We start from the raw sequence: 72,089 nt of genomic DNA, 5'->3' as shown, positions 1-72,089 counted from the left end.
GAGTTCCTGTTGGAGGCGTCGACGGGAGATAAGCTGGATGGCGTCAAGCTCAGGTTTCTCCAGGAGGCGGAGGTCCCTCACACAGGTGCAGCCCAGCACCCGGAGGTAGTCCACCAGGTGAGTCAGGTGCATCTTGTCCAGGAACTCTGACCACATAAAACACTTCCTGTACTGTCGCCTGTCTCAACTCTTTGTTTTACTATGTTCAGTATAAATTTATTATTCAGTAGCTTAGTTACCTAACTAAAAAAAGTAATTACGTATCCATTATTCATTCCTGTGTAATTTTAATTTGACTGAAATGATTCATGCTTTTACTTGTTGTGTACAGAAACTAATGTGAAATACTAATTTATTATATTCCTAAATCGTGTTTGTGTTTATCATTTAAATATCTCTGAATCAGTATTTGTACTTGCGGCTGTACCTGCTGTACTGCTGTATCTGAATTAATAACATCGATCGACACAAAAACAAATGTCATTTATCATCCCCGGGGACTCAGCTTACCGTCAAGACACTCAGTGATGGGGACGTCCTTGTGCTGCGGCTCACGGTCAATCTGGTATCCCTGGTCTCCCTCACACCCCATACCGTTGTGACACCCTTCTTGGTATTCTCCTTCCATCTTCCTAGTTGAACGGTGGAGGTTTACTACCGCAGAGTTTTTGTTGGCAGAGTTCAGTGCTCGCACGCAGTCACGGTGGGCCCAGCAAGGGTTTTCTTGATGTTTGGGTTCTTGTTTACTTTTCTTCGGTTCCTGCTTAATAACAACACTTGTCCTGTGACAACCACAACAATCTTGCTGGTGTTTGGATTCTTGTTCGGTGACGGCACTTTGTGAGTGAGGCTTTTCTTGTTTAAGGAGTATTTGTTCCTTCTGTGGACGAGTCTGGTTGATGAGAAGATTCTCTTCCTGTTGAATAGAGACGCTCGGCTGCTTCACACAAGAAGTGTTGAGGATGTTGTTACAGTTTTCATCTACCGTGACCTTCTCATCGACTTTGTCCCAGTCACTTGAATTATCGCTTTGTTGGATGTCTGAAACTTCTTTTGATTCAAGAGTTGTATTACAGCTGACAGTCTCCTTCAGCTCTTCAGGGATCGTAGAGCTGACAGCTTCGTTTTCTTTCTTCTCGTTTTCTTCGACGGAAGTTTCGGGTTCTCTGTTAACTATCGTCGGCCTGACTGTTGCAACTGGACGAACCTTCGGCGCGGGTGTTGTCTGCAAGGAAACAAGTAGCGGAATGTCAGTCTTGTTCACGCTTTAAGAAACAATTAAAACAATATGCAGTCAAAGAGAGAGAGAGAGAGAGAGTAATGCTACCACTATACTACGACTGTAAGTAAACACAAGATATAGGTAATATAAACTAGACTCACCTGGTCGAGGTGCACCTGTGTGGCGGGCCTGGCGGAGGCTGACTGGGCTGAGGGTCGAGAGCGAACCTCGTAGGTCACCTCAAACTCGAGGATTCCTTCGATCACCAACTCGATCACTGGAATGGTGAGGTGATGGTGAGATGGCCCGTCACTCTCTCACACCATAAAAACATTAATTCATTTGAAACATTTGATACACTCAGATATATATTTCCATTTCTGAATAAAACTGAGGCATTAATAACAAAGAACAATAAAGTAAACCACAAGTTAAGCTTATAACACCATGAATTATTAACACCTTACACCTCACACAGTCACACTTCAATCTGTCATTAAGAAATTTTCTATACTAGATAAGAAAATTTTCATATCTTCAACCCAAGTTCCCTCGACCGTTTTAAGAAAGATCAGTGGGTTAATTTTCCCCCCTACTCCGTCTCCCTTAACTTTAGATAAGACAAAATACTCTACAATAGTTTCAATAGTCTTGCTCTAAGTTCTATGTCATTTTGTGTAGCATTTTCCATCGTTGCCTTAGTGAATCAGTTCGGTGCGTCTTCACATCCTCAAATCAGTGTGACTATTAAACTTGTGAACCATTGTGACTCCGGCCTCGTCTCAACAACGCACTCATCCTTGGTGTCAACAGGACGCTCATTAGATAGTCGTCTCGGAGAATTATTACTACACCAATATTAACACTTCACAGATCCTCAACTTGGTCTTCCACGGCATGAACAAGATGATACGTCCATAAACACAATGGTCAACACAACACAAGAATTTACACTGTAATGCTGTGAAAAGAAATACGCTTCCCTGTGTGGTGATGACCTACCTGAAGGTGTGCTGTATGGTGAGGACCTACCTGAAGGAGGACTGTGTGGTAAAGACTTACCTGCAGGTGGACTGTGCGGTAGTGAGTACCTACCAGAAGATGAACTGTGTGGTAGTGAGAACCTACCTGGAGGTGGATTAAGAGGTAGTTAGGACCTACCTGAAGGCGGAGTGGCGACTGTGTGGTGCTCCATCCCCTCCACCACCCGTCATCTTTTATATCTGAGTCTCGTCTGGGCGTGAGGGAAGGCACAAGCGTCAGTGGTTGCTGACACGGAGGGGACGGGGTGAAGGGCGTGGTAGAGGGAACATGGGGGGGGGGGGGGGGGGGGGGGCTGTGGCGGGCGTGTTGCAGTCGATGGGGATAGAAGGAGGGGTTAAGTGAGTGTGATAAAGGGGAAGGTGGAGAGATGGAGGGGGTAAGGGAGGGAGGGAGGAAAGGAGGGTGTGTCACAAGGGGTAGGAAGGTAGAAGGGTGTGTGGGAGTGGAGGGGACGGTTTCCGGGGGTGGCGGCGAAAGGGGGGCGGGATAAGAAGGTTGGGTGGCAGGGGAACACCTAAGGGGTGGAGGAGGGGCAGTGCTTGGCGCCATGCACCTGTCATAAAAATGGTCGGCCATAATAGCGCTATGCCACGTCACGGATAAAGGTCATACAGAGGTGTTCTGGTGCTCACGCCATCACCCAATTAAGACAAACGTGTTAAATCGTCTTCATTCTAATTCTGTCGTGTGATCACCACTGCTCGTTCATTCTTCCCCAGCTCACACACCCCCGCACACACGTCCCCAGCACCTCTACCTATGCTTGCTTGCCTAATCCCTCAGACACCCTAGCAAACACCGCCTCCTGGGCCGCTAGACCTGGCAACCGGAAACGTCTGCCAAATGCCAAGAGATAAATGACCACGTCCTCCTTGACACCCTCAACAACCTCGCTCGAAATACACCGCGAGAATGACAGGGCTGGAGTGGATGATGAAGTTTGTGTGTGGTGTGGCATCAGTTTATACAGGCGCTTCTTTAACTGGTCCTCTAGTGCCCTGGCGGTGTGTACGTGAAGGTCTATTGTGTCCTGAACGAATTTTTGAGTTCAAGCGAAGGAGAGAGAGAGAGAATCATAACACTACTGATCAGGAATGAGGAGATGTGGTTGACGTGCACGAGGTCATGTGGTTCACCAGCGGGAGAGTATTTGAGGATCCCCTGCAAATATTACATAAATATATCCAAAGAAAATGGAATCATCATTAATTTTAGCATAGACGGTGGCAGTCGCGTGCCTCTCTGTCACGTCTGGTTGTTACTGTCAGCTTCTAGAACAACTAATATGTGATAAACGTACATATTAAAACAAACTAGCACGAATATTAACACAAACTGACAATACACATTAACACAAACTAACGGCACTTGTCTACGATCGTCTGAAGGAATATTTAAAAGAACTTAATGTTGTTTACGCCAACGACAACTTCACCAGCTGGGTTACGTCATTAGTTCTCGGCTGCTCAAAACTCTCCATAGGAAAAATGAACCGTTTTTTATTTTTATTATTAGTGAGGAATATGTAAGGCTGAAAATAACATATGCAACGTGCGAGTCGACATGTAGGCCGGTGCACTCATTGGAAGGGACGTACACACACACACACACACACACACACACACACACACACACACACACACACACACACACACACACACACACACACACACACACACACACACACACACAGACACACACAGGACACACACACAGACACACACACACACAGACACACACACACACACACACAGACACACACACACACACACACACACACACAGACACACACACACACAGACACACACACACACACACACACAGACACACACACAGACACACGGCCATCTTGAGGATAAATCCCACATAAACCTTGGCAGCCATCTTGAATGTCCTTAAGAGAACCACTAAATATTCCCAAAACTCTACCTCTATCTATCTATCCATCTATCTATCTATCTATCTATCTATCCTGAGCTATCTATCCATCTATCTATCGACCTAATTGTTCCACAGGTAAGTCTCCATAAATTAAACATCTACAAACTAAATACATTTCACAAGGACATACAAATATTTCTGTGAATTAACATAAATATTCATGTGAGGTGTGTGTGTGTGTGTGTGTGTGTGTGTGTGTGTGTGTGTGTGTGTGTGTGTGTGTGTGTGTGTGTGTGTGTGTGTGTGTGTGGGCGATATTGTTTGGTTTTCTTCAAGATCTCTCTCTCTTACCCATTATCATTATTCCTCTACCTTTCTCTCTACACCTTCTTCATCCATTTATCCTCCCCACTCATCCATTTCTGTACCATGTGTGTGTGTGTGTGTGTGTGTGTGAAGACGGGTGTGTCAGAGTGAAAGACACCTGTCGGGTGTTGCGAAAGGTAGAATTTGGGTAAAGATGTAGAGAACAGGTGTATAGCACAGGTGTAGAGGACAAGTGTATAGGACAGGTGTATAGAACAGGTACATAGGACAGGTGTAGAGGAGAGATGTATAGAACAGGTGTAGAGGACAGGTGTATAGAACAGGTGTCGAGGACAGGTGTAGATTATAGGTGTATAGAACAGGTGTAGAGCACAGGTGTATAACAAGTGTGCATCATAACGTGGAGAATTAGGGTCCCAGTCTTATGGGGTCACAAGTCTAATGACCCCTTATACGATTGAACCCCCAGACTTTACGGTTAGGTTAGGTTAGGGCTAGGTTAGGTTACTTTTGGTTAGGTTAGGGGTAAGTTAGGTTACTTTTGGTTAGGTTAGGGGTAAGTTAGGTTACTTTTGGTTAGGTTAGGGGTAGGTTAGGTTACTTTTGGTTAGGTTAGGGGTAGGTTAGGTTACTTTTGGTTAGGTTAGGGGTAGTTGGGTTACTTTTGGTTGGAGTTAGGGGTGGGTTGGAGGTTGCTTTTGGTTGGGTTGAGGGGTGGGTTGGGATTGCTTTTGGTTGGGTTAGGGTTGGGTTAGGTTACTTTTGGTTGGAGTTAGGGGTAGGTTGGGTTACTTTGTGGTTGGGTTAGGGGTGGGTTGGGTTGCGCGAGGATTTGGGTTAGGTTACTTTTGGTTAGGTTAGGGCTAGGTTAGGTCAGTAGGGAGATTATCATGAGTGGGGACTGTTTAGGAGCGGAGTCGACGTATACAGCCAAGGAGTAACAGGTGTTTCATCTCAACGACCCGCCTGAGACGCCAACACGAGAACCCAACAATACTGCGAGTGACTGACAGGTACACACACACACACACACACACACACACACACACACACACACACACACACACACACACACACACACAGCCCAGTCCCAACCATTGTAAAATTATCAATACTTGTAATAAACAGTGTATTCACTCCCAGTAAAACACTCTCCATACTGTCACTATGTTGAAATGAACTGTAGTTTGAGCTTGCCCCATCTAGTTATTATATGTCTTATTTGTGTCACTTATGTTACTTGTATATTATTTGTAATTCGTAACCCATTCCCCAAATATGTAACTGTATATTTTCAGCCTTCTGGCTGCCAAGCTCTTTCAATAAACCGTTAATTATTATTGTTATTATTATTACACACACACTATGTGTACTGTGACTTAGCCAGAGCGTACTTTGCAAGACAAGACTGAGCTGTTCTCCCGTGACCGTGATATAGGAAGGTGAGGCCATGTGAGAGTTAGGGGTGAGGGGAAGAGGCGGAGAAAGGGATGGTTGGGTTGTAGGTAGGTGAGATGAGGTGACAGGAGCAGGAAGAGATGGCGAGGTTGGAGGTGGGAAAAAATAGGGATGGGGGAGTGGTGGAGAGAGAGGGGGAGGTGAGAAAAGTGGAATGAGTGGGAAGAGGAGATGAGGAAGAGGAAGGATTTAGAGGGTGAGTAGGGGGTATTGGGTAAGAAGAGGCTTGGAGGAGATGATGGGGGAGAGGTGAGGGAGGGGTGAGGGAGGAGGAGGAGGAGGAGAAGGAGGGAGCATGACACCCTGGCACTCACCACATGAGCGAGTGCCAAGATATCTGAGTTCAGTGGTTATTGAATTGTTGCTGACGGCGTGAAGAAAATAGGTTGCGTGACATACCAAGGTCACCTACTGGGTACTATACACCTGTGGGGAGGTCACTCAAGGTCAGGCCGAAGGTAGGTAACCAATCAGCTGCAGTTATAGGGAAGTGTTGTCTGAATTACGAGAAAATAAACATTAATAACGAAATAAAGAAATATATTAATAGTTCATTAGATTAACTGCTTGTACGTAGCGGCAGCCCGTGTAATGTTTTCAAGAACAATAATATATAAAAAAAATATGACTAAAGACCAGAACAAAATCAGGTAAAAAATACATCAATAATACAATTAATATATTTTTAAAGAGACACAAAGCCAAAGGGGAGATGAGACCCACATTTTGTTGTTGTCGAACCTCTTCACCTATTTTACAGTCGTTCTCTTGCCAAACATTGAAGATATTTGATGGAAATTTTACGCTGAAGGATAAACAATGTGAGGGAGGAAGTTCCACAAGTGCTCGTCAGGGATATAAATGAGTTGTGATAGAAAGAGAGTCTACAATATCAACAGAGAGGCACAGAAGGTTTCCAGAAGCCCTCGTAGGCTGATGGAAGCTGCCTGATGATGGTATACTGTGGTGTATTAAACTCATCACAACACTGACGATAAAAACAAGGATAATAAAAATAACAATAATAATAATAATATTAATAATAATAATAACAATAATAATAATAATAATAACAATAATAATAATAATAATAATAATAAATGATAACAACACTAGTAACAACAATAATAACATCAATAGCATATGTACTGTATAATTTGAAAAAACAACAACAACAAAACGTACAAAATAAACATAAATAACAACAGTATGCAACAAACTATAGATATAAGGGAAACAAGATATAATTTATAAGTTGTTTACATAATAAGACTCAAACGATACTCTATTCACCTCAATGTTTTAAAAGGTGTTATTGATACTGTACAGGTGTGATGATTAACAATAACCTAACCTTACCTGCTTGACTTAATAACCTAACCTAACATTGCTTCACTTAATAACTTAACCTAACATTGCTTCACTTAATAACTTAACCTAACATTGCTTCACTTAATAACTTAACCTAACATTGCTTCACTTAATAACTTAACCTAACATTGCTTCACTTAATAACTTAACCTAACATTGCTTCACTTAATAACTTAACCTAACATTGCTTCACTTAATAACTTAACCTAACATTGCTTCACTTAATAACCTAACCTAACATTGCTTAACCTAACATTGCTTCTTGCTAATAACTTAACCTAACATTGCTTGACTTAATAACCTAACCTAACATTGCTTCACTTAATAACCTAACCTAACATTGCTTCACTTAATAACCTAACCTAACATTGCTTCACTTAATAACTTAACCTAACATTGCTTGACTTAATAACTTAACCTAACATTGCTTGACTTAATAACTTAACCTAACATTGCTTGACTTAATAACCTAACCTAACATTGCTTCACTTAATAACCTAACCTAACATTGCTTCACTTAATAACTTAACCTAACATTGCTTGACTTAATAACTTAACCTAACATTGCTTCACTTAATAACCTAACCTAACATTGCTTCACTTAATAACCTAACCTAACATTGCTTGACTTAATAACTTAACCTAACATTGCTTCACTTAATAACCTAACTTAAAATTGCTTCACTTAATAACCTAACCTAACATTGCTTCACTTAATAACTTAACCTAACATTGCTTAACTTAACCTAACCTAACCTTGCTTGTCTTAATATAACCTAACCTAACCTTGCTTGACTTAATAACCTAACCTAACCTTGCTTGTCTTAATATAACCTACACATTGCTTAACTTAACCAACACACAGTTAGTTACAGTTAGTTAAGTCAAACAATCAGGTACAGACAGTTACGAGCACCACCTCAACACGTCTCTTCCTCCCCACCCACCCACCCACCCTACAGCCCGCCCACCTACCCACCCACCCACCCACCCACCCTCTCACCTACTACCCCTTGACTTAAGTATATTTAGCCTCGGTCATGTGCTGCCTACAGGGTCCGACCCCATGCCATGCCGCCCTCACACACACACACACACACACACTCTCTTACACCTACCCTCACTCCTACACTCCATCCTCACTCCTACACTACACCCTCAGTATCCACACCCAACCCTCCACACCCACACTCCACCCTCCATATCCACACCCCACTCTCCACCCTCACCCCACCCTCCATATCCACACCCCACCCTTCATATCCACACCAACCCTCCATATCCACACATCACCCCACCTTTCCCACCCATCCACACCCACACACGTACGGAGACTGATTACAATACCCTCGCCCCTTGTTAAAAAAATCAGAGCCAAAACAAAATAACAGAAATAAATAAATGAATTAATAAATTGATCAAAACATAAACAATAGACACAATGTATAAATAAAAGAGTGAAAAATAAAACAAAACAAAAGAATAAACTAATTAACACGTTTTTTCCATAGATATTATTATTATTATTATTATTATTATTATTATTATTATTATTATTTCACCTCTTATCACTTTACTAGCAGTTCGGGAGGTTGGTCTATCCAGCGTTAGTATGGGAGGAGATCGAGAAACCTGAGGTGTTTGGTAGTGATACTGAATAACACCCTTCTCAAGTGTGTCTGGGCCGAGACTCGAACCCTGGACATATTAGTGAGAGATACGCGCATTACCGTTGTTATTTCTATCATTTGTTACATCTTTCTATATGTGTGTTACTTCTTTCAGTGACGTGTGTTACGTCTTTCAATGATGTGTTACTTCTTTCAATGATGTGTTACTTCTCTCAATGATGTGTTACTTCATTCATTGATGTACGTTACGTCTTTCAATGATGTGTTACTTCTTGATGAGTGTAACTTTTTTCAATGATATGTGTCATTTAATCTTTTGATGTGTGTTACTTCATTCGCTGATGTTTGTTCTTTCATTAAAAAAAACCCCATTGTATACCTACACTGCCTAAGTACAGTCCATTACATACCTGTACTGTCCATGTTAATAGGTTAGGTTAGGTTAGGTTAGGGTTTTATATTTTGTATTTATTTTTTTAATCATTGTGATCTTGTATGACGATTAAACTGAAGATCTATCTATCTATCTATCTATCTATCTATTAGTGGTATGTGTTACCGGGGTCACAGACTCGCACGTGCATCATCACAGAAAACGTAAGAACTTTTAAGGGTAAACTGGCGAGGCTTCAACTCCGCCTTCTAGTAATGGGGTCACTGGGAGGCTGATGAGGTGCCAAGTGTAAACAATATGAACGATGTTGGATATAGACCGTCTGTTTATATGACACCTAATATATATATGAGTGGTTAATATTTCGAAGTTGCCAACACCTACTTATATATTAAGTCTTATATAGGGAGAAAGAGAAAAAACTAAAAATAATTTATTCTATAACGTCTCCATCGAAAAATTATATTTTACGAGTATTTTAACCAATAAAATTACCCACAATATTAGTTTTTCTAAGTGGACAGGGCTTTGAAGTAGAAGGAAAATATGGGGTAAAATACAAAAAAAGAACACACAAAAAAAACTCTGAAAACCTTACATAACCTTTCATAACTTGTAAAAATGTTAAGAATCACTTTCGAGTTTATGGCTCCCGTCTCATCTGAACACCGAAAACAATGCCAATACATTCTTGAAACCGAAAACAACACCCGTGAGACCATCGATCCCGACAACAACTACTTAACATAACTAAATAAAAGGTGAAAAGGTTTGTGTATTGTGAAGAAATCGACCAACCTCTGACAAAGATGTTTTTGTTATCCCTCTATATATTTTTTCACAATAAAATCGGTATTCTTTGATAATAAGGCTCTTAAAATCTGTTCAACTTAAATATCAAAATAATATCTTCAATACAACTCACAGAAATTAAATGATAAATTAACAAGTAAAATAAATAGATAAATAAATGAATTATTAAAATAAAATAGTTTCCAAATAATTCATTTTATTTTATACAATAGAGTATGGCAGAAGAGACTTAAATAATCTCCTTTGCACGACTAAGTTTAAATGTTGATCTATACAACACAATTAACGGTTTAGCGACGATACTCATTAAAATTACTTAATTTACAAAAATAAACTTCGTGTTTGAATGAAAGACGTAAATTAAATTAATCCACAAGGTCCTACGTTATTATTATCCACTCTGTATCTGTGTTTTTCTGGCTAAATAAACTGTTTCAATTCAATTCAATTCAATTTATTCCAATTCAACGTGACCGATCGCCCAAGCGGCTAACGAGCTGATCAGTGGTGAAGAGGATAAAAGTATATACAACGAACAACAGAGAAGTGAAAACTTACATTCGAAATAAAATTAAAATAGTCGAACACAAAATAACAAAGTGTTGAAATGGCGGGAAAAGATGAGACGCCGAATGAATGAGATTAAAAGTCTCGTTAAATAAATTAAATGGTGTAGTTGAAGGAAATTAAATTGCGTAGTTACAGAAGTAGAATTAATTGTGGAGTTTCAGCGAGTTTGAGTCACTGTTTCTTGAGGTCAGATTATATAAACACTGTTAGAGACTTGATTATTTATTTACATCCTTATTAAGTTTAATAATTGAGATAAAAGTTAACTGAATAAGTTTAAATGGTGAATAAATGATTATAAACGTTTTATTTCTTCGAAGTTTGAGAAAAATACATTCCAGGGTTAAAAAAAAACTAAAAAAAAACTCAGCCGACACTGCACTCAGCCCTTTTCACTTTCCCAACTAACTATAAAGATAGATACCCCGGGATCGAACCAGTGACGTATTTGGAAAAGAAGCGAACACTATCCACTCAACCACGGCACACTATAAATTTTTGCGTCCAATGTTGAAATTTTTAAACCTGATAAGAAATGTTTTAAATACTGAAACATCCAGCGAAATTACGTACTACCCGTCTAAACTAAGGTATTACTAAAAGACACATTAGGGAATTTAATAACTTACCTTAATGAGACCCATGTAAATAATTAATGAGTCATATTCAAATAATTAATGAGGCATATTCAAATAATTAATGAGGCATATTCAAATAATTAATGAAGCATATTCAAATAATTAATGAGACATTCAAATAATTAATACTTACCTTTAATGAAACAAAATCAAATGAATGGCCGAGACTTACCACACTGGACATGCAATTAAGAATATACAATATACAGACAGGAAACAAGCTTGACTAAGGCGTTTTACTTGTAATACTCGACCTTTCTGGTGCACCTAAATCAGTTACTTTACTTTTGAGTTTGTATACAGGAAGAAAATTGGTCTTTGCTTTAGGTATCGTTATTAGTGGATGTGGAGACCTATTCTGTATAATAAAAGCTGCCCTTTACCTCAACAATAGCCAAAATACACCTTAGATATTGTAAATTGTGTATTCAAAGGAGTTTAACATACTGCTAAATGTTTTCCTTGTCTCAATAATAGTCCATATACACCCCAGGTATTGTAATTTGTGTATTTTGATATCTTTGTATTAATAAAAGTTGTCCTTCGTCTCAATAATAGCTTATATCCACTCTAGCTGTCGTGACTTGTGAGTTCTATTTCAGTGTTTTCTTAATGTGCACTTCCAAGTCTATTTCTTATAAGTCTAAACGAACCTAATTTAACCTAACCTAACCTGTGTCCTCTGATCGTTAAGTTTGGTTAAAGAGATAAGGGTAATTTATGTTTCTTACGTAGGATACATATGAATTAAATTATGTTGAGTTAAATAATTTGGGTTAAGTTAAATAAGGTATTAGGTCAGACTAAGTATGAATTAATTTACATAAAACCAAGTTAACTTTGGTTAAATGGGACATGATAGGCTGTTTAAATAAGTTTAAACCAAAAAGTTGTTAGATTAACTTAAATTGCTAGGTTAAATATATTTGGTAAAGTAAGGTGTTAGGTTAAGTAAGACACGTCAAGTTAAATTGTTAAGTTAAATAAAATGGGTTGTTAAATAAATGGTTAGGTTAAATAGATTAGCATAGGTTAATAAGTTACCTTATACGAGTTAGGTTAAGTATGCTGTAAATTTAAATAAGATAGAACAAGTTCAATAAATCGCTTTTGATAGGTTAGGTTTGGTCATGTCTAAGTAAATGAATATCTTAACATCGTCGCCACACAGCTGCCATTGGTTTGAAACTTTAAACAATTCTCTTTTTAATTTCGTATTTACATTGTGGTAACTCTCTTGAAAAAATAATACTGAATAAAAAAATATAGAAATTAACAATAATACATACTAGTTACTATCTACTGAGACAACTATTAACCACTGCCATTTCTACCTAACAACAACAGATTAAATATGGTGAAGTATTTATTTATAGTATCTAGTTTCATTTATAACTGTTAGTGGTTCATATATGTACTAACCTGGGATACTGGGCTTAAAGATGTAATTAATACATGATAACAACAACGACATATATTAACGAGTATATAAAAACGAAGCATTTACCCCAGACGAAAATCACGAAAACAAAAACTCGCAAACTGTAATTCTTATTTAGAACAAAATTATTTAAACACACAACTAAAGAGCACCAGAACGGTAAAATATTGCTTTGGAAAGACAACTTAGTCAAGATGTGTTTAACTATGTTTGTGTACTCACCGAGGACGGTCTGCTGGTGACGCCATGGCTCATCACATCACAACACTAAATTACGATCAGTTATTAAATAAAAATCAATTCATATTGGTTATCACAACAAAATCATTGTCATCTATGCACAGTACAGCATCGCTTATTACGTAATACAAGTGAATTAAACTGCCAGAATACGACTTAGGAGTTAAGTTAATCGCGTCCATATATATTAGAATAAAATATATATTTAGCTTATCTTACGCAGGAAAAAAATATATAGAACTATTATGACATAATTTATTTTACATAAACTTATTTTGACATCCAAGGCAAAGTCTAAAGAATACATAAATTTTTCGAAAATTTGTAAATAGATCAATGACTTCCGAAAGATTTCTTGATTCTGTCTTCATTATTTATTATTGTTTTATGTTTGGTTCCATTTATTTTATTTTCCTGGGTAAGATGGACGAGATAGTTTGTATTTTTATATACTTATAAAAGTGTATCCCCGCACCCACCGAGTCCCAACAATACGAGTGAAGTTTGTTGACGAGTGATAAATTCTTTTAAGAATTATCTACAATAACTGCTTTGCCGAGTCTTTCAGTGCGATGACAAATATAAGGAATAGTTATTGGTGGTTTGAGACACAGTTAATAAGGCTAAGTGACATGCAAAAGTATGAAAATAGTAAAATATATGCCGTTCAAGACAACTCGTACCCTGGCAGTTTAATTCACCAGCTGTACAGTATTGCATAGTGACGTAAATAACTATACTGTGCATAAATAACAATGAATTTGTTGTGATAAGTGATATGAATGATTTTTTTTTTAATAACTAGTCGTAATTTGAGTGTTGTGAGGTGATAAACATCGTAGTGGTGAGAAGCTAAAGACAGACCTACGGTGTTGTCTCTGCCTTAGTGCCGGTAAGAAGTAAACGACGGCTTATAGAGGTCTGCAAAGTATCCTAAAGTGTTTATCAGTGTTATGAAGTGTTTGTAAGTGTCACAAAGTGTTTATAAATAAGTATTGTGAAGTGTTTGTGTTATGAAGGTTTATAAATTATGTGAAGTGTTTGTGTCATGAAGACTTATAAGTGTCATAAAGTAATTGTGGGTGCCAAAATCACCCAAACATGTCATAAGAGTGGTGAAAAGTGTTGTAAATTGGCATAAGGCGTTAGAGTGCCATATAGTGTCAAGTTATGTCACAACCAATCATGTAATATCCAAAAGTTGTATAAAGTGATTTTAAGTGGCAGTATGTCTGATAAAGTGCCATTAAGTCTAATAAGTGTAGTCAAATGTCATAAGATGTGGTGCATGGTGAAAAAAGTGCTATAAAGTGTCAGAGGTGCCATGAAATGTCCTAAGGTGTCAAAGTGTTCTAAAGTGTCAGTGTTCTAAAGTGTCAGTGTTCTAAAGTGTCAGTGTTATAAAGTGTCATAAAGTCTGGAATAGTTATAAAGTGTCCAAGCAACATAAAATACTACCATGCGGTGTTGAAAAGTGTCGTAAGATAATGTGAAGTCTATCAAAGTGTCGTAAGATAATGTGAAGTCTATCAAAGTGTCGTAAGATAATGTGAAGTCTATCAAAGTGTCGTAAAGTGTCATTAATATCGTAAAGTTTTGCAAGGTGTCGTCAAGTGCCATGGGGTGTCATAAAAGTGTCAAGACTGTGCCAGGTTGGTGACCCTGTATGGCGCCAGGACTTCCGCGACCACCAGCACAAGGTAAACTACTCGTACCAATAACAGTACTATGGCATGTTAAACAAGTTCTCATAGTCATCCATTTGGCATAAACTAATGCTTAAAATCATTGGTTCTGTCATAGTTGTTCCTGTAAGTTAAGTGTGTGTGTGTGTGTGTGTGTGTGTGTGTGTGATAGACGGCAGGTAATCTCAACTGGATTTTTCCTTTTCTTTTTCCAGGTAAGTGTGAGTTAAAACAGCTCTTCGAGGGACATTAACACACCATATCTCAGGTACGTCCAAGTTACATTTCCATTGATTATCGTTTTATTAATTAGCTAAGTGTGGAGTCCTTCGCGTCCCATCTTCCATCTTTGAGGACGTCGGTGTCCCTCCCTTTTAACAGTGAGTCAACGTAGTGCCTCCCACCCGTTCACGCGGACTTCGGATCCCACTTCTTATCTTTACACCGTCTTTGTGGTCGCATGTGGTCCAGTGCCCTTTCGTTGTGCATATAAAAGTCATCCCCTCCCCTTGAAAATTTTTAACCGATAACTTCACTTGGTCCATCCCTCCCTCATCCCCAGAAACACACAAACCAGGTAATCAATCAGTGGTCAGCCAAGGTGTAAAGTCAACGCTTGCCCCTGAATACGTTAGCATGGGTAAATTAACTTACTTCAGCGTACTTGGGAGATTAAAGTATTATCCTCAGTGGGTTAAAGGCTTTAGTAAAGATATCTGAGCTGCTTTGTTCAGTTCAGTGAAATATGTACTAAGTGATTTAACCCCTTGAGTATAGCAGTTGAACCCCATGAGTACTGTGGCCCTTGAATACTGTGATTTAACCCATTGAGTACTGTGATTTAACCCATTGAGTACTGAGATTTAACCCCATGAATACTGTGATTTAACCCCTTGGGTACTGTGATTTAACCCCTTGAGAACTGTGATTTAACCCCTTGGGTACTGTGATTTAACCCCTTGAGAACTGTGATTTAGCCCCATGAGTACTGTGATTTAACCCATTGAGTACTGTGATTTGACCCATTGAGTTCTGTGATTTAACCCCTTGAGTTCTGTGATTTAACCCATTGAGTACTGTGATTTAACCCCTTGAATACTGTGATTTGACCCATTGAGTTCTGTGATTTAACCCCATGAGAACTGTGATTTAACCCATTGAGTTCTGTAATTTATCCCCATGAGTACTGTGATTTAACCCATGAGAACTGTGATTTAACCCATTGAGTACTGTGATTTAACCCCTTGAATACTGTGATTTTGCCCATTGAGTTCTGTGATTTAACCCCATGAGACTGTGATTTAACCCATTGAGTTCTGTGATTTAACCCATTGAGTACTGTGATTTAACCCACTGTGATTTGACCCATTGAGTTCTGTGATTTAACCCCATGAGTACTGTGATTTAACCCATTGAGTTCTGTGATTTAACCCATTGAGTACTGTGATTTAACCCCTTGAATACTGTGATTTGACCCATTGAGTTCTGTGACTTAACCCCTTGAATACTGTGATTTGACCCATTGAGTTCTGTGATTTAACCCCTTGAGTTCTGTGATTTAATCCATTGAGTACTGTGACTTAACCCCTTGAATACTGTGATTTGACCCATTGAGTTCTGTGATTTAACCCCTTGAGTTCTGTGATTTAACCCATTGAGTACTGTGATTTAACCCCATGAATACTGTGATTTGACCCATTGAGTTCTGTGATTTAACCCCTTGAATATAATACTAACCCTCTTGAATACAAAGAATCAATCACTGCTGAAGATTGAGTACTGTGACTGATCCCTTAACACAAACTCTAAAAACTAAACGACAAATTATTCAAGACAATTCAGTGAGGTTCGTTCTTGACGCATAAACAAGACATCATGTTGGTAAGAAAGTCCTGGATCATGTTAAGTGTGGTGAGGGGGGTAGAGTGAAGCAACTGAGTAGGAAACGGCAAAGGATTTTCAACGGCCATTATCCACAGTCGAGCGAAAAACTATACTTTGCCTGAATTCCTGACCACATCAAAACCAGTAATGTTATCAAATAATTCAAAGGTAAAACTATTTGATGCCTAACAGATGAAGCTACGGCAAGGGAAGAGAGTGAGTTTGTATATTATTAACCACAGTTTGTTGTATTGTTTAAGTGATCCGCCAGCCTCTGATAGTCTAATTGCAATGTAATGGTTGTTGTGGTATCTGTTGACTTTGTTGGCTATCCTTGGTCGAATTGCCTTGTTGTTTACTCTTGTATACCTGCACTGTCTAAGTATACTTGCGTTGTCTATTACACATGCTGATCTGTATAGCTGCAATGTCTATATATATATGCTGAACTAATTGTAAACTGATTTTACTGATTTATTATTATTATTATTATTATTATTATTATTATTATTATTTTGACCTTTTACACTGCTTTAGTCAGCCCATCTCGAACTAACTTCGTTCATATATATTTTAAAATTTCGAAAACCCTAAATTGTTCACTTTTTATTAGGATGTAGAATAAAACATCAATACTATTACTATTTTCTTAATTATTAAACCATAGACGAGCATTAGAAATAAACTTTTTTTTTTTTAATATATGTAAAGTAGCAACATTGACAGTGAATTAAACACATTAGCTAACAAGTTCTATAAAATGTGAAAAGACATTATAAAATGATGCCACAAGTTGAAAAAAAAGCTAATCAATGGCATAAAAAAATCACTTACAGATGAGCATTTCTTTGTCCCATTATCAAGGTGGTGAGTTTGTACCGGTGTCACTTTAACTACGGTCAATATTATATTACTGAAGTGTTTTGTGCATTGCTTATTGTATATGAACAGTGACCAGTGATACTACGATAGTTCATTGCACAATACTGTCAGTTTATGTCATTAAATAAGAGTTGAAAATGACTACAATGTGTGTATGTGTGTGAAGACAAGACAGACTCGTGGCCGCGGGAACATCTTTCACTCGTTTTCTGTGTCGGTCACCTTATACGATAAAAAGAAAATCGTACCGTTATATCTAGGAGTAACTTTACTGTTTTTTATGACTAATTTCATTATGCGCCTCTACAGTAGTTTTCATTTTTTTTTTACGGGGATTAGCCCACCTGGGCACAGGTCACTGACCCACATTGGGGCCTGGGGAGCGAAAATGTAGTAATAATAATAGTAATAATAATAATAATTCATAGTCAATAAAATTTATAAAAATACAAAATTAAATGTAAAATAATAAAATGATAATGATATCAATAAAAATAATAATAATAACACTGTAATAATAATAATAAAGAACCATAAAGAAACAAAAATAATAGTGAGGAACGATATATGTATGTTGTGTTGTCAAAGTAAGAGAAACAATTGAGACCCTGCAATTGTGTGTAAATGAGGCAGACAGTCCGATCAGAAACCTGGGACTTGGTCACAATTTTTGTGATTCCATACGGCAGCAGGGTCTACCATTAGACAACACATTATGCTTCCAATATCTTCCCAGGCGGGAGTGCCTCTACTTCCACGTGTCAACGGTGGGGTCAGCGTCCACGTTTTAGTGAAGTATTATGATTTCCCACTGGTCCATCGGTGGTGGTCAAGAGTCTCTTTACTTTACTTTACTTTATCCTCTTCGCCACTGATCGGCCTACTAGCAGCTTGGGCGGTCGGTCACGTCTTTGTTATGCACTGTTAGTAATTACTGGACATGTATTGGTTACAGAATGTAACTGTACCTGCGCCAGTATTGGTCAAGTCTGGTCTTGAACGAGCTCACACTCGGTGCCGTGACAAAACTCTCTGGCAGATTGTTTCAAGAGATTCTCACTCCGAAAAACGTTTGCCCTGACAAGTCCCTGTACTTATAGCTTCTTTAATCTAAGGCTGTGACGTCTAGTGGGTACGAACACTCGACTGAGTAATGTCTTCGGAGGTATTTGTAAACTTCTATTAAGTCACCCCTTGCCCACCTATAGTATAAGCTCGACAACTGAGGGTGCTCTAATCTCTGGGTAACCGAGGTGCCGTAGTGCAGGCACCAGTCTGGTGGGTGGTCCTCCTTTGGATATTTTCAATCAACTGACAGTCTCTAGCATATCTCGGGGACCAAACAGGGTGACAGTTCTCCAAGAGGAGAGGCACCTCACTTATCACTTTTGAAGAACGTTACGAGGGATTGTGAACACCCTTCTTATAAGACCTATTAGTTTATTTTCCGTTACTTTCTTTTCACAGTGGTCTGAAAACTTCACCTGGTTGTCCATTACACACCCAGGTCCTTTACACCCTAGGACCTAGGTGGTGGTGGCGGTGAAGAGTCCTCCACGCAGCATAGTCAGCCTCACTTATAACCTGACATTAAACTAGAAAAGGGTCGAAGGTTTATTGTGTGACCACAAAGGGACGGAAATTGGATTCCGCAATAACACAAGAAATAAATCCCTGAAATATTTGAAGTAATGTTTTCGTAAAGAACCTAAAACTATACAATATATAATCGTCTTTCTCATCATGTTTACTGTCCATATGACATCATTTTGTCTTTTTGCGCTTGATTCTTTTTTCTTTTTTCTTTTTGCGTGAGCAGTAAGATCAATGGGACTCAGAAATGTTTTTAACAGTACCACAACAGCGAGATAAACTGGAATCATCTCTAGCCTCTGGGCAGGAGAGACGACGGTGCTGGCCTGGGTCACAGCAGCTCTGTGTCCGCCACGCTCCTGAGGGACGAGTGGCGGTGGCGACTGCTGCGGCGGCGGCGGCCAGAGTCAAGGTCACTTGTAGCACTGAAGACGGATATCGTCGACGGACAAGATAAAGAAGGCGATGCTGCTGAAGCTGCTGCTACTCTGGCGGAGGTAGGTGACGGCGTGGTGGAGGGAAGGTGTGTGTTCAGGAAAGGTTCAGAAGGCGTCATGATAGTGGACGCTTCTGACAGGGTGGTGCAGGGAAGAAGGGGTGCGCTTGCGGCAGAGTAGAGACATAATTCTGTATATGTCAGCACATTCATATCTGGACTACTTGACGTTCCAGATGCTGACAGCTGGTTGACAGACTGACCCAGACTAGAGAACAAGGACTCCTGTGAATTGGAAAGTCGTTCAGACGGGGAGAACAATGGCGGAGAAGCGTGGACGGGCACACCTGGATGGGTGGCTGGGGCACTGACAGGCTTTACGGACGATACAGACGTGTTACGCTGTGGCCGGGGAAGAGATGCACTCGCGGGAAATACACTTGCACATGGATATGCCTTTGGCGTCGTCACTTGCAAACTGGAAACAGAAGACGGGCCCATGCTACTGTTTTCCAATGCGTCACCGCTAATTCGGGGAGTTAGAGATGGATAAGATGGAGCACCAACAGAGGGACTAGAATGTGACGCAACAGACTGGAGGATCGGGGGGAATGTGACTGAGTTTTCCTCTTCATCTGTTGGCTTATGTGGTCCGGGACACACAATCGTGAAACCTTCTGGCTCTGTGTTGGGGACGAGAGGGTCACGGGGAAGCCTCCTGTGAGAGGGTCGAGTACAGAAGGTCTTTGATTCCCCAGGCGGCTCTGTGTTAAACATAGCGAGTGTGTGCGTGTTGGCACTGCTGGAGGCAGGTAGATATAAGGGACAGGGGTGCCAAGAGTTGAGACTTTCCTCCTGTCTCTGTAGTTGGCACCAGTCACTCTCCTCCCTCTCTGGTGTGCCTGCAGACATCGAGAATAACAGTTACCAATTTGTGTAGACAGGCGTGAAAGTTAATGATTAGAGACAATTAAAATGTTTTTCATTTTATTAATATTAAAAAGATGCATAAAGAAATACCAACCAGAACACTAACCTTCATCACCACACATACCAAACACGACACACAGTACACAAAACATTATCTCTATATACACACACACACACACGCACACACGCACACGCACGCATGCATGCACGCATACATACGCACACACACACACACTCACTGTCGTTGCTGAGGTCGGAGGTGTTGGTGAGTTGGCTGAAGAGCTGAAGGTCATCCTCGTCGCTGCAGCTGGTGAGGTACTGGGTGTTGTCCTCCTGCCCCACCGCCTCCCTGCTGAAGGACAACACACACCTGGTTACCTGCCTTGTTAGTCATGCAGTGCCGCGCCGCCATGATATAGGATCACCTGAAGATTAGATACCCAGCTTATCTCACCAGATAACTGACCACCTCAACGCCCCCCCGCCCAGGAAGCGTTAAGGTGATAAATCATCAGGTTAAATAAGCTGGGGGGTTAATCTTCAGGTGATCCATCGGTGGTACGCGGATCATCCCTGGCCGTAGGCGTCGTGTTTCTTATTTTTTTGTTACTTTACTTTATGTGAAAAATAATAGCTAGTGTTTGCAATTATAGATCCTTAATAATTTTTTTTGGTGTGTTATTCAGTATAACGTGTGTAGGAAACAGCAGAGAGTCAAGGGATGACCACGTGACGTGTGTGTGTGTGTGTGTGTGTGTGTGTGTGTGTGTGTGTGTGTGTGTGTGTGTGTGTGTGTGTGTGTGTGTGTGTGTGTGTGTGAATTACAACATACATTAACACAATAACAATCACAGGGTCATTACCTGATGGAGTGGACGGCGCGGTTGTGGTAGAAGGACACCTGTTTAAAACTCGTCTTAAAGTCGTCGGTCACGTGCTGCCGGTGGGGAGGTTAATATTGATGAATGAAAAATTGTAGAGACTTTGATCACGTAACAGTAAAATATCCCATACTAATTAGTTCTGATTTATTAGACTTACAAAAATACTGTTTAAAGTCTTGTAGTGAATAATATTACTTGTAGATTTTATTACTGTTGTTATTGTTAAGAGTTATGAGCCATATCTGAGGTTTAAAAATGAAAAAAAAAATCAAAGTTATGAAGGAATATTATGGAGCGAGACACAGCGAGGGTTTATAAACATCTCGACCCATTGTATTGTTGTCCTTTTAAGTAAGCTGAACAGAAGGAAGGAGGTTGGCGTCACCTGGAGGAGGAAGCTAGTGATGTCGATGAAGGAGGGTCTCTGGTCAGGATCAAACTTCCAGGCTCGGCGCATCAAGGTGGCCAGTTGTGTAGGGCAGTGTCGGGGGAGACTCGGCGTGGCTCTCTGTTCCACCACCAGCTGGCACACCTCGTCGTTGGTGTTATTCTGAGAGACACAGGGAAGGTGGGTAATAGAGGATGCCATAAACTGTGTACTAAACAGCATGGCCGGCACTACACGCGATCACCTTCACATGTAAAGTTAAGTAACCCATCTACTGCTGGGAGCGCCCCGGGGTTGACTTTATTTTTGCATCTCCTACAGGAACGAAATTGTAATGTCTCGCTTCGTTGTGGATAATTCTCTGTGTAGTGAGACTCTTCTACTGACCCCAAGTAACGTAACCTCACTGACCCCAGACAGCCTCAGTCTTATCCTCTTACTCTATATAAAAAAAAGAAGAATATCAGGGTCGATCGCTGTGAGTGAGTCCTCATGATTAATACGACTCATCCTCTCCTCCAGACTACAGTGAGCTATGTCCTCTGATGCTTCTTCTTACTCCTGCCTGACGGTTAAAACCTTTATCGTACAGTGACACAGGTACAGTGCACCAGCCTCAGTTTGGGCGACTCACTACACATACTGTTAATCTACAGAGCCAATATGTGAGCAGTGACTATCTTGACCTACAGTACGTGATGGTTTCTGTCGATACTCAATATACTATAGGGTGACCTTGTTCCCTGCCCACCACACGACTACAGGTAAAGTCAACAACTAAAGTCCATTCGCCTCTCCCCTTGGACCACGAACCCCGAGATTCAGACTCATCAATCCGAAGCAGTAGACTAATACATTATTCTGTCCATTAATGCTTCGGATTCATGAGTCTGACTCCCGGAGTATTAATCATCATCATCTTCCACTGAGGGAGGTTGTCGTGTCGACAACCATAGTTTTAGACGCGAAGACCCCTCACTGCAGCGCACGACAGAGAGGGGCGGCGGAAAAACGAACTAATAATATTGGAATTTGGAGGTGTGGCTCGGACTGATCTTCGTTACCATCTTTGTAATTGTTTTGTTTGTTTTATTGGATATTTATAGTAACTACAATTTATGTACAAAGAAAATCATAATGTTAATTTCATAAACTTACTTTTTTTTACATTAATGTTTTTACGACCAACATTACGAAACTTTCAAAAGACTTGTGTTTTGTTTTACTGCCAAGTGCAAGCTCATTCAGCTGCTGGAGTCACGTCACCTTACTAACGCTGTCACTAATCAGGTAAGTACTTTTAAGATAATTTATGCAACGTTTTAGCAGTTCGTGGTTCAGGATGAGAGAACAGACTTAAATAGTTGACTGTACCTCTCTTATGGTTATACTCACCCCGTAGGGCCTGTCTCCCCTGGTGGCCATCTCCCACAGGAGGACGCCGTAGCTCCACACGTCACTCTGGGTGCTGTACAAACTGAACTGGAGGCTCTCTGGCGCCATCCACCTCATCGGCAGCGCCCCGCTCCCCTCTGTAAGGAAACCAGCCAGCAGAAACTTTCGTTTATATTTGAATTACATTCATGCAGGACTTGTTGTGTGACAGATTGTGTGAACAGAAATGACTCCCTGTTTATTAATATATAATCACACTCACAAATACTACTACTACTGCTTTGATGCCGTTCGAAATCGAGTATGACGATCATTCAGCTATGACACAATGATATGAGTTATTAATGCGCCTGGAATAAAAGCACAGGAGGCGTCCCTTCACCGACTCTCACCCCTATTGTAGTAACTGGAGTTGTACAGGTTCCTCGAGAGGCCGAAGTCCCCGATCTTGAGGGAGAGGTTGTGGTCCAGTAGACAGTTCCTGGCGGCCAGGTCTCTGTGTACCAGCTGTTGCCCCGCGAGATACGCCATCCCGTCTGCCGCCTCCACCGCCATCTGCAGCACTTTCTGCAACACACACTGATAACTCTACCGCCACCTGCAATACTTTCTGCAACACACACACTGAAAACTCTACCGCCATCTGTAACATTTCCTGCAACACACACACTGATAACTCTACCGCCATCTCTAACACTTCCTGCAACACACACACACACACACACACTCCACTGCCATCTGTAACACTACACTAACTCCGCCACTGACGATTAATCACACTTGAAGTACAGATGACGACAGAGTCACAGGTGTGGAAGATGACTCACTGACAAGTATTATTGTCAGTCAGATCAGTGAAGCCTGACCAACACACAGACCCTCAGCCCTTAACACACAGACCCAGCCCCTTACCCTGACCAACACACAGACACATGCACAGCCAGCCCTTACCCTGCCAGCCCTTACCCTGACCACAGACCCAGCCAGCCCTTACCCTGACCAACACACAGACAGCCAGCCCTTACCCTGACCAACACACAGACCCAGCCAGCCCTTACCCTACCAGACACACTGACCAACACACAGACCCAGCCAGCCCCTGACCAACACACAGACCCAGCCAGCCAGCAGACCCAGCCAGCCCTTCCTGACCAACACACAGACCCAGCCAGCCTTACCCTGACCAACACACAGACCCAGCCAGCCCTTACCCTGACCACACACACACAGACCACCAGCCCTACCCTGACCAACACACAGACCCAGCCAGCCCTTACCCTGACCAACACACAGACCCAGCCAGCCCACCCCTGACCAACACACAGACCCAGCCACTCCTGACCAACACACAGACACCCAGCCCTTACCCTGACCACACACAGACCCAGCCAGCTCCCCACCCTGACCAACACACAGACCCAGCCAGCCCTTACCCCTGATCAACACACAGACCCAGCCAGCCACCTGACCAACACACAGACACCCAGCCCCTGACCAACACACAGACCCAGCCAGCCCTTACCCTGACCAACACACAGATCCAGCCAGCCCCACCCTGACCCAACACACAGACCCAGCCAGCCCTTACTCCTGACCAACACACAGACACCCAGCCCACCCTGACCAACACACAGACCCAGCCAGCCCTTACCCCTGACCAACACACAGACCCAGCCAGCCCTTACCCTGACCAACACAGACCCAGCCTGCCCTTACCCTGACCACACACAGACCCAGCCAGCCCTTTCCTGACCAACACACAGACCCAGCCAGCCCTTACCCTGACCAACACACAGACACCCAGCCAGCCCTTACCTGATCAACACACACCCAGCCAGCCCTTACCCTGACCAACACACAGACCCAGCCAGCCCTTACCCTGACCATCACACAGACACCCTGCCCTTACCCTGACCAACACACAGACCCAGCCAGCCCTACTCCTGACCAACACACAGACCCAGCACACCCTGACCACACACAGACCCAGCCAGCCCTACCCTGACCAACACACAGACACCCAGCCCTTACCCTGACTAACACACAGACCCAGCCAGCCCTTACCCCTGACCAACACACAGACCCAGCCAGCCCTTACCCTGACCAACACACAGACACCCAGCCCTTACCCTGACCACACACAGACCCAGCCAGCCCCACCCTGACCACACACAGACCCAGCCAGCCCTACCCTGACCAACACACAGACCCAGCCAGCCCCAGACAACACACAGACACCCCTGCCCTTACCCTGACCAACACACAGACCCAGCCAGCCCTTACCCTAACCAACACACAGACACCCTGCCTTACCCTGACCAACACACAGACCCAGCCAGCCCTTACTCCTCCAACACAGACACCCAGCCCTTACCCCTGACCAACACACAGACCCACCCAGCCCTTACCCTAACCAACACACAGACACCCAGCCCTACTCCTGACCAACACACAGACCCAGCCAGCCCTTATCCTGACCAACACACAGACACCCAGCCCTACCCTGACAACACACAGACCCAGCCAGCCCTTACAGACCAACACACAGACCCAGCCAGCCCTTACCCTGACCAACACACAGACCCAGCCAGCCCTTACCCTGACCAACACACAGACCCAGCCAGCCCACCCTGACCAACACACAGACCCAGCCAGCCACTCTGACCAACACATCCAGCCACCCTTGACCAACACACAGACCCAGCCAGCCCACCTGACCAACACACAGACCCAGCCAGCCCTTACCCTGACCATCACACAGACCTGGTCGCTGAGGAAGCTTCTGTTGTGTTTCCTGAGGAAGGTCTTGAGGTCTCCGTTCTGCATGAGTTCCATCACCACGTACGCAGGCGAGTAGTCCCCCACCACACCCAACAGGCGCACCACGTGATGGCAGTCGATGTTCCTGTAGGTGGGGGGGAGGGGGGGCATTGTACACTAATCATAACCCTTTACTTACTGTCTCCTCTTCCCCCTCCTCCTCTTCCTCCTCCTCCTCCTCTTCCTCCTCCTACTCCTCTTCCTCCTCCTACTCCTCCTCCAGCATATCTCCTCTCTCTCTCCCTGTCCTTCTATCCTGGCCCACACTCCACCTTTCCTTCTCATCCTCCTTTCTAGTTTACATCCTCACCATCTATCCTTCTTCCTCATTCATCCTACCTTCTTCTCCACCCTTCCTCCTCCTCTTCTTGTCTCCTTGAACCTTGCCCACTCTCCCATTCTATACAACACAGTGTACATCAAGGAAAACGTAGATCATAATGCACTATACAGCTCTCCACAGCCACTGTATGTACTGTATAGTGTTTGTTATCCAGCTGCCGAGGATCTACCCACCTGAGGTTCTCCGTTCACTCGGTCATGAGATTAGCATTACCTTTAAAAATTATATAAAGGAAGAGAAGAGGGAAAAATAAGACACATTATGAACCTTATTGTATTCTTATATTACAAGTTATACACGTACCGCACCTCGTTCACACACACACACACACACACACACGTGAAGGTTGACTCACTGCATGTTAGAGGCTTCTTTTAAGAATTGAGATATATCCTCGACGGAATACGTGTCATGGTGGGTCTTGACTGCCACCCTCCTACTGCTACTGCTTCTGTTTCCTCCTCCGGTCTTCAGCTCCCCCACGAACACCATCCCGAAGTATCCGTGGCCAAGTGGCTCATCTCTCAGCACCTTCAGGTTGTCCCTCCATAGGATGAACTCCTCGCGGAATATCTCTGAAGGGCCGAAACCTTCTGTAGGAGAGGTCACCGAGGATGGGTTATTGGTCGCCAGGCTGTGGTGCTGTGTCGTGGATACTGTACAACACACACAAGTACATATTACATAAAATGAAGAAGCTTACCTTTATAGAAGCGATTATCATCATAATACTTGAGGTAATTGGGGATGGTGTGAGAGCGTCGCCACCACCATACCACCACACTGCTTACCACGACCACCACCACTACCACCACTACCACCACCACAGTCATCCACCACACCACGCCACCCTCCTTTGGTAACTTCCTGTCCTGGTGAACACATAGATTTAATTAAGGAGAAAGATAAGATAATAATCGTGTGTTTATTTACATTTATTGTCTCACACTTGACCTTAAGGTACAGCAAGTGACACAGTTATCTTTTTTACAACGAGGTCATGAGTGACGTCATAACACTGAAACTAACCAACTCAACGGGGAAATTAATGCGATACTGAATCCTCATAAAAAAATTGTCAAACAAGGTCCTTTAGGGTGGTAGTTCAGTGTTATAATCACCACAACACAGCAACTATGGTTAGGTTAGGTTAGGTGAATGTAAGGTTAGGTTAGGTTAGGTTAGGTTGAGTTGCGTTGGGTAGAGTTGGGTTGGGTTGTGGTGAGGTGAGGTTAGGTCAGGTAAGGTGAGGTGAGGTCAAGTCAGGTGAGGTTAGGTTAGGTTGTTGTTCTTACCGGCAGGAAGAAGAGGACAGGTGGGCAGTAGGAGCCGTAGCCTGCCGTAGTCCTCACCCTCACACTGCTGGTATAATTACCTGGTGGCAGATCCCTCACTACCGTCTGCCTTCCTCCTGCCTCATACTCCCGTTGGCTGATACACTTCGTCTTCTGCCGCTGTGGATAAAATCACCGCTTTTAAAACTAACACACACGCACACACACACACACACACACACACACACACACACACACACACACACACACACACACACACACACACACACACACACACACACACGAGGGTATTGATAGACAGGAACTGAGTGAAGCTATAGTGTTGTCCCTTACTGTACAGAGGTCGGGTTTTATCTTCATTCCGTCACATCAATGGTGGTGGTGGTGGTGGTGGTGAGTGATGATGGTGGTGATGGTGGTGGTGGTGGTGGTGGTGATGGTGATGGTAGTATAGTAGTGATAGCGATGAAGGCAGTGAAGGTAACGGCGATATGGTGTCGGATACGATGGTGGTGGCGATAGTGGTGAAGGTGGTGAGGATGGTAGTGACCAACAGTAGGAGAATTATGGTAGTGGTGATAATAGTAATTACCTCTCCGGTGGTGTACTGGAGGTGGTAGGAGACGACGACGCCATTGGGTGAGTGTGGAGGCCGCCAGGAGAAGGTGACGGAGGAGGAGGTGTTGTAAGGGACGGCGAGTAGTGACCCCGTCGGCACCACGTCCGCTGAGGCTGTGGGTGGTGGTGGAGAGTTATTGTGGCGGTGGTGTGGTGGTGATGTGTGTGATGGTGATGGTGTGGTGGTGTTGTGTGGTGATGGTGATAGATGGTATGTGTTGTGTGGTGATGGAGAGTTATTGTGGCGGTGGTGTGGTGGTGATGGTGTGATGGTGATGGTGTGTGGTGGTGTTGTGTGGTGATGGAGAGTTATTGTGGCGGTGGTGGTGGTGTTGTGTGGTGATGGTGATGGTGTGGTGGTGTTGTGTGGTGATGGTGTGGTGGTGTTGTGTGGTGATGGAGAGTTATTGTGGCGGTGGTGTGGTGGTGGTAGTGATGGTGTGGTGGTGATGGTGTGGTGGTGTGTGTGGTGATGGAGTTATTGTGGCGGTGGTGTGGGGTGTGTGTGGTGGTGATGGTGGTGGTGTGGTGGTGATGGTGATGGTGTGGTAGTGTTGTGTGGTGATGGAGAGTTATTGTGGCGGTGGTGTGTGGTGGTGTGGTGGTGTGGTGGTGATGGTGATGGTGTGGTGGATGGTGATGGAGAGTTATTGTGGTGGTGGTGTGTGGTGGTGATGGTGATGGTGTGGTGGTGTTGTGGTGATGGAGAGTTATTGTGGTGATGGTGTGGTGGTGGTGGTGTGGTGGGATGGTGTGGTGGTGGTGGTGATGGAGAGTTATTGGGTGGTGGTGGGTGTGGTGGTGGATGGTGATGGTGTGTGGTGGTGGTGGGATGGGTGTGGTGGTGGTGGTGGTGATGGAGAGTTATTGTGGTGGTGGTGTGGGTGGTGGGTTGTATTGTGACGGTGGTGTGGTGGTGAGTTGTGTGGTGGTGATGGCGTGGTGGTGGTGGTGATGGAGAGTTATTGTGGTGGTGGTGTGGTGGTGGATGGTGTGGTGGTGGTGGTGATAGTGTGGTAGTGGTGGTGGTGGTGTGGTGAGTTATTGTGGTGGTGGTGTGGTGGTGGTGGTCTGGTGAGTTATTATGGTGGTGGTGGTGTGATGGAAAGCTACTGTAGTGTGGTGGTGATGGTGGTGGTGACAAAGATTTATTGCAGTGGCTCTGGTGGTGGGGTATTCATTGAGACTCGTTCCACATCAAATATTAATAACTTACTATATTCCTTTAGTTGTTAAATCATCAAAAGGTTAGCCTCACCTACCTACCTACCTACCTACCTACCTACCTGACGCTACTCTGGTACAATGAAAATAACAACAGTTTTACCCGCGAACTCTGAGTCACCACCACAAGATCCCATACCTGTGATATCTCTCACAAACAAACACACTATCTTGTTCTTTGACTTAATCTATAGACAATATTTTCAGAAGTAAATCCTAACATCATTGGCTATCTCCTCATATTTATACTGTATAATTTTTAACTCAAATAGTCATCAGTAATTTGTTATGGATTTAAAGGATGAACAGTAGGCAATTATACTGAGTACGATCTGAATATATATCCACATCCACCTCCCCCCCCCCTCCCCATGGCCAGGATATAACCCCTTTGTATATGACGACTTACCCCTACGATTACGACGACTTAACCATCTGAATATGACGAGTTAAGAGTACGATGATTTAACCTTTTGAATACGATGACTTAAACCCTTCGAGTACATCTTTAAATAATGATGAGAGATAAAGTTGTCCTGTAACGAAACTGAGTGAGGTGTTGTGTGGGGGAGCGCTGTACTGTATGGAGGAGGAGGTGACTTACTACTGACGGAGGTGGTGACTTACTACTGACGGAGGTGGTGGCGGCGGTGAAGGCGGCTACACTGGAACACAACTTGCACTGGACGACTACTTCTGCCGTGGGGGTGTTAGTGGGTGTAGGTGTGGGCGTGGAGGTGCAGGTGGTGGGCGGAAGGCAGGCTACTACTCCTACCAGGTAAGTTGAGAAGTGACGCAGGTGGTGTAAGGTTATGCGTGGCTCCCGGGTCCCTCGTTGTACCATTACCAAGGTACCTGAGAAAATGTACACATACCTTTTACTAAGTACACATGTATTCGTACATATTTACTACGTATACATACATATAACTTTACAATGGATGTGTACAGTACGCTACCTTTGATACGGAGATGTACAGACACCTTTACTAAGTACATGTACACACCATCTTCACCACACACACACACACACACACACAGATGAGAATATTGGTGGCAATGATGATGATGGTAGTGGTGATGGTGGTACTGGCATTAATGGTGGTGATGGTGATGGTGGTGGTGTAATTGGACATTGATGGAGAGGAACACGGAGGAGGTGAGGAGGAAGACTTGTAGATGAAGGTTACTGACCGTTAGTGTAGGGAGAGACAGCGTCGTGTAGGAGGCGAGGGTCGTGCAGCTGGTACCGAGCCACTGTCTGCGTCCTTCCTCCCTCACTCACTCCCACGACCCTGTGTGTGTGAGTGAATGAGTGAGTTAAACACACACACACACACACTCTCAAACTCACACTATTATCTATCACATACTAAGTTAAGATCCGTTACCTCAATACTATTTAAGAGACAGGTAAGAGTGAGTTACCTGACGCTGTTGTTGCTGAAGAAGCCATGGCCGACGGGTACCTGCAGCTGGAGCCCCTCACCACCCGTCAGCGATCCCCGGAACACTCCACCGTAGGAGATCAACTGATCGTCTGTGATGTAGGTGTTAGGCGGTAGTATAAGACGAGGAGGGTCCTGTAGGGTGTAAGGGGCGCCATGCAGGTTCTCAGCACTGGTAGTATGAACTGGTGAGTGCTGAGTGCTGCTGAGAACTGAGCCTCGTGTTTCCCAGCCAGGATAGGGACGTCCCCCTTCCTCGTGTATGCTAGGACGAAAATAAAATATCAAATAAATCCTTCATAAATTTTACACCTCCGCATTCCCCACCAGGGCGGAGGAAAATAATGAGTATTTTAAACCTGCATAAAATATCATAACATACACCACAAGACTCACTGTACACCTCTCATGATACTGGTGTGGCCGCTGGGGGTGTGACGCTATTGGTGTGGCCGCTGGGGGTGTGACACTATTCTACAGTCATCACAGCGAGAAAACACTAAAGAAAGTTCATATTGAGGTGAATTTTAATCTTTCATTTTTATATGTGCTGAATCAGACTGGTGTGTGTGTGCGTGTGTGTGCGACTAGTTAATAATTTAATTATAAACATTGACTTACTTTTCAATGCCAACACCCTTGAGTATATGTTCCTCAAAGTCTGCCTGAGTGTTGTGTTGTGTGTGGTCATCATCTTCCTCCTGCTGGTGGTCACAGGTGCAGCAGGTATGGTCAGAGGTCGCCCCACACACCTCCTCCCCTTCCTTCTTCTCCCCTCTTTTCTCCTGCCCCGATCCTTCCTCTTCCTCCCACCTCATCTTAGCTTCCAGAGAGGACGTCCTTCTCGACTTTATCTCCTCCGATATTCTTCCGAGGCTTCCCTGAACTACAGCAGGAGGTGTTGGGGGAGACAAGTGTGTACAGGTGGAACACAACGACGTGTTTAGTTTTTATCCTAAATTATTTTTACTTATTTTTATATTTGCTTATATTTGTCTTAATCACTCTAGAGTAAGGTTATGAAGCCCCCCTCTCTCTCTCTCTCTCTCTCTCTCTCTCTCTCTCTCTCTCTCTCTCTCTCTCTCTCTCCTACACTGACACTTCTCTCGCACTTCTCTGGCCACACACACACACACACGCCTCCTGTCTCTCTCACACCCCCTCCCTCCTTGTAGACTTTCTCCATCTACCTCATTACACATCCTCCATGATCATGTTCAGTGCCACAGTAACAGGCACTGGAACCTTTCACTCCTCAAGTTAAAAGTGCCACAGACTCGAGGCTTGAAATCCCCCATCCCACCCTTCCTCCCTCCAGTATTTTATAACTGACCAGACAGGCGCCCGGTGTAAGGCCCAGGAAGGGAGGCCTTACCACTTAGTGAGCTGCAGAGGTTGAGGTGGCCAGGGAGGGTCCGGGGGGAGGGGAGCATGAGGGCGGTCACCAGGTAGTGGTCGACTACACCGTGTGGGTAGCGGGGCGGCTCCCACCATACATCTAGGGTAGAGTCGCTACTGGACGCCCATCGCACGCCCACGGCCTCGCTAGGGTCTGTAGGGGCGGTTATACAGATGTAAACAAGTAAAATGATGAAAAAAAAGGTCTACTGATATAAAAATTGGTTCTTAATGTGAATCTGATTTTTCCAAGATGTCATCACGGTACAGTCAAATGATCACTTCCGTTTTCTTTACACATCTGGTTTACATTATCAGGAATGACTTAAATATATAAACACTCACATAATGTACTAAGAGATCAGAGGCGCTTCTAGCATAAGCTGTTGATACTTTGCGATGTAGTGAAGGTGATAGAGAAGTATTATAGTCGATTCAAACAATTAACTGAAGGTAACAGAGTTTGGAACAACTTAACATTGATGGGATGATCTGGAGAACCGGCAGTGAAGGGGGTCAGGCAGTGAAGGGGGGCTGACAGAAGGGGTCGAGATATGAAGGGTCACGTGGGGGAGAGACCTATAATTGAAGGGGTCGTCGGGTGATGAAGAAGGGAGGTGATGGATACTCACTGAAGGAACTGGTGGTGGCGTAGACGAGGGAGGACCTGGTGCCGTTAGCAGCCAGGAGGGGACTGTGGGTCTTGACGTAGAGGGCGTAGCGAGTATTGGGTGTCAAGCCTCCTACCTCCACCTCCAGCCTCCTACCACCCGCTACCTCCCGTTGCACCTCCACCACCGACCACCTGTAAAGTCAATCTTCATGAGTATCAACCTTAGTACACCCAGAATAACATCAAAGCAGAAAAAATATTGCCACAAAAAATCAAAGGTACTGAGTGGTAGTGGTAGTGATGGTGGTGGTGGTAGTGATGATGGTGGTGACGGTAGTAGTAGTAATAGTAATAGTGTGCAAAATTCGATGTTTCATTACGACAGAAAGGCAACACATCCTAAACAAAACACTTCAACAACCGGTCGCAACAAATGTCAGAGATCGTAAAGAGAAAAGTAGAGGTAGCACAGGAGGTGGGCACCTGAATCTTGCCAACAACTTTACTGATAAGAACAAACGGCTTAATAAACTAGAATTCACTGACGCCATTGCTCTAAGGTACGGATGGCCAGTGGAAGGCATGCCCGTCCAATGTGTGTGGGGGAACATCCGACGACATGGTGTGCAAGATGGGGGGCTTGCTTGCATGAGGCACGATGGAGTAAGGGACCTCACAACAAAAATGTAGGAGATATGCCGCGACATCATTGTCCAACCGAACCCTCCTCCCATTGTATGGAAAGCGTTTCCCTTCACCGGGTTGCCAAAACATCCAACGAAGCCTGTGTGGATGTCAGTACTCGAGGATTCTGGAGGGGACAACGAGCCTTCTTTGATATCAGGATATTTGACCTCCTGGCTGCTTGTCACCCTGACCTATCTCTTGAGGCTGCACACACAGAAGGAACGTGAATGAAAAGAACACAATGTAGCACAGAGAATCCTGAACGTGGATCACGGCAGCTTCACTTCTCTGGTGCTCACACCATCGGGTGGGATGGGACCTAATGCAAGGTGCTTCTGCACTAAGACTGGCTGAGATGTTATCCGAATAGAAGCAGCAACTCAGAAGTTAATTTGTGGCCTGTTTGAGATGTCGCCAATACTCCACTGTGCTCAGGTTTGCCCTGTTGTGTCTCGGGAACAAGATCTTCGGCCCCAATACCAACAACAGTTGCAGACATATACTATGAGGCGACAGTCACTGACTGCCACGCAGATCTGTAGCTGAACTAATTCAGGTAGGGTAAATAGTATTGTATTAGGATAATTACGTAATAAAATAGTTAATAAGATATGTCTAAGGGGAGGCTGGAGGCCATTATTCTGACAGTAGTAGTATCTCGTATTATTATTATTATTGTTAGTAGTAGTAGTAGTAGGAGGAGGAGGAGGAGGAGGAAGAGTAGTAGTAATAGTAGTAGTAGGAGTAGGAGTAGGAGGGGGAGGAGGAGGAAGAAGAGTAGTAGCAGTAGTAGTTGTGCAAATACCGCCTCACCCCTGGCTGGCAGAACAAGGATCCTGTTGGAGGGTAACGTTAGTTGGCGCCTTCCTGTAGTTAACGTAGTAAGCGTCGACGGAGGGCAGGAGATTTGCAGGGAGGACCTCTATAGTAAGCATCAGGGTGCCATAGACTGGAGACGCCCTCACCTTCACCTCCAGCAGCGTCAAGTCACCTACAGAAGGAGGAGGGGGAGGTGACATTTAGGCTTTAACACAACATAAACACAGACCCAACACCAACACCTTATAGTGAACCTTGGCGTCCTTAGAACACCACCTATCACAGGAGATAACATCATTATATTTAAATTGTGTATCTGACGAGTAACACAACCAAATAAAAGATAAAGTTTAACATCAGATCGTTCCATAAATTGAGTCCCTACACTGTAAAATCATTCCGAGTTTGCTCTTGTTGACACTGTATGCTTGAAAGATTATTTAGTCAATGAGGTACATAATTTAATTCTCAAGACATACCACCAGGCACAGTACTCACACTCAGGATCCCGACCATTAGATTTAGACGCGTATAACTGAGACTCCTGCGTCAGATTCACTCCTGATAGAAAGGTGTTGATCTGCCGGAGACACAGACGCGGGTTGCCTTGGAAGAACACATCTCCCTGGTCGATGGTGAAGTTGTGGCCGTGGAGGACCCAGGAGGTGAGGTTGTAGAGGTTAGGGTTCTCCACCACCACCAGGGATCTGAAGGAGGGACACATGGTTAACTCCCTCACACACTATACTATACTCTTATGTCGGTGTACAACTCAATTAGTTTACATTCTCGTTACATTATTTGTTACCTGTAATTTCTGTGTATATTGCTTACCTGTATTGTCTAATCTACATACATGCTGAAGCAATTTGAACTTCTATGAATATTTTACTTTATAAACTCTCTCTCTCTCTCTCTCTCTCTCTCTCTCTCTCTCTCTCTCTCTCTCTCTCTCTCTCTCTCTCTCTCTCTCTCTCTCTCTCTCTCTCTCTCTCTCTCTCTCTCTCTCTCTCTCTCTCGCCATCAGTCACACACACTGCACTTCACCCTTGACTCATCAAAGACGTCTTCAGTGATCACACCTCCACTACCCGCTATAAGGCTGTAGACGTTAGAGCACAGCAGTAATACAGTACAACACTCTCACTTACGCCCCTCTTGCCCTCACCTGTTATACTCCAGTTCCTCTCCACGGATACGTTTGAGGTTGGGGAGTATACTGACGGAGGTGATGTTCGTCCTCAGGATCTTCAGGTACCCTCGTATCTCCTGTATGTTAGCCAGGTGTTGCTTTAGCTCCCTCTCCACGTTTTCTGTGAGAGATAACAGTGCTGGTCAGTGATGGTGTATTAGATTCAATGAGGTAGAGGTTTATCTTTCTCAGTGAGGGACACGATGGAGGTACAGTGAACAACTTACCTCCACCAGGTAGGGAGATGATAAGGACGTCGACGGAGGTACAGTGTTGGAGAAGCTGGGCCTCACCGATGCTCCTGACGTAGGCGATGTCGGAACACTCTGTAGCAACACGTCCACACACACACTCCTTACTGTTTTAACTCACTATTTATTTACATATATTTGGGTGTTTAGGTTACAACTATATAATAATATTGTTTTGAACTTCAGTTTATCCCAGGAACAGAGAGAGAGAGAGAGAGAGAGAGCTTACCACGGACGGGGTAGCAGTAGGCGCCCTTCTTATGATGATTGGGGGAAGTACAGGTCTTCACACATTCCCCCGTGGACACCATCAGCAGGAGCCCCCTGGACTTACACTCCTCCTGCTCCACGCACTCCTCACCCACCTGCCGAGGACAACACAACACACCTGTTACAGCCGATACATCTATCACACCTATGACCACATAACATTCTGTGACACATCTATAGTTGTCTACAAACCTTTGATGTATAGCGTGTGTGTGTGTGTGTGTGTGTGTGTGTGTGTGTGTGTGTGTGTGTGTGTGTGTGTGTGTGTGTGTGTGTGTGTGTGTGTGTAGACTATCAAATGTGAGCAAAAATGCACGCGCGCATGTGTGTGTTTTATGTACGAGTATTATGTAAGTATCAACTGTGTACACACCTGGTAGGCGGAGGCGGGACAGGCGCGGATGCACACCCCGGCCTGGGCTACATGTCTGCAAGCGACGCAGGCGGAGGCGTTGTGAGGGGAGGAGCAGCCGCCCACACACATCTCATGGCAGCACACCCCGCCCACACACCCTCCCTCACACTCACGTGGGCACACTGCTCCGGGGTAGACCAAATGTGTGGGACTCTGTAAGCGCTAACAGTTTTATATCTTATCACGTTACGCTAAATAGAAATAATCACATGAATAAGTCTTAAAACGCAACTTGTACTATCATAACAGAACTCGAATATACCTACATTATGTTACGTTATATTAGTTTGTTTAGTTGTTTATTTACGGTTTGTGTTATGAAGGTCAGCTTAATTTATCTCCCTCAAAAGGAAGTACTGTACATACCCTGTCGAGTCAGTGTACAGTCGAGAGGTCAACCCAGGACCGTCTCCTAGTTGTTGACCTGTTGCCGAGAATATGTTTTAGATGTGAACTATGACCCAGCTACTGAAGCCGCCCCAAGAATAATAAGGTTAGGTTAAGTTAGGTTAGATTTAGTTAGATTGGGTTGGGTTGGGTTGGGTTGGGTTGGTGTTGGGTTGGGTTGGGTTGGTGTTGGCTTGGGTTGGCTTGGGTTGGGTTGGGTTGGGTTAGTCTTGTTTTCTTGTTAAGCGAATCAACTGTTTTGTTTTGTTTTCATTATTTTATTTAGTGATTTAGGTTACGTCAGCCAATTAGGTACACATACTTAAATCTTCACCTGTGACAAGTATATAGTGTACCAATATTTATAAACAAAACACCAAACACCCAGATACAGTGTTGGAGATTCATCCCCTCTCAACACGAACACTTGTCCACCAACCAACAACAAAATAAGGACACACACTCACAAAAAAAATGATAAAAGATAAATGAACAAACAAGTATTAAAAAAAAAACCCAATGACAATACTGGAATCAACATGAGGAGAAACTATCACTTTGTACATATTATTAAAAAACCCCACAAAAAACACTCAAGCAATTACAATCAACTTGTGCAAATGACGGACTATATAACGATGCCTGCAACGTGTTTACCCCCGTCAACAGCTGGTCACTGGGACTATTTCTCATCCTCACACACACATCACTAACATCAATACGTTGTTTATGTCGAAATTTATACCTTTATTGGGACGTAAATTCATTCATAGGAGAGCGAAGCAAGTGAGAGATGAGCGATAATTCAGTCTAATGATGCCTGACTGTGAATCTCTTATGTCGATTGGGTAAAAATTGTAGAATATTATGCTTAACGCGAGGGAAGAGGCGGAGTCTGGTATAAAACGGCGCGGTTCTCAGAGGGCTCCTGGTCGCTTAGTGTCCAGATTATGGTGATTTACAGTGGGAGTTAGTTGTCGTTCTTTTGAGTCAGGTGATGATCAGGGATTATTAGCCACACACACACACTCACATCCTGCCTGGGGTGGAGTAGGATCTGTGTAGTGTAGTGTAGTGTAGTGTAGTGTAGTGTGGTGTGTCATGTCGTAGCGTGGCGAGACATGACGTGGTGGCGTAGTAGTAAAATTAACCACATCATCAAGCAGGAGACTTGTCACTATAGGAACAGAGGAATAAAGAGCTTAGGAGACCTTCAGAGAGAGAGAGAGAGAGAGAGAGAGAGAGAGCAGGAACCGCCCCATCTCAGGAACACGCACACACAAAACTGACTCCAAGACCTAACACCTTCCTGACGTACTGGATATAGATAGAGATGGAATAATGGAATTCAACCTGTGTCTTGAGATCTTCCTAGGCTGTGTGTCTGGGCAAGAGTCTTTGGTGGGATCTTTTCTTGGTTGAATCGACTCATTTTTTCACCAATGTCTCTATACCTGTAGTGTCCGTGTATTTAAAACAATATTAAATTGTTTGATGATTTTACAGACTAAAGCTCTCTCTATCTATGTATCTTGTGCGAGGTCTGCTGTCCTTACACGTTGAAGAAAGAAAGAAAAGAAGAATATTGAGATAAAACTAGAACGGGGAAAGGAAACGGAAAGAAGAACAGAGAGATTAAACACAATAAAGATGAGGAATAGGATAATTGAGATAAATTATAGAAACATTATCGTTCAAGCCTCAACTATCAGACAAGAGACGATGATGGCGTCCATAACAAAGGTAGTGACAGACAGACAGACAGACAGACAGACAGCCAGACGGACAGACAGACAGACAGACAGACAGACAGACAGACGGACAGAAATATTATGGAAAATTCAGAAATATCGTGGTTAAAAAAAAAATAGCTTGGGAGTGGCAGCTGAGGTACAACTCGTGGATAAAGTCTCAACACCATCATCACCACATTAGCGGATATCCTACCCCCCTCCCTCTCCTCCTCTTCCCCCCCTCCTCCTCCTTCGCGGGGTCAGGGGTGAAACATATAACATTACCCCGTCCAAAAAACACTGCTGACTGTGGCCATGTACGCACTGACTCCCTCTCCAGGGACCACACACACACACACACACACACACACACACACGTTACATGATCCTGACAGCTGAAGTACCAGACGGTGTAAGATGGTTTGCTCTTTTCTTTTTATTCTCCTCCTCTCTTTCTTCCCTCTCCTCCTCTCTTTCTTCCCTCTCCTCCTTCTTCTTAATTAGCATCATCATTTTTTCCTCAACTTCCTTTTCTTCTCCCTCCTACTTTTCTTCTTCTTCTTCTTCCTCCTTCTTCTTCACAAATTGTATCTTATTTTTCTTCCTATTCTTCTTCTTCTTCCTCCTCCTCCTCTCCTTTTTCTCTTCTTCCTCCTCCTTCGTTTTCCTAATTCCCATCTTCTTTTCCTTTTTCCTCCACTCCCTCTTCTTCTCCTTCCTCCTCTTCCTCCTCTTTCTCTTTCTGCTCCTCTTCCTCCTCTTTCTCTTTCTCCTCCTCTTCCTCCTCCTCTTGGTGTTCGTTGATCACCAAACAAAAGTATTTTTCCAAACTTCATAATACGATTTTTTTTCAATTCTTGCTTATTTTTTATTTGTTTTATATAATGTGTTGTGATGAGAGATGTGTTGTGATGAGAGATGTGTTGTGATGAGAGATGTGTTGTGATGAGAGATGTGTTGTGATGAGAGATGTGTCGTGATGAGAGATGTGTTGTGATGAGAGATGTGTCGTGATGGAGAGAGATGTGTTGTGATGAGATGTCGTGATGAGAGATGTGGTTAGATGAGAGATGTGTTGTGATGAGAGATGGGTTGTGATGAGAGATGTATAGGATGAGAGATGCTGTGTTGTGATGGAGATGTGTTGTGGATGTGAGATGTGTTACAGATGAGAGATGTGTCGTGATGAGAGAGATGTGTCGTGATGAGAGATGTGTTGTGATGAGAGATGTGGGGTTGTGATGAGAGATGTGTTGTGATGAGTGATGTGTTGTGATGAGAGATGTGTTGTGATGAGAGATGTGTTGTGATGAGAGGATACGTGATGAGAGATGTGTCGTGATGAGAGATGTGTTGTGATGAGTGATGTGTCGTGATGAGATGTGTTGTGATGAGAGATGTTGTGATGAGAGATGTGTCGATGAGAGATGTGTTGTGATGAGAGATGTTGTGATGAGAGATGTGTTATGATGTTATGACCACATAAATATTCTATGACATCTATAGTTGTCTACAAACCTTTGATGTATAGCGGTGTGTGTGTGTGTGTAGGTAGTGTGTGTGTGTGTGTGTGTGTGTTATAACGTCATTGTATAAAGTGAAGCGGAAATGCGATAAATATGGTAAAGCCACAATAATGAATATTTCCTCTTTACTGTATACATACATACATACATACATACATACATACATACATACATACATACATACATACATACACACACACACACATACATACCCTACGGCTACGCTAACCTAACCTAACCTAACCTCCTCCTCCAGGTATAGTGTTGGGTATTTTAATAATCAATTTAATAATCATGTAATATAAGCTGGGGGAGAGAGGGAAGGAGGGAGGGAAAGAAGCAAAGGGGAAGGAGAGAGAGGGAAGGAGGGAGGGAGGGAAGGAGGCTGAAGGAAGGAGAGAGTGGGGGGGAAAGGGAGGGAAGGAGTGAAGGAAGGAAGGAGAGAGTGGGGGGAAAGGGAGGGAAGGAGTGAAGGAAGGAAGGAGATAATACTCACGCAGCTGGCAGTGGTCAGGCCCCCAGCACCGCGTATCCTCACAATTACTCGACTCACGACACTTCCCAGGACACGATGCACACTCCCCCTTCAGGCGGTTCCTCTGTCGATAAGACCACAGTCGATGTTACTAAATGAACAAGACAGACAAGAAATTCTATCCCAAATATTGAATGTGTTTAAGTTATATTTTTGTTCTCATTTGCATATTGAATATTTTATGTTTGTATGATCTGTATAGCTACCTGAGTTGTGTATATGCATGCTGAACTCTCTCTCTCTCTCTTTCTTTATGTGCCAAGACAGTATATACCTTGGGGACGGAACTTTCGGTAATCAGCCATATATTATACCCCGGGCTTACCTTTATGACGTTCTCCCTGAGGCGGTACCGAGTGATGTTGTCCCAATCGACGGTGTGGGCGTAGCAGAGGGAAGGGTTCCTCTCTATCCTGACGGAGCCGCGCAGGATGGTAGTGAGGGAGTGAAGCCCCACATCCTCTAGGTGAGACAGACTGTACACCACCAAAGCGTAGTTGTGGAAGAGCGTGATGCCCCTGTAGAGACGAGGAAAGGTGTGAGAGAGACGGATGAGGAGGTGGGTCACGGATGCAGTGTCAAGGTGTTTTAAGGAGTCTGTCCTATGTCGCCGTCTAGGAATACACCGAAACACCTGTAGTTATGGAGAAGGTGTGAGGGAAAAGTGGTGTTGTAATGGCGTTGCAACTGATGTACACATAGGAGCATAAGACCACAAGAGGAACACCTTTAACGAGAATAAATATGAATTATTCACACGGAAATCACAAAAAAGGTGTCAGGTGAAGGCTAGAGTGACCTAAAGACACCTAAGAGGACTCACCTGATACCAGAGAGGCCAGTTAACAAGCGGGTGAGGCCCAGGTAACACAAGAGGACTCACCTGATAACAAGGGGTTGAGGCCCAGGTAACACAAGAGGACTCACCTGATAACAGAGAGGCCAGTTAACAAGGGGTTGAGGCCCAGGTAATACAAGAGGACTCACCTGATAACAGAGAGGCCAGGGAAGAGGGAGGCGAGGGAGGTAAGGCCTTTTACGTGATACAGGAGCAGGTAATCGGTGATCTCCCTCAGGTACGGAAAGGTGAAGTTTCGCAGCACCTGGTTGTCATCACCCTCGTCCTGGGGGTAAAACACACATGTCAGTCCAGCGGTCAGAAGATGTTTTGGAACTTGATAAAAACGGTACATGTTAACTTCAGGAATCATAACCTAACCTAATCTAACCTAACCCAGTGTTTACTTTTATTGTGAATCTCTGTCTATCTGTCCAGCTGTCCATTAATGGCTGTCTCTTTCCCTTTGTCTTCTGCATATTTATCTGTTTATCTCACTGTCTCTCTTTCCCCTTCTCTTCTTTTCTCTCCGTCTATATTAATTTTTGTCTCTATTTTGCTATCTCCCTTCCTAAAGATTCCCGCCTGGAGAGAGAGAGAGAGAGAGGTAATTGCTGATATATATTTATGTATATATATATATATATATATATATATATATATATATATATATATATATATATATATATATATATATATATATATATATATATATATATTTGTTTATTTTTTTTTACATTTCCACAAAACAGCACCAGCAAAAACAGTCAGCAACGCCTGGCGAATCCCTTTCATCCCTCAATACTGCAACAAATATCATCAGACTTATGTTCGTCCGCCTTCTGCCTACGCTGGCGATCAATGAGAGTGGCTGCACTTACCTTCATCAGGGTAATACTAAGATGTCCCAACACTCGTACACACGGGCAGAGCTTCGCCAGGCTCTGTGGGTAGTTTCCAGGGAGAGACTATAGCAGCCTGTGGAAGAGATAGTATTGGTCTCTCCTTTTTGACTATCATGTTATTTCAATAAACCAACTATCACACACACACACACACAGGTCCTAAAACATATGGGGGAGGAGGAGGTAGTTTAATATAAGATATATCTAATTCAAATGACTCTATCGCCGAGCTCTGGGTCAGGACACGTGAGAGTGACCCTTTACCTGTAGGTTATTTACCGTGTAACAAATAGTCCATTGTTCCCTGGACGGTTCCTCAAGCTTACATGAGTGTGTGTGTGTGTGTGTGTGTGTGTGTGTGTGTGTGTGTGTTTTGTTCCAATTGTTTATATTCGTTGTGGTCGTGTGTCTTGTCCACGCGGGGTAGGGTCGGTAATTGGTGGGACCCGCTCGATAAATCAGGTGTTCCAGTTGAATACATAACAGCATTACAGTACACTGACCAACACCTGTAAATCATCCTCAATAACCACGACAATTTTGCTACGCTATATTCACCACTAGATTTTCTCCACCGATGTATGCACGCCCACACGCCCACACGCCTACACGCCTTACACTCCTACTACCATCACAGTCCACACACCACACACCACTACATACCACCACTACCACACCATTCTCCTACGCGTTACCAGAGCCACACACAACACCCATTAGAGCCACACAGAGTCACGATATATGGCACGAAGCAAACAAGGTGACACCAGGCATTCTCATGAGCCAGACCTTAGCCATATAGAGTACTCGCCCTTATCACAAGAGTGTTAAGACTGCCTCACTCCAGTAACACACACACACACACACACACAGAGGTCACATCAAGGTCAGGGGAGGAAGAGAAGGAGGGAGACTGCACCTGGTGACAGCGGGTCGACTCCTGGCTAAATGTTCACAATGTTACACACAAGAACAGGTGTGACTCTCCACCCTCACGCCCCTCACTTCCTGCTAACACCTCAGACTTATATCAAATAAAACAGAAAAATGGAAGAAAGAAACTCATCAGGAGTAAATCAGAGGCAATGGAATAAAGACTCTTTGTGTTAGTACTCGCCCCAGACAGCCAGGAGAAGTTACAATGAAAGCCCCGGCCACTCCTGACTCGTGAAAAGTTAAAAAGTTGGACATTTGCGGCATCAGGCGACGTCGAAACGAGGAAAATTCCTACACCTCGCCATACTTTCGCTTAGTTTATGCGACATTCTTGTCATTTTGCATACTTAGGACCCGCAGGTGGCAGCTTATTAGCAAGTAAAGTGGCTGTGGCTGGACAGTAATAAAGAGGAGACCGCCCGCTGGTGTTCCTTCAAGTTGCTTTGCTGTGCCCGGAGCAGATTGGTCACACTCCTTGCTAACACGTTATACATATCAGGCGATAGAGTCGGGGTCAGGGGGGAACACTGGCCGCTGGTACACCACTACAGGGAGGAGGGTCAGGTAGAGTGGAGGGTCAGGTGGAGTGGAGGGTCAGGTGGAGTGGAGGGTCAGGTGGAGTAGGTAGAGTGGAGGGTCAGGTAGTGTAGGTGGAGTGGAGGGTCAGGTAGAGTAGGTAGAGTGGAGGGTCAGGTAGTGTAGGTAGAGTGGAGGGTCAGGTAGTGTAGGTAGAGTGGAGGGTCAGGTAGAGTAGGTATAGTGGAGGGTCAGGTAGTGTAGGTGGAGTGGAGGGTCAGGTAGTGTAGGTAGAGTAGAGGGTCCGGTAGTGTAGGTAGAGTGGAGGGTCAGGTAGAATAAAGGGTCAAGGTTGATGGAGGAACATAAACATGAGAATCGAGGAAACTACAGCTTTTCTATTCGCCCTTACTCGGTAGCCACGTTTACACCCAACCCTTGTCACTCATATATCCGTCCACCGTATATTTGAAGGGAGGACAGGGTGGGTTTGTGTGTGTGTGTGTGTGTAGAGAGAGAGAGAGAGAGAGTAACAGGTAGACACTGAGCTCCTCCTCTCCATACCTGACCCACAAGTTTCCTCTTCCCTTTGTATCACACCTCTGCACACACCTTAGTACACCTTAGCATATTTTTGTACTTAATAGCACACCTTAGCACACTTTAACGTACCTTAACCGAATTTAGCATATATTAGAACATCTTAGCACAATTTAGTACACCTTAGCACACCTCAGCACACCTTAGCACAATTTAGTACACCTTAGCACACCTTAGCATATGTTAGCATACTTAAGCAGGACACACATTGTAATCTCACCTTCTTAAATCGTATTAGTCTTTGTGGAAGTGTAAAAAGTACGACACCTGGCCTAATTAACCTGTCCTAAAGATAACGTAGCTTAAAACAACTTATTCTGAACGATAATTGTTGCCTGAGTGACTCGTGTGTGTGTGTGTGTGTGTGTGTGTGTGTGTGTGTGTGTGTGTGTGTGTGTGTGTGTGTGATACTAAAATATATGTTAAACTTGTATTATTTAATTTAGTTCTGCCTGGAATCATGCATTTAGAAACGGAAATAGATGGATAGATATTCAGTTAAAACTTCATTGAGTTTACAATTGGTTTGGCATTTATAAAAGCAGTGCAGGTATATAGTTTAGCATGTACTTTCTGGAGACAACGTAGGTATATAGTTCACATAGACCGTGTGGGTATATAATTTCCAATATACCTATACACTGCAGGTATAGAAACAATGGTAAATAGTATGGCGATTCGACCGAGGACAGCCAACTAAGACATCAGATGCTTATTTCCAGTATGGTTGTTTGCTTAAGCTTGGTTACTCATCAGTTAAAGTAAATCTACAAGAATAAATGTGAAAATTTCTTGCTGATTATAACAAGGAAACTACAGAGGCTTATACTACAGTCCTATTTACACCTAAGTCTTATCGCTCATATATCCGTCTAACCTATATGTGAAGCTACCCAGGGTGTTCTAGTTAATAATGGTGTATGTTAATCTGTTCCATTCATCCACAACTCTATTTTCAAGTCAATGTTTATATACTTCCTGCCTAGATCTAAATTTGTCCATTGCTACGTGTTCACTCTTGTCTTGGCGGTTTAAGTACCTTAGTCCTATCATATTTATTTAAGAGCTGTTTTGAGTTTCAGTATTTTTATCCCAACACCCAGAGTAACACAGCGGGCCTGTCGGTATTAAAAACCTGGTGTGTGGCCAATAAATGAGCTATCAACCTGGTCACTACACACACACACACACACACACACACACACACACACACTTTCTTGCCATCACTCAGCCTGTGATCTTACCCGCTAAACTTTTTAACCACAAATCAACGTCTATTTGAAGATGTGGAACTGTGGGCGATGGAGGTTCACGGAGGTCGATACAGCTCACTTATCTAACACACTGTAACTACACGACCACACAAGACACACTGATTCACCACTATATATCTACGAAAGCTTATCCACCTACCTATAACTCTACCCACTGTAGGTATACAGGTACGCTTCCTCACCACTGACAGTCATTTGTTCTGCGTTACAGCGACAGGAGCACAAATGTAAACAAAGAAGAGCTAATTTGCTTTTCATATATTTCCACACAGCCGATGTGGTTTTCAAATTAATATAATAACACAAACGAACGTCGTGTTCGGCCCGTCCTTGTTGACACTCGATCAAGGAGGATCTATAGTTTCTCTTGTGGTCGTCGTCAACACACAGAACACACCTTCTCTACAGTATATATAATCACTGTTGACATACACTTAATGTTGAAGCTGTTTATACTTCACATTCTTTTATGGTTCATTAATGTTGATTTTATTTACCTCGTCTGGGAAACGGTATTGGAAAGCTTCTAATTGTTCAATATTTCGTATAATATATTAGTTGTGTATTGCTGCCACTCAAATAACCCGTGGACTGTTGGGGCCGAGTTCCTCTACTGGAGATGTTCTTTGACCGTCTGCTACCAGGGAGTAAAGACGCGTCCCTTTCCCTCAACTCCTCTCCATCAAAAAAAATAACAGTGTAAGGTTTTATTTTCAATTCGTGACTGTAATTCCTGAAATTTGTACGTTCACCCTCAGGTTACCTCCCTTTATGTAAATGAGTCGCTCCACGGTGTCACTATACATAATGTGTCTTCTCTGTTCATTGTGTATTTTTAGTCTTCGGCTGTAATTTTTTTATATCATATTCGCCACTTATTTACAAAATGTACAATACCTCAGAACAAACTTGGCTCCCACAACGCCACGCAGCATCCAATATAACCCCCGTGTGTGTGTGTGTGTGTGTGTGTGTGTGTGTGTGTGTGTGTGTGTGTGTGTGTGTGTGTGTGTGTGTACTGTAGGCGTCACTGTGTATTAGTACAGTATATCTTATTTACGTATTTATCCAATGAATTTGTTCCTGCGTATTTCTAAACCTGAGTTTGTAGTGTTGATATGTGGATATTCAACAGTATCGAGGATAATCATTTATGGGTCTAAAAGTATTTATATTGACGTGGGAGGTTGGCTATACAAGGGTGTTGATGTATGCAGGTTATGGTGGTACTGGGAAGAATATTGAGTTGTGTTGTCAGGAAGTATTCGGCTGTTGGTGGTAGTGGTGGTAGTCATGGTAGTGGTGGTGGTGGTTTTAGTAATGATGATGATGATGATAATAACAGTGATAGTGGTGGTAGTAGTAGTGATAATAGTAGTGATATATAATAGTAGTGATGGTCATAGTAGTAGTGGTGGTAGTAATAGTTTCTTAGTAATGATTCTAGCGATATTTATGGCGGTACTGAGAATAATAGACAGACAGCAGACAAGTCAAAAAAAATTGACAAGTAGCAGAAGCAGCAGTCAAATAAGGGGGCAGCAGATACTGTCGTCAGGTGAGGCAGCAGACAGACCCTCTCTCTCACTACGGATTAAGGCCAGCACCCGGAGATTACCAACGAATGACCACACACACACACACACACACACACACACACACACACACACACACACACACACACACACACACACACACACACACACACACACACGCACCACACACACACACACACACACACACACACGCACACACACACACACACACACACACACACACACACGCCTCGTCTTGTGTTATTTAAAACAGGAATAACGAGGCAGATGATATTAAAGGTAGGTACAGGTAGTAATAGAGGTACAGGTAGTAATAGAGGTACAGGTAGAATACAGGTACAGGTAGTAATAGAGGTACAGGTAGTAATAGAGGTACAGGTAGTAATAGAGGTACAGGTAGTAATAGAGGTACAGGTAGTAATAGAGGTACAGGTAGTAATAGAGGTACAGGTAGTAATAGAGGTACAGGTAGTAATACAGGTACAGGTAGAATACAGGCACAGGTAGTAATACAGGTACAGGTGTTAAACTGTCACGTCATCCCAGAAACAAGAACGCAAAGATTGATTCATATATAACACAGAGAATTTAAAAAAAACATAATAAAGTCGACTTAGGTATCCGGATTCAGGATTCAAAAACGTAAACAAATCATATGCATATAAACATTAAAATCGTGTTACCAGAACCGTAAAATAAATCGGCTTACTCAAATACGGATTTTGAATTAAAAAAACGTAAGCAAATTCTCTAAGGCTCTAAGCTGTTATCGACCATGTTATCATCAGTGTTATAAGTAAGTAATATAACCTTAGAGAGGGATAATTTATGCTCCTCACTATAACATGATCACTTAATTTATGCTCCTCACTGTAACATAATCACTTAATTTATGCTCCTCACCATGACATACTCGCTTAATTTATGCTCCTCACTATAACATAATCACTTAATTAATGCACCTCACTATAACATAATCACTTAATTTATGCCCCTCACTATAACATAATCACTTAATTAATGCACCTCACTATAACATAATCACTTAATTTATGCTCCTCACTATAACATAATCACTTAATTTATGCCCCTCACTATAATACAATCACTTAATTAATGCACCTCACTATAACATAATCACTTAATTTATGCTCCTCACTATAACATAATCACTTAATTTATGCCCCTCACTATAACATAATCACTTAATTTATGCCCCTCACTATAACATAATCACTTTACCATCAGTTTGTTTATCTGTCTCGAGTTTCTATCTTGTTATTCGTGTATTCATTAAATCGTATTCGAATCTAATGCTTTGATGGTCAACCAGAGGAACGAGCTGTAATACCTGTCCAATTTACGGGATCGACAGACTTCAAAACAAGTGATTTGATGTCGTAAGCTCAGGGTTTTTTTTTTCTAGGCGTTATTATAGGGGACAAAAATACACAGATAAGTTTTCCTAATGTGTGCCCTGGCTGGTGTTATAAGTCGGTGACGGAAATAACAGACAGACAGATAGACAGACAGACAGACAGACAGACAGACAAATATATCGAGAGGGTCTTTTACTGGATATGATAGAAAGAATAACTAAGGTAGCGTCACGTCTCTCAGTCTGTTCTTGTACATTGATTACAAATAATTTAAAATGTTTCTTTTTGTTTACAAGTGATTCAATAACATCTCCCGGAGACGCGCCCAAAATTCATCACTCGATAATTAATTTATTTTCTCTCTCTCTCTCTCTCTCACACCGATACAATACCCTGTCTACCTCCTCATCTGACTGACTGGTTAACTGACTGACTGGCTAACCTCTGGACAGATATAATAAAGGTATTTCTAAACAGTTTAGTCCACAGTTGAAGCATTTAGACAGATCTTAGCTGTAAAAAAAAAAAAAGCTTTATCATAAATAATTTTAAGTCCACCTAACGTAAACAGTGTGTGTGTGTGTCGGGGATGCAGTTAGTAAATGAGCTTAACACCAGATGGACGCCATGGTCTCTTATCGCGTCACACTTGTTGTTGTCCGCCGCTGCTGCCTTACGTGGAACAACCAACAACTCCGCCGCCTTTTCACTTTATAATTTCGTCAAGGCTGGGGATCACCACACTGAGTATATTACCAAGCGGATTATTAGAAGCCCGGGAAGGAAGGGAGGAAGGCTGTCATAACATAGTAGGAGATACAATAAATGACAGGAGATGAATAAAACGTGAAATGAAAGTGTAGGACGATATGAATGTCGCTGGCAAAAACTATACAAACTTATATACGGGCTCCTGAATATTATCTTATCCACCTTAATTCACCTGATGATTACACTCTCTTAATATTAATTTAGCCTATATTTAGGTAACGTAAAGGTGTTTAATCATCAGGTGAATAAGGTGCAGTCAGGTGAAATAAGGTGCAGGGTGTAAATAATCACGTGATCTAAACTGTTTATACCATAGCAAACTCTTCTCTGAGATTTGATTAAGGATACTTTTACTTTTTAACTCCACTATACTGTTTACACACACACACACACACACACACACACACACACACACACACACACACACAATAAAGAAGAAGAACAACACTTACTTTTATTAGGAGGTGATGTGATGTAATCGTCACACCCACCGCCTGTGTTTTGATGAGGATGGGCGTAGGTGAGAGCAACACACGCCCACACAGCCACCATCACCAGCACCCACGACGCCCACACCACCCAACCGCTCTGCCTAACCACTCCATGTTGTCTTCTGTCCAGGGCGGGTCTTCCTATGGCTCCAGGATGGCATGGTGACGCCCTACACCAGCGGGTCACCTCACACTGCGAGTCCTCCTCCACCTCTTGAGTTCCTTGTTGACATCCATTCACTACCATTGAGGTTTTCTCCCTGGTGGCGAGCTGGTGATTCATACACAGCCTTTGATCACATGTCTCCATCTTTCTAGTGTTGATCTTAACAAGGTCTATTCCAGGACCTGCTCCAATACGCCAATTATCCTTCATTATCGTAACTTCTCTTGCACTTTTCTGAGCGAGTGCCACAAGTTGTATTTCTCGTCGGGGAAGTCGACCATATTCCCTTGACTGCTGCTCCTCTTCACTCCTTTTCGCTGAACTTTCCCTTCCTGAGTTACACACTGTTGACTGATGGCAAGATCTCCCGCATAATAGGAATCTCTCGGTAGTATCTCTATCCAAGGAAGAGACCTCGGACCTCTTAAATCTATTCTCCTCATAGTGGTTCGGTTCGGGTCTCCGTGCTGGCGGCGTCCTGGGTATTGGAAATAGCGGTAACTGGCGAGGATTCCAATGAGATTTTCTAATACCTCTGCTGGTGTGGTGAGTTGTGGCGGAGCTGTGGGTGTTGTAGCTGCCTGGGGTGCCTGAGTCTTCGGTGTGGCCATCACGAGTGTTGAGAATATTGCTTCTTGCTGGTAACTTATAACTGACATCAAGTTCAGTTTTTTGTAAAAAAAATTCTCGATTCTGAGTCTCTGCTGAATAGATCAATGTCATTTGGGTTTTAAAGTTATCTGGTGGAATGTGGCTGACCTGACCGCCGGTGACGGCTGGAGGGACAGAACTGACTTGTTTTTTAATGACTAACTGTGAAAAACCAACGACTTCTCTCCGGACGTGTAACATGAGATTATAATTTTGGCGGTCCCTGGTGTCTGATTGGAGGTCACTGATCTGAACTTTAATTCTTAATGGCAGATTGTAAACATTCTTTCTCGGGGGTTTTAGTTGGTGATACCTAACTTGACTAAACTTTTTTAATACGAGTTCACTAATAGATTCTTTCTGGATTATTTCTACAGCTAATACTTCTGTCTGACTACAAGACATTAAAGAGAAAATATAGCTCAATTTATCACAGGATCTCAGTCTAAGTGCACAGCCTGACTCGCCACCGCTACACCTGCTACCAAAACAAACACGGGAGAATTGGTGTTGACGTGGTGTTATGTGAGTGTCTCGTGGGGTCCTCTGTGAACTGGCTACAGTGAGTCTTGACTCCAATATCTGTTGTACTGCCACGTCAGGGTTTGGTCCCATGGATGTAGGAATACGAGTTGCTTGTGGAAAAGTTGGTCTCTGGGAGGAAGACCTTGATCTGTGGGTGTTGGTGGGTGTCGTAAGCCTCGAAAAATGCTGCTGGTGGCGACTGTCTATTGTCCTCGAACAGAGATCTCTGGAGTGAGTGAAGGCACAAAGAGGAAACACGATTGAACGTGGGGGTTGATCAGGTCTCGTGCGATGCTTAATAGTTATATGAGAGGGACTCCATATTACTTTATCTTCACCGAAGGTCTTTCTCGCAGGAGGTTCAGGTGACGACTGACGGCGACCTGCTGAAGGAGGAACGGGACCCAGCTGTTGGTCATAGTTGATCCTCGAGAGAAGGTATTTTCTAAGCCTTGAATCTGTCGCAGCTGGTGGAGATGGACGTGTTGTAACAGCAGTAGGTGGTGGCTCTGTTGCCCCACCAGCTGAAGAGGGAGTGACGGGCGTGTCTTGGTCATTTGAATATTGTGGCTTTTCACGTTTCTCGACTTTTCCTTCTCTAAGAATGACTCCCGACGCTGGCCATTCACTGACAGTAACGAAGACTTCCATGAGGCATTTCTCAATCTGTTGTCGCCACCTCAGTCTTGATTATCACGAGCAATCCACTCTTACAACTTCCTATAGTCTAACACAGCAAAATAACGCTTCTAGGGGTAATTTTCCTATGATCTTAAAACAAAATGCAATGTTCTATTTATTTTTTTAAGTTACCCAAGCATACCGTCAACCTCACGAGGGAAAGCAATCGTCCGGGGGAGAGATAATGGAGACCAGAATCAGGTACTTGTTGGAGACCTCAACACAACACCAGGTAAAAGAGAATCTCTTATCACCAGAGAGTTCCTTCCTTAGGAGAATCCCAAGACGACGTGAGAATCTTTCTACAGAGGCGAATCACCTTAACACAACTGGAGAATCTCTTGAATCAATTTGACTCGTCCAGGTCCACAGCGAACCAACACTTTAAACAATATTTCCTCCAGCAGAATCAGAATTACTATCAGAATCCACGGACACAATAACTCAATCAGACGTAGTATTCTTTAACAGCCACCACAGTCAACACACTATAGCAGTCTTCAGCCAAGAGAAACACAAGGACCTCAACTGACAGTCTTCCGTGCTCTGGGTCAAGGGAATCACGGTGTTGGTAACTACTGTACGTCGGGTGAGGAGGCCGGAGGAGATGCTGGAAGTCTTTTGTTGACAACTTCTTAGAGGAATTGCTTTTGTCTGACGGTAATCTGACCCCTGTCTTTCTGTAAATGAGAAAGATAGAGAGATAGATCAATATATACAGATAGACAGATTAATACCGATAATAATAACGGTATCAACAACAATACAGTAATAATAATAATAATAATAATAATAATAATAATAATAATAATAATAATGATGACCACGTAATTACATGCACTAAACGTCACTATTTATCTGCCAAAACAACACACATAAATACTGATTTTTTCCACGTTAATATCCTAAATCCTCTCAACCTGTTTTGGGTCGCTGTGATATACCATTCTAGCAGTTACCAGGACTACCTAGCATTTTCTGGTACCACCTAGCACCAGTGTCGCTGAGATATATCGTCCTAGCAGTTACCAGGACCACCTAGCACTGGCGCCTGGTTTCACGTAAGGTCAACCAAAGCCTCCAAGTAAGACCTAATTTGCCTAGTACCGTTCATCATTAACAATACCAGCTAGTACCTCTTAGTACCACCTAGTATCAATGAATACCACCTAGCACAGTTCTGCGTTGGCTGTTTGGGGCAGGTGTGAGTTTACTCCTGCGGGTGCGTTGCGGGTGTGAGTTTACGCATGCGGGTGCGGGAAAGTATGTGGATTTCTGCGGGTCAAGATAAATTATTCCTAACCTAACCAAATGATGTGAGAGTCTTAGTGTAATATTGGCGCCATTTTAAGATTTTTTTTTCTGTAAGTTGATTCCGTGAAATGTTTTAGTCAGACTCAACTAGTGTGTGTGTGTGTGTGTGTGTGTGTGTGTGTGTGTGTGTGTGTGTGTGTGTGTGTACATCACCGAAATAACATAAAGGCGTACACATAGTGAGAAGTAGACCAGCAGTGGCAAGATTACACACACACACACACACACACACACATCTCCCAATGAAGACTCCACATAAATACCAAATTACTTCACAAAATAACTAAAATAAAAATAAATATTAATTAGACAAATAAAATATATTAATCTAACACATAATAATTAACTCTGCTGTACTGTATACTGTAGTTTACCTGGATAAATTCTAAGGCCTTACTTACCTGTATTTCACTTAACCACATCTGCTACATACTTATATACTTGGCTATACTAACTCTGCTCATAGATTTAAGTAATTCATAAGTAGAATAAGTAATGGGAAATTTATAAGTAGCACCGTATTAGTAAGCGTTTAATTCTGATAGTAGGAAAAGTGAATAAAAGTGGTATTCTGAAGTGTTAAGTGGTAAGGGTGTTCTGAAGTGTTAAGTGATAAGGGTATCCTGAAGTGTTAAGTGTTAAGGGTATCCTGAAGTGTTAAGTGTTAAGGGTGTTCTGAAGTGTTAAGTACTAAGGGTGCCCTGAACTGTTAAGTGATAAGGCTATCCTGAAGTGTTAAGTGGCTAAGGGTGTTCTGAAGTGTTAAGTAGTAAGGGTGCCCTGAACTGTTAAGTGATAAGGGCGTTCTGAAGTGTTAAGTGGTGAGGGTGTTCTGAAGTGTTAAGTGGCTAAGGGTGTTCTGAAGTGTTAAGTGGTGAGGGTGTTCTGAAGTGTTAAGTGGTGAGGGTGTTCTGAAGTGTTAAGTGGCTAAGGGTGTTCTGAAGTGTTAAGTGGTGAGGGTGTTCTGAAGTGTAAAGTGGTGAGGGTGTTCTGAAGTGTTAAGTGGTGAGGGTATTCTGAAGTGTTAAGTGGTGAGGGTGTTTGGAAGTGTTAAGTGGTAACCGTGTCCTCAAGTATTAAGTGGTGAGTGAGAAGAAGAGAATATAAGTACTGTATTAAGAAGAGGAAGAAGAAGAAGAAGAAGATCGGTGTTAAGTAATGAGAGAAACAGTCAACAGTCACACTATTCCACCAGTCATCTCAACACCAGTTCATTCCTCCACTCAAACATTAACTAAGAAACATTACCTCCCACTTTAGGTTCTATCATGCAGGGTTCCAGGGCTCCAGGGCTCCAGCGGGTGTCGTTAGCAATAGGCGGAGACGAAACAGAACAGCCTACCACATCACCACCAGAATACAGTGACAACATGACATCTTGGCGTGTTTGGTCGTGATTTTGATTCTCCAAAGCTGATTGAGTGTTTCATTTACCTGGAGTTTTTAAGGCTCAAAGATAATAAGTAACCCTTTAATAACCTCGATATTACGTTGAGGAGTATGACGGCGTGTGATTTGTTATCTTATTGTTATTTATGGTAAAAGTATTCATTTGTATGGGTCATTTGAGATTGAGGAGCTTTGAGTTCTTACAGAGACTTCAAACATTGCGCGCCAAAAATTCGGCTTATGTTGTTTGTTTACAAGTGGATTTCGCGGGAAGGGGATAGGGGATGGGAGGTGTGTGGGGAGGGATGGTATGTTGGTAGGGAGTAGAAGAGGCGGGGTGGGGGGGGGGAGGTATATTTGAGACATTGTGGGCAAATATCCTTACAAATTCATGTGTCCTTGAGAATCTAGCGACTGTTTTAAATGATTTCATCGTATACCCGCGACACACACACACACACACAAGCTAATATCCTTGTAGACAGGTGAGTCAGACAGCTACACCATAAGCCGCTTTAGCTTCGGCATCAACGTTGCCAGCGAACTACGTGGTGGAGGCGGAAATTAATGTCTCTGATGCTGAAACGTTTGTGTTTGATGAGTGTTAAGTATATGTGTACACGTATGTGGTAGGTGATGGAGGTTAAGAACACACACACACACACACACCTGTGACGACATTCACGTGTGATGGCTTACTGTAGCTATGAGAGATAGAAGTCTTGGCCTGTCTTCACCAGAAACAGGTGTGACTCAACCTTTCACCAGTAACAAACGTGAGTTACTTTCACCTATTGAACGAGGGTCTCTCTGTACATTTAATAACATGGTTCACTACCTAACCTTACCCCTCCCCCATCCCTCCAAGTAACGTTAGGGCAGCTGAGGGGGATGTCTAATCTTTAGGTGATTCCAAGTTTCGCCTCTTTGACACGGTTTAGTTTAGTGTTTACTTATTTATGAAGAATCTGTGTGTGTGTGTGTGTGTGTGTGTGTGTGTGTGTGTGTGTGGTGTGTGTGTCATATAAGAATGTGCACCATTAACACACACAAAAAAAGACCGCGCCAGTATAAGCAGTCACCAGCGCCACCGCAAGCGATCAAAGTGAGCCTGGCATCTCTTCCTATATCATGTAAACCACCAGCAAGGTTATATAGGCTTATGAAAATACTCACATGCAGGTGTGTAAATGGGTCAGGTGTCGAGGTGTGAGAGGGTTTGTTTATTGAATTTGTTAAGGACTGGTGAAAATTAATTATCATTTTCCAGTACTTAAACACGTACGAACATCAAGGACTGAAGAAAAGATTAGTCATTATAACCAAGTACTTGATCACGTACCAACAACAAGGACTGAAGAAAAGATTAATCATCATAACCAAGTACTTGATCACGTACCAACAACAAGGACTGAAGAAAAGATTAATCATCATAACCAAATACTTGATCACGTACCAACAACAAGGACTGAAGAAAAGATTAATCATCATAACCAAGTACTTGATCACGTACCAACAACAAGGACTGAAGAAAAGATTAATCATCATAACCAAGTACTTGATCACGTACCAACAACCTCTCACTACTCAAGAATCACGTACATTGTTTTTTATCTCCTTGAAAGCTTAATCATTCATAACTCCAAGTCTCGTAAAACAGACTTAAATGCAACGTCGCCTGATCCACTTTACGACAATACCTGCAGGCCTTTACGCTTACCTTGCCAACAGTCGCGGGACTCTATCACTTAAGCACTCCCTTATACTCTTACGTTAGGTATTCTCAAGGGGAAACTATCAAGCACGAGCCAGCGAAACAGAGAATGGGAAGAAATTATGTGTTTGGTGTGTGTGTGTGTGTGTGTGTTTTTGGTGTGTGTGTGTGTTTTTGGTTTGTGTGTGTGTGTGTGTGTCTAAGTTTCAAAGTCACTTCAGGTAAAATAAGTGTGTTTCAGGTGAGATAATCGTGTTTCAGGTGAGATAATTGTGTTTCAGGTGAGATAATCGTGTTTCAGGTGAGATAATTGTGTTTCAGGTAAGATAATTGTGTTTCAGGTGAGATAATCGTGTTTCAGGTAAGATAATTGTGTTTCAGGTGAGATGATCGTGTTTCAGGTGAGATAATTGTGTTTCAGGTGAGAGGCAGCCAGGTTTGTTACCAAGCCTGGCACGACTCGACCTCTCCCGTCTACTCGTCTGTCGTCTGGTTTGTGACAGAGTGCTATGGGGTGGTGCTGTGTTGCTGTTGCTGTGATGCTATGTTACTGGGTTTCTGTGATCCTATGTTGCTGAAGTTAACTTAGATTAGGCTCAGTTTGGTTAAGTTACGTTAGGTTAAGTTAACTAAGATTACGCTACGTTTAGTTAGGTTAGGTTATCATTACCATGGGTATTGATATCTTCCTTTTATTCACATATAACAATAAAGAGAGTTTCTGAAAAGGATCGAACCAAGGCTGTTTTTCCTGACAGCTTAAGGTAGGCTAGCTGGCAGGTACAATCCCCTTCACTAGTGCGTTTACAGGGGTCATCAGGTTTGGTGTGATGTGGCAGCCCTGTGTTTGTTTACATTCGACAGAAGGAAACTCGCAAAAATAAACGAACCATGGAGTCAAATTAAAACAATATTAAAATAGATATCTCAATATAATAATTTGTGGAATGTTTATATGACGAGCCCCTGTAAACGCATAAGTGAAGGGGACTGTTCAAGACCAAGACCATCCCAGTTTAGCTTCAGAGCAAGATTTTACACTGAACCTACCTACCTACACCTCTTACTGTCCTTCACCTATGGTATCGAAAACTCATGACACCAAACCATCTCACTAAGTGTTTTATTACATCTTATACTTAATAACAGCACGCGTTATAATTACCTTTAAAGGAGCATTAACATGATCTTTGAATCCTGTTATCACTCAAGGCTTTACACCTGAATGAAGAACAACTGATATACTGGGACTTAACATCACTCACATCTTCACTTCTGTGTAACCGTCATGACTCGTGAATAAAGTTCTAAATCATGTTATAATATATTACTACGCTTCAATAATAACTTAAGTCCGTAATTGCGTATTTTAGTTTAGTAAAATATATCTCTTATTAATATATAAATACTAAAAGAGTTACTTCACTAGGTATAAGATGGCGGGAACTTGCAGGTCTCCGTCGGTCTAGGTAAGCGGTCTATACACTCCCTATCTCTGTCGGTCTTGGTAAGCGATCTACACACTTCCTATCTCCGTCGGTCTTGGTAAGCGGTCTATATACTCCCTATCTCTGTCGGTCTTGGTAAGCGATCTACACACTTCCTATCTCCGTCGGTCTTGGTAAGCGGTCTATACACTCCCTATCTCTGTCGGTCTTGGTAAGCGGTCTACACGCTCCCTATCTCCGTCGGTCTTGGTAAGCGGTCTATATACTCCCTATCTCTGTCGGTCTTGGTAAGCGGTCTACACGCTCCCTATCTCCGTCGGTCTAGGTAAGCGGTCGCTCCTATCTGGTAAGCAGTCTACACGCTCCCTATCTCCGGTCTAGGTAAGCGGCTCCCTATCTCTGTCGGTCTTGGTAGCGGGCTACACTTATCTCTGTCGGTCTTGGTAAGCGGTCTACACGCCCATTCCCTCGGTCTAGGTGCTGTGTATCATCTCGCCTCTCACATGTAAATTCCTTTTGATTAAGTATTGGTGTGTGTGTGTGTGTGTGTGTGTGTGTGTGTGTGTGTGTGTGTGTGTGTGTGTGTGTGTGTGTGTGTGTGTGTGACTGGTGTACCCTGATGATCGCGGTACACAGTATACAACTTAGGTCACTCATACATGTACATTCGTGAGTGGTCCTCGTTGTGAATGTTGGAGGAGCTGGCCCGTGGCTTCTCTCTCTCTCTCTCCTACACCTCACACTCCTGCTGGTTATGACGTGAGAGAGAGAGAGAGAGAGAGAGAGAGGATGTACAGCTGTACTCTTCTTCTATCACTTCATCCTGTACTCAGGTTTCCGCTCGTCACATCCTGTACTCAACCTTCCGTCCGTCACTTTATCATCCTGTACTCAACCTTCAGTCCGTCACAGTAAAGTATCGACCCACAGTAGTGTTGATGTCTTTGTGCACTCATTAAACATGTGGCTCAGGTCAGAGTCACCCACAGATAAGTTCACAAGTCTTGAGTTGTAAAATTAATCCTTTACCAATCTTTGAGAACTGAAGATACTTTGATAACCTTCTACCTTATATAACCAGACGATTTTAATAATAACTAATATAATTATATATGATGACAGGTAGGTAGTTAAAGTTACGGTGGCTAATCTTATGGTGAAATAAGCCCGGGGGTAAATTTCAGGTGTTCCCATTATATATATATATATATATATATATATATATATATATATATATATATATATATATATATATATATACATATATATATATATTACTACCAAGTAGCACCCTGCCCGGCCTTCAGCGTGGTTCCTGCTGCAGAAGGGAAGTTACGACACACTGTTCAGGAGAATGTGCGGCGTCTCTCCTGGGTGACCTCCACTACCAATATCCAGCGGGTCGTCAGCGTGAGTTGGTGTAGGCTGTCAGGGTATTTACTGTACAGCTGCAGTGATAGGATTACCTCTCTTACTGAAATGCAAAGCGGCTATGCAATCTTCGTCTCCAGGTTTTATCAGTGCGATGTGCAATCAGTATGAAGAAGTTGTCTTTGTCGTGTTGCTGTGTGTTGATCAGACTTGCCTCTGCCATTGTCGTATATTGAGACTGAGTCATCATGATGAACATAATCAACAATTTCGTTAATGAAACTCAATAGAGACAAAGGGATTATAATCTATCTATCGATCAATCGATCGATTTGTCTCTTAATGATCTGTGTGTTGACAGTGTATATATTACTTGACACGTCCGTCCGCCGCGCTTACTGGAGGACTTGGTATAAAGTTACTTGAGGGTTGGTTGGTGTGGAACTGACCCCGTGGGAGACCTACGACCGGGTGTTGCCTTCATCATGGAATAGGTGGATGGTCTGACTACCTCACAGTTCGGCGGTGGTGTGTGTCTCCCACGCCGCGCACTGGGTCAGTGTTTGAGCCTCCCTGGTGAAGATTTAGTGTGCAACATGAATGTGTGAGCTTATGTACAACTGTTCTTAGTTGAGCATGGAACACAGCCACTAGACACACTCGTTGCCATGAAGATGAAGGTCGCCAACAGTACCTCAATCAACACAGCCGCAAAATATTACCTCATAACATACTGTGAGACACGTGGTGCACATGAGGGGGAGGCAGCTGCCATCGCTCCTTCCGTACATAAACTAAAAAGGTCATTTTCTCTTTTTTTGGGGGCAGAGGTGTTGTTTATTGTGTTCAAGGCCAACACATATTATAAGGTCAACAATATCTTAAAGACTGTGATAGTTAATATGAGGCTTATTTTCAACATGGTGATAATAAAACAAAAAAAACTGCAATTAATATAATGTTAAATTATCGGCAAGAACGCGTCCAGTCGAAGTGGACGGGTTACAGTCGTGTGTGCGGGAGACGGTGATTTGGCAGCAGTCACTGTCTGGCTACCCTGAAGTGCATGACAGAACACAATCTTAACTTTGTTTCTCCAAATCTTTTGTGTTGCTTAAAATCTCAGTTGCCACAGCTGTCTCCTGCCACAGTGGAGCGCTTCTTCTCCACACTGAAATTTATCAAGTTAAGGCGTGACGGCCTCTATAAGGAGGATAGACCATCAGATCTCGTGCTACTGGTACGAGAGAAAGAACCTGTCTTGCAAAGTATGTCTGTTATAGGCTGCCAGTAAGACATCTCTATAGTACTCTCTAAAGACAAGGGTTACAATCAGCTGTTCTGGCGGCCATTACCATCATATATAATTTTAAGAGGATAAATTCAGTGTTTTGTTTACTTAATTATGTTATACCTGTCATGAAATTAGGCTGTAGTTATCATTTGTGTGAGGTTGTCACACTTATACATCGCATTTTAGTCCTAAACAATAAGCAACTGTTGAAATGGTGTTTTTGTTTTTAATTATTTATTATTGTGATGGGAAGAGAGAGAGAGAGAGGAGTCAACAGGTATTCTGATATTATTATTTCTATTTTATTTCTTTTTTACTTTGATAATACTACTTATGTTACCAATAAGAATAAACCAGTTAATATAAATGAAAGCATCATGTTAGGCTGGGGTGGTCACAGAGGGGTGGTCGCCACTATGCCTCGCCCCCTTAGGTGTTGGGCTCTCCACTCTGCTTGCTTCCGTCATGGTATTGATTTGATGATAGAATGTCACATACTGAAAAGCCAAAACTGGAAAACAAGAGAGAAGGATACAGCTCCTTGGCGAGACTAGGACTGGCTGGCAATATAAAAAACAGCGCCAACACGAGCAATCACCGACGCCTGGCATTTCTCTATCACAATGGAGACTATACCATACGAATATTCCTCGGCCTTCTACCAACAGGACACGCTGTTTTACGATAATAGGATCGATTTGCGATATGTTCGACGGTCCTGGGACACAGTGACCACCACAACAAGCGACTCCCTGAAGAACTCTGTCTCCTTCAGGCGATGTTTTCTACCCCAAGATTCCCACCAAATAGTAAAATATGATAATTCTTGAACTACCTCAGATTCAGATTTTTTTTTCTCGGATTTGCCAACCACTCAGTCAAAGAATGTAAGCCTGAACTCCGCGTGTTTCCCTGTTGGGCCTCTTGAACTTTATCACAGGGCCAGGCGAGGGTCGACGTCTTCCTTACCTCTCTGTTGTGTCTGGGTCAGTCGTCGTGCTGGTCTACTACACCACCTTACGCTCCTGTCACACATCTTGTTCTGTTTATAACTACGACAGCATATATCATCAGCTCCCCGCCACCAATGTTTACAGTGTGGAAAGTCAACAGTAGAGTGTAAAACTTATATTAAATTTTGACTAAATACGGATGACCCTCCAGGATATAGTTATTTCTCTTTCATTTTTTCGTTCCTTATCGGCGCATCTGTTACCTATTGTTAGCTCTTTATGTATATTGAAGTTAGGTTAAATGTGGTTACTCCTCCTCCTCCTCCAGAACCAGACACACTTACTACTGAACCACCTCTAACTACCCCCTCCCCCTCCCTCTACTCGCCACCAACTTCCTCCTCCAACAATAACCACCACCAACCAACTAGTCTCAGGAGGCGCCAACCTTCCTCCATCTTACCATCTTCGTCAACTCAGCACCCCCTTCCTTCTCCCTCAGTCGCCTGGCGCTGATTGCCGCCACAGGTGAGGATCATTAGCCTGTGACCTTCCAGCCAACATTAATGTCACTTCTGGCTCTTTACAAACACTGATAACTCCCAAAGTATCTTTACGGCGTCCTCCACGATTATGTCAGCAACTAATGATATAACCACCCAAATGTAAATAAAGTATATACATATAAATATTATATCTGTTTATATGTATATTGTCTATAGTCCAGCAGGGAGCCGTTTATGTTTTAGATATTATTAGTTAAAATTACTGGCAGCGAAGGAGGACGTGTCAGAGTGAACATTTACTTGAAACGCTGCGTGTATGTTTACGACTAGTGGAAGTAGGGGGGGTGAGGGTGTGTTGGGAGGGTGGTGTTTAAGGGAGGTGAGGTGTGTGGGAGGGTGAGGGTGTGGAAGGAGGTGGGGTGTGTTGGGAGGGTGAGGTGTGTTGGGAGGGTGAGGGTGTGTAAGGAAGGCGTGAGGGTGTCTAAGGATGGGTGGGTGTGGAAGGGAGGCGGTGTGTAGGGAGGGGGGTGTGTTGGGGAGGGGTGTCTAAGGATGGGTGAGGGTGTGTAAGGGAGGCGTGGTGTCTAAGGATGGGTGAGGGTGTGGAAGGGAGGCGTGAGGGGTGTGGGGAGGGTGGGGGTGTGTTGGGAGGGGTGAGGGTGTGGAGGAGGGTGAGGGTGTGTAAGGAAGGCGTGAGGGTGTCTAAAGGATGGGTGAGGTATGTTGAGAGGAGAGAGGGTGAGGGTGCGTGGGTAGGAAGCGATAGAGGAACAGGTAGGATGTGGCAGGGTGAGAAGGGAAGAGGTGAGGATATAGGTCGGAGGTAAAGGTGGGAGGGGGAAGGAGTAACGTGGGTGATGATTAATGTGTTGGTGGAGTGGGTGTTGTGGGTGTGTGGGTGGCGAGGGTGTGTGGGGCGGGGTGGTGTGGGGCGGGGTGGTGTGGGGAGGATGCTGACCGCCACAAAGTCTGGCCTCAGCTCCGAGTTTTTCGCAAGAGGAAGAAGGGGAGGAGCGGGGAGGTGTTTACCCTGCCTCGGTGACACGTGGGGCTGGATTCCTGTGCTGCGTAGAAGACGAGGGGCAGGGAGGTGAAGTAATCGTGGTACCACAACCACCACCACACACGCAACACTAACACCACCACAAGCGCCACAAACACCACCACCAACACCATCGCCGCAAACACCATCACAAACACGACCACAAACATCAACACCAGCGCCACAAACACCACCACCACAAAAACCAACACCACCACCAAACACCACCACCACTACCACAAACACGACCACAAACACCAACACCAGCGCCACAAACACCACCACCACCACAAATACCAACACCGGCGCCACAAACACCACCACCGGGCCGAGCAAGACTTGACACCCTAGATAGCGGTGTCACACGACTATAAGAAAAGTTCGTAAACACGCAAGTTACTGATGTATTCAAGCCTCTGGTTATGCAAGGTCAACCCCCGGGGGTGACCTGATTAGTGGGGTCAGGAGGGGTCACAGCCCACGTTGACATGGCTGAGGAGGGGGAGGAGATTCTTTGTGTGTATGTGTGTGTAACCATGTCGTCAGTCTGTACCTGTTATGTATTATAGTGTTATAAGAAGATAACCACACAGCGCATAATTACAGGTGAGATGGACCCCCTGTCCTAACCTGAACCATCATAATTTGGGCCCAGTAGATTTTAGGTCCATTAGGTGTTTGTCATATCAGGATCGGTCCTATTTTATACTGGGGTTTATTAGTAAACAGTATACAGGTTGGATGGATATATGAGCGATGGGGGTTGGGTGTAAACGGGGCTCTTTAGTAGGGGCCAATAGCCCCGCTGCAGTTTCCTCCGTTCTTATGTACTGAGGCCCATTAATACTGATGCACAGCAATACGGTGACCAATTAGTAATGGGTACCACTGGTATTGGGGTCCACTGGTACTGAGTCCATTAGAACTGGGATCTATTAGAAATGGGGATCAATAGTTCTGGAGCCATTAGTACCGGGGCCCATTGGCACTGGGGCCAATAGTACTGGAACACATTAGTTCTAGGGTCCATTAATCCTGGGGCCCACCTGACCAGTTAATAGACAGTACATTAAATATATCAATAATAAGATTCAAAACATAAATATTTACTTACATGTTCCTTGAAAGTTGCCAGTTATAAAAGTCACCCATTCATCATTAATTCTATTATACTGTATTTATTATAAGAATATATTATGAAATATATTGAGATAAATAAATTATTGGAATAATTTATGAGTTATATGAAGATGAATGAATTATTGGACTAAAATAGGAATTATATATGAGGATTAACAAACGGAGGTGAATATTTTATTTGTTATTAGTTCTTATTAATTTAATAATTAAATGTTATTCGTTTGTATTCAAATATTTCTTATTATAACTGTATTGTTATTCGTATTCACGAAAAATTAAGTATTTGTAGTGAGATTAATATTCACGTGACCTCGGTGGGAAGAAACCGTCTACCTGGGAATGGTGTTAGTGGCATGTAACTCTGACATTGTCCAAGGTGATGCTGGGATGACAACAGCAGGACCTAGAGTCACTGGTCACATACTATAAGGAACTCTGGCTCAATGGCTTATTCTCTCTCCCTCTGTGGAACCAGTACGACGATAACACCAGAACTAACCAAGTAGCGGAGGAGTGCCTTAGTCGGCTGAATAAAGCAATTGGCAAGCTCCACCCTAATGCGTATGAGCTGAGTTTAATACACAAGAATGAACGAGCAGAAACTCACCGTGTTCTACAATGAGCTCGTTTGGGTGCAGCTCCACCCCGACCCAGAAAGAAGTACCACAAGATGGATGATCGTCCTCTTCGCTTACGTGAATTTTACAAATCTGATGACATGACAACCGAGGAACTCCTGGCCTGTGTGCATCATATGGTAGTACATCATTATTAGTAGAATTTAGATATAATTATACAGGATGTCAGTTTGTTGTACTGCTAAATTATTGATAGAAATAACATTGTATTTTACTATTCCTAATAGAATTGATGATGTATTTTACCTTAAAATATAATATCCTAATAGAATTTATGCTGTATTTTGTTATTTCTAACATAAATCATAATGCATTCCTATATTAACACATTATTTCTCATAGCATTTGTGATGGATGGACAATTTTTAGCTATAATCGTCCAAACGGAAGAAACCGTCAATCTGGAATTCGTCTTAGTGACGTGTAATCTTCTGGGCAGTCCTGTTTACACCCAACCCCTTTCGCTCATATATCCACCCAACCTATATTTGAAGCTCATTCACTGCACTATTTCCAAACCAATGGTTACCTATCTCTCGCCAAAATCTAAAGTTGTCTAATTTTAAACCATTGCTGCAAGTTCGTTCCTGGTTGGATAATTTAAGTACAGGGTACCTTTGTTACATCACCTTTGTTTAACCCTGACTTCCATTTATACACCTCGATCATATCACCCCTCACTCCACGTCTCTCGAGGGAGTGCAAATTCAGACGCTTTTATCTGCCCCTCTACTTAAGGTTCCTATTGCCCAGGATACTCTTGTCATCCTCCTCTGTATGTTTTGTGGGGGAAATCGATATTAATTTTATAGTATGGTGACCAGAACTGAACCGCGTAATCCAAGTGAGGGTCTCACATACACGAGATATAGTTTTAGGATAACTTCGCTAGTCTTTAACTAACACTCCTTTGTATGAACCAGTACCTAGTTAACCTTGTTTTAAGCAAATATACATTATTTTCTCAGGCTAAGATTCCTACTTATCATTACCCCTAATTTTCACAGTCGGATTTCTCTATAACAACGTTTTTCATCTGATATCTGGTTTACCTGTTTACGTCTCCTAGACTATGTACTTGACATTTTTCCACGTTATATTATCTGCCATTTTTCAGACCATGAGAAACGTTTGTTTAATTCTTCCTGTAAATTTTCGGAGTCCTCGTCAGATTTATTTACATGCCCTATTTTAGTGTCGTCAGCAAATTTACTTATGTCGTTGTCTACTCCTATATCTATGTCGTTTATGTATATAATAAATAATAACGGTTCAGGTACTAAGTCTTGGGGTACTCCACTAGTGATGTTACCCCAGACAGCTTTTGTGCCATTAATGCTGAGTCTGTTTCCTGTCTGTTAATCATATCCTAATCCAATTTATAACCTTGCCCTCAATCCCATGTACCTCCACTTTACGTATTAGTCTTTCACGGGGGACCCTGTCGAAGGCTTTGGTAAAGTCGAGTTAAACCACACCATAATCGTGTCCGTCGTCCACTGATTCGAAAACAGTTGAAAAGAATGATAATAGATTTGTCAGACATGAATGCCATTGGGCCAAGAGGCCTGTTGCAGTTTCCTCCATTCTTATATTCTTATTTGTGCTTCTCCAGGTGATTTCGAATTGAGTATGAAATTATTGCTTCCAGCAATTTGCCTACAATTGATGGTTAACTGATTGGACGGTAGTTAGAGAATAGTGATCTATCTCCCTTCTTGAAAAGCGGTATCACAGTCGCTATCTTCCAGGATTCTTTTACTTGACCGCTCTTTAATAACATGTTAAACAAGTTTGCTAAGATCCTAAGCTCTTCCTTACATTCCCTTACTACTCTGGCAAATATCTGGACCTGGTGACTAATAGGTTTTAGTTTATTGTTTGCTAATATCCTTACTCGTCACTACTAACTCGCTTAATCTTATTTCCAGTATCTCTGTACACAGTTGGTACAGTACCTCAGGTATCATGTTTACACTTTCGGTTTTGAAACTGATGAAAAATACCCGTTCAGATTACAGCGTATTTCTCCGCCGTTATCAGTCAGCTCGCCGGTATGTGGCTGTAGTGGTCCAATCTTGTCTCGTGGTTTAGTTTGGAACACTTGGGGTTTGTCTCCGCCTCTCTTGCTACTTTTACTTCATAATGTCTCTGTTTTTCTTTTATCTTCCCTGACCCTTCTGGTTAATTCATTAAAATAATTCTGAACTTCATATATCATACAAATATTTGTTTTCTATATTCGAATTAATTTATATTTACAGGAAAGGAATAATAAACATCAACAGATTAATATTCACTAAAAGAAAAATTAGAAAATAAATTGACATCAAATTACGTCAGCATATTTTGAGAGGAGTTACCGTGAACCGCTATTCTCTTAATTAAATTTCACAACAGTTGCCAAGAAGCTGAGTTTTGTAGAATTTTACATTACTTTTGTAGAGGTTAACAAATTAATCTACTTAAACTCCACGAAGTTTATTCTGTCCTATTTAACTTCTTCCATCTAATTTAACTTTTGTCTAATTTAACTTAATCTAACATATTTAACTAATTCCATCTAATTTATTTATTTTATTTAACTTAATCTAACATATTTAACCTATTCCACCCTATTTAACTTTATCTTATCTAAAACTAATCCTCTTTTTATCATACCTGGATTAAACCTAACCTACTCTACCCTACTTAACCTAAAGCTAACTGGTTATATCTTAGCTAAATGAACTTAACTTTAATTATGTTAATCTAACCTAACCTAACCTAACCCACCTTGTTACCCTAATTTAAACCTTAATTATCTTAACTAAAACCTAAACCAACCTGCACTATCTTATTATCTTATTTAAAACTATCAAAGGAACAATCACCACAAAGCATACCCGCATTAAAGTGGATTATGAGTTTAGCCGTCCAGGTACGCAAAAAAATCGTATGGCATTTTAGGACTGATTAATACGCACTAATGGCGTAAATGTATCGGTAAGATAGATATGTGAATATAGTTTATGATATCGGTAAGATAATAGATACGCATTTATGACGAATGGTATCGGGAAGACAGAAATGCAATTATGGCGTATGGTATCGGGAAGACATAGATACGCATTTATGTCATGATTTCGGGAAGACATAGATACGCATTTATGACATTATATCGGTAAGACATAGATACACATTTATGCTGCATGTTATCGGGAAGACATAGATACACATTTATAAAGTATGGTATCGGAAAGACATACTGTAGATACTCATTTATAAAGTATAGTATCGGAAAGACATAGATACGAATCATAAAGTGAGTAACGATAATAATACAATAAAAAACAATCGATGTATTATGTACACTCAAAAAACTATCTGTACTTGGGGTGAACGATGACTCCCAGAATGAACACTGTGACTCCTGTTGTCTCGGTAGGGTTGTCAAAATCCTTCATCAGTTGTGTCATATTTTTTCAACACAATTTTGTATAGATAGTTTTTTGAGTGATTGTGCATGGATGGAAAATTAAAGGGATATTTACACCCAAAGGACTTTGCTATATATGTGACGGTGGGGTGATGGTGATAGTGAAGATGAAGGTCGCTGGTGATAATTTAGACAGAATAGATGTAAGAATTAGAGTTCATTAGTCGGATTACCTGACTTGTTTCACCTGAAGACTAGCCACTCTAAGGTTAACCTACCCTAACTTAAGGCGAACATAACCTACCCTAGCCTAACTTAAGGCGAACATGACCTACCCTACCCTAACTTAAGGCGAACATAACCTACCCTAGCCTAACTTAAGGCGAACATAACCTACCCTAGCCTAACTTAAGGCGAATGTAACCTAACCTAACATAATGCTAACGTAAACCGAACCTAACTTAATGCTAACGGTAACGCTAACGTAAACCTAACCTAACGTAACCTAACTTAACGCTAACGTAAACGTAACGTAACCTAACCAAGCCTAAACTAACTTAACGCTAACCTAACCTAACCTTCATTTTTTCTCTCCTGAATATAATATAAAGCAACATTCTTCTCCACTTACGCTAATTTTTACCTGTCCATCAATCATAACGTAACACCTTCTCTCCCTTCCCTCCTCCACCTTCCCCCTTCCCCCCCCCTCTCCCACCTTCCCTTCCCACCTCCATTCTACAAAATATCTACATTAATTACTAAATAAAAACAGAAACAAAAATTGATTACCTGAAGAATCTCCACCCTACCTTAATTCACCTCAAGGTTAACCACCCTAACCAAACCAAACCTCCTCCAAATAGTGTTAGGTTTGGTTAGGTTAGCTGGGGTAATAGGTTAATACACAAGGCATGACTATTTAGCTTCATGAGTAGTTTAGGTTAATGGTTTTTATTTGAGTGATGGAGAAAGACCAATAAGAATCGTCCTAGAGAACTAACTGACCACCTAATTGGCTACTGAGCTGTGCCTCTAGGTGTTAGATTCTGGCTAATATTTATTAACCCGAGAGAAATTCCTGCCTCCTAAAGGGTTAAAAAAAATAATAAAAGAAATGTAGAATAAATCATGAATGAGAGACAGAAGAAGATAAAGAATTAAATAAAAATAAACAGGAAATAGTAATGAAGAATATAATACAAGGAAGATAAATAATAACGATATATAAGGTAATTAAATGATTGAATTATGGAGCCAAAATAAATGATAAATAAGACATAGACAAAATATAATAAATTACCGAAGATAAAGTAATGGAATGTAATAATAATAATAATAATAATAATAATAATAATAATAATATGAGTAAAATTAAACGAAAAACTAAAAAAAAAAATGATATAGACAAAAATAAAAAGGAATGAATAAATTAATGAATAAAGGCATAGATACAAATAATAAATGAATAATAAAGAAAATAAAAGATAAACAAATAAGTAAATAATATAACAGAGAGAGAGAGAGATAACAAGAATGAGAGACGGGAATAGATAGGTAGGAAGAGAGAGAGAGAGATAAAGATATAATTATATAATCAGTGTAAAATTGATAACCACACAAAGGCAACAAGAGAAGAAGATAAAGAGAGAGAGAGAGAGAGAGAGAGAGAGAGAGAGAGAGAGAGAGATAAACAGAATGACAGACACACAGAACAGGTGAAAATTACCTTATGAGAAAGAGAGGCAGAGATAGAGAAAGAATGAGAGAGAGAGAGAGAGAGGGGGGGGGAGATGGAAGAGAGAGAAAGAGAGAGAAATACACTTAGAGAAAGAGAGAAAATAAGACAGAAGGGAGGGGAAGTAAGTGTGCGACAGGGGAACACGTGTGCGTCTCTTACCGTCATGGGACAGCAACTCTCGCATCGCCACCACCTCCACCGCCGCCGTGACCGTCACACCTGTCCTCACCACTGGCCGGCCGCCCGTACACTGCCGCATGCTCTCTGCTACTCACTCTCGCACTCACACACACACACACGCACACACACACACACACATACACACGCATACACACATACACACACACACACACATGCACACACACACACACATATACACATGCACATACACAGACTCACATACACAGACACACAGGCACAGGTAGTAGTAGTAGTGGTGGTGGTGGTGGTGGTGGTGGTGGTGGTTATAGGGGCAGGGCCAAGCTGAGTGGGTGGGTGGGCCAGGTGTTTGACGGCGACGGTGGGGTGGGTTGGGTGGGGTTGAGGGAGGCGGGTGTTATGACGGCTGCAGTTGGTGGGGTGGGGTGAGGGTGGGATAGACGAGAGTGGGTAGGAGAGAGGGAGAGGAGGAAGGGGGTAGGAATGGTAGAAACAGGAGGAAAAGGGGCGAATAAAAGTGCAGCGGGGAAGGGGAGGGAAAAGGGGGAAGGAAGCAAGAAGGGAAAGTGCAAGGGGAAAGGGAAGGGGAGAGGGGAGGGGAGGAAGGGATGGGGAGAGCTCGTATGTTGTTGTTTTGGGTAAGAACGTGCTCTTAGGGGGAAAATACTGAGGTCAATTTTAGCGTCTCTCTCTCTCTCTCTCTCTCTCTCTCTCTTTTCTCTCTCTCTCTCTCTCCCCTTCACTATTTTTCAAACAGCGAGAAACAGACAGACAGGCACAAAGTGACAAGGCAGATTTACAAAAGAGAGAGAGAGAGAGAGATTTGTTTTCTTCTCTCCTTATCTTCTCAAGTATTTACATAGTTGTTAGTTAATTAAGATAAAAGTTTTAGGTGTACAAGATGTGTGTGTGTGTTGTGGCGACCTGTGGTGTAATGGACAACATGCTCGCCTCGCAAGGGAGTGGTCCCGGGTTCGATCCCCAGGCAAGATGAAACTATGGGCAAGTTTCTTTACGCCATTTGCCTCTGTCTATCCAGCAGTAATTGATGACCTGGATGTTAATTGATTTGCGAATCGTGTTCCGGGGTAACGGTTAGCCAGTGCAGTTGACGAGTTGTCCGGTCTTCTCAGATTATTCCTTGAAACTGGATCATGCAGCTCGTTAACTCATGGTGTGGTTGTTGTGTTGGTGACAGCTTTTACACCTTAAACAAATTCACGCTTAGGTGGCCCTTGGGCCGCCCATCCTCGTACACGAGAGGCAATCATCATGTGTATGTGTGTGTGCACTCACACACACATACACATCCGTACTTGACCGTGATGAACTGGACAGCCCAACCTGTCAGTCACCAGTAGTGCTGTATCATTATGCTGACAATGTAATGACTATATGATGGCAGGAGACACAACCCTGTGTGACCTGGACTCGTGCTGCTGCTGGTGCTGCTGCTGCAGTGAAAACACTTGCTTGTGCTGTAATCTGCGTCACCCACCTGTTTTTCACGATACTCACCTGTTGCTCTCGGTACACACCTGTCAGTGTTTTGGTTTCTGGCTCATACTCCTGAGCTGCTGAGCACAAAAAGCTCCGATAGTGTTGACGGTGTTTTCGGGGCAGTGTGGATACAGTACACTGAAAACTATGGCTTTGGTACACAGGGAGACAGTACATTACTCATACCCAGCTGTTAAGTTAAATGGCCCATTCTTCAGCTGGGTCGACTGGGAGAATACCATTTAGTATTATTCTCGTTTAATTTTATTCATGATTTTGATAAAGATGGCGAGAGACAGACAAAGAAAGAGATGCAAAAAGCTACAACGAAAGATAGAGATAGAAAAAAAAGAGAGATTCGAAGAAGAGAAAAGAATAACATTGGGCAAGAGATAAGGTAGAGTTACCAAACATCCTTACCATACAACTGTCTTTTCCTATGTTATATTTATTTATTTATTTATTTTTTCCAACATATTCAAAAAGGTTTCG

The 72,089-nt window shown here is 42.8% G+C and overlaps 3 protein-coding genes across 4 annotated transcripts in view; all 3 read right to left on the bottom strand.

Moving 5' to 3' along the window:
• Positions 1-2,857, bottom strand: part of LOC121858837 (pollen-specific leucine-rich repeat extensin-like protein 2) — a 5,385-nt gene extending 2,528 nt beyond the window's left edge. The window contains exons 1-4 of one of the 2 annotated variants that reach the window (XM_042355485.1): positions 2,384-2,528; positions 1,384-1,499; positions 511-1,225; positions 1-146 (exon numbers count right to left, since the gene is read on the bottom strand). The exon at positions 1-146 is cut by the window's left edge and continues 25 nt beyond it. In XM_042355485.1, the coding sequence (XP_042211419.1) occupies positions 1-146; positions 511-1,225; positions 1,384-1,499; positions 2,384-2,417 (1,011 nt within the window). In that variant the 5' untranslated portion in view covers positions 2,418-2,528. Of the gene's footprint in view, positions 147-510; positions 1,226-1,383; positions 1,500-2,383 lie in introns of both variants that reach the window. The other variant, XM_042355484.1, reaches the window with a different exon arrangement.
• Positions 2,858-18,146: 15,289 nt separating this feature from the next.
• Positions 18,147-36,634, bottom strand: LOC121858835 (insulin-like growth factor 1 receptor). The gene is made up of 23 exons (XM_042355482.1): positions 36,459-36,634; positions 36,045-36,180; positions 35,792-35,890; positions 35,541-35,685; positions 34,871-35,079; positions 34,367-34,544; positions 32,886-33,058; positions 32,231-32,407; positions 31,477-31,741; positions 30,836-31,120; positions 30,602-30,702; positions 30,035-30,262; positions 28,158-28,297; positions 27,566-27,724; positions 26,974-27,142; positions 26,626-26,863; positions 25,871-26,012; positions 23,500-23,674; positions 23,108-23,244; positions 21,710-21,874; positions 21,304-21,377; positions 20,680-20,792; positions 18,147-20,412 (listed from the first exon to the last, which is right to left on the bottom strand). Exons 1-23 carry the CDS (start codon positions 36,567-36,569, stop codon positions 19,406-19,408), a joined length of 4,626 nt encoding a protein of 1,541 aa, XP_042211416.1. The 5' UTR covers positions 36,570-36,634; the 3' UTR covers positions 18,147-19,405.
• Positions 36,635-40,645: 4,011 nt separating this feature from the next.
• Positions 40,646-70,176, bottom strand: LOC121858836. Its single transcript, XM_042355483.1, has 6 exons — positions 70,098-70,176; positions 49,909-52,650; positions 42,401-42,497; positions 41,669-41,805; positions 41,007-41,199; positions 40,646-40,745 (listed from the first exon to the last, which is right to left on the bottom strand). Exons 2-3 carry the CDS (start codon positions 51,938-51,940, stop codon positions 42,406-42,408), a joined length of 2,124 nt encoding a protein of 707 aa, XP_042211417.1. The 5' UTR covers positions 51,941-52,650; positions 70,098-70,176; the 3' UTR covers positions 40,646-40,745; positions 41,007-41,199; positions 41,669-41,805; positions 42,401-42,405.
• Between the last annotated feature and the right edge of the window lie 1,913 nt (positions 70,177-72,089).

This window comes from Homarus americanus, unplaced genomic scaffold, assembly GCF_018991925.1.
Source record: "Homarus americanus isolate GMGI-L3 unplaced genomic scaffold, GMGI_Hamer_2.0 scaffold59232, whole genome shotgun sequence".
In the NCBI taxonomy this organism is placed as follows: Eukaryota; Metazoa; Arthropoda; class Malacostraca; order Decapoda; family Nephropidae; genus Homarus; species Homarus americanus.
Note: the sequence above shows the minus strand (reverse complement) of the source record. Positions and strands in the feature narration are given on the sequence as shown.

Bases quoted from the DNA above. Each gene is read 5' to 3' on its own strand.
- LOC121858835 (XM_042355482.1), bottom strand. From the start codon at position 36,569: ATGTGTGTGGGCGGCTGCTCCTCCCCTCACAACGCCTCCGCCTGCGTC. The intron at 36,181-36,458 runs GTGTGTACACAG...TGTCCTCGGCAG, and splicing joins GTCCCGCCTCCGCCTACCAG to GTGGGTGAGGAGTGCGTGGA. The intron at 26,013-26,625 runs GTGAGTCAACCT...CCCCACCTACAG, and splicing joins AAAGAAGCCTCTAACATGCA to GAACATCGACTGCCATCACG.
- LOC121858836 (XM_042355483.1), bottom strand. From the start codon at position 51,940: ATGGAAGTCTTCGTTACTGTCAGTGAATGGCCAGCGTCGGGAGTCATT. The intron at 42,498-49,908 runs GTAAGTGTTGTT...TCTCTTCCACAG, and splicing joins CACATCACCTCCTAATAAAA to GCTGCTATAGTCTCTCCCTG.